Raw genomic sequence first — 69,289 nt, 5'->3', positions numbered from 1 at the left:
AGACCCTCAAGTCCTTCTTCTTTAACCGCTGAGGGCAGCCCAGGACCTTCCCAGGAAGGCTCCACTCACTTCTACCCACCTGTGTTGGTTAGCCATAAAAAGGAACACATTCTTCTATTCTCCTAGAGGATTTCATTCCAGTAAGTCTCTTCCCTACAGGTGAAACATACTGTACCAGTCTTCAATGTGAAAAAGAACTTTTTATTTCATCCAAGCAATCCCAGAATAAAAGGCAAGTAGGATTTTGCAGCTGAGCCCAGCGAGGTAGGTCCGAGCTCTCTGCATCACTCTCCTGTCCAGTGAGTAACCCAACATCACATATTGGGAAAAGCAAAGCTCCTAAGTGGCTCCATCCTGCAGCTTCTACAAGATACATCAGCAGAGAGGAGCCAACCGACTACAGAGTGTGAGTGAAGGCTGGTGTGAGCACTGCCAACTGAAAACCAGTTCAGATGTAGAAATTCGGAGGCCAGAGATGGCTCGTCTGGAGTTAGTGGAGAGCAGGAGCAGGACAACATAGTTCCAGACCACTTTGTATCCGAGGAGCCACCAGAATGGGCAGCACACATCACCAGCGCTTAGGAGGACCAGATGTGATGCTCATGGCCAGGACTTCCCTGCCACTGGCCTGTTACAGCGGCTGGCTGAGACATGGCTGCAAACCAGAGCTCACTCCTTGCTCAGTGCAGGGTGTCTGCAGGCTTTATTTATTGTTCCAGAGCATCGAGGCAAGGAGCAGCATCACGAGCAGCATCACAAGCAGCACTTTTTTGTTCCCTCTGGCAGAGGGTGTTTAAGAAGGGCTGTTCCTCTAGGTCTGCAGGGGCAAAGCTGGTTTGCAGCATCTGCTCATTTGCACTAGCGCTGTCTGCCAGCAGCACCCATCAACCCACCCCAGCCATCAGCCTCCTTATGCAACCAGAGCTGGACCACAGGCAAGAGAGACAGGTTCATTATCTCCACCACTCTGCTTCTGCCTTTAATAAGTGTGTGCCCTGAGGCAATTCACCAAGGAAAACACTGATCCTTTCTGCATGGCTTTTGCTTTAGTTTTATGTTTTCAGCAGGCCTGATTTACTTTAAAAGACAAATCTGAAACACAGGTTCTCAGTCTGAAGAACCAGTCTCAGTCTGGACAGCAAGATCTGAGTTGATATGAATAGGCCTGTGATGTCCAGCTCCCAGCTCTGGGTTCAGGTACTGGTGAGAGTCTGGTTTTTCCGAAGTGCTGATCCAGCCTGGATCCCACAGCAGCCCTTCGGCAGCGGCTGAGACCCCCCAGCACAGTGAGCAGTGGCTCAGAGGCTTTGCTGCTCAAAGACCCACTGCAGGATGAGGATGTGGTCGGTGCTGATCAGAAGAAGAGGAATACAGAAGAGGAGACCCCACCAAGCTCCTCTTTGTAGTCTGCACCTCCATAGGGAAGCTGTGGCAGCCCTACTGCTCTCCAAATGCCGTGGGAGGCGGGGAAGCCAGCAGGAGCTGCGGTGAGAGAATTTGCAATATGATAACCTGCATCACCTGCTGGTGAGAGGAAGCTCATGTAAGCCCCCAGCTTTCTTTAACCCAGTATCCCACATCTGCTGCCAGGCTCCTGCCAGTATGTGACAAAGGCTGGCCAGTGCCATCTGCCTGGACATCCCCTCCACCAGTGCTGGGAGAGCTTGAGGAGGCAGCTCCCAGCCTGGCAGCTGGCACAGCGGGATCACAAGCATTCGAGAAACACAGGTCCCTTTGCCCTGAGCCCAGCCTGGCCCTGAGTTGTGTTTCCTGGGTGGTGCAGACACGTGTGTCCCCAGCCAGGCGGTGCCAGGTTTGTGAATGGAGTGTGCAAGGTGTATGATCTGGCACTGGACCCAGTAAACCTCTGTTTGTTCCTCAGCCATTCATCAAGCCATGCAATGCTTTGCTTGTTCTTGCAACCCTGACTTGGCACCAGGCAGCAGTCTCTGTTGATTTAGCTGCCGTGGGCAGAGGGTGCTCACCCAAAACTTCTGCTCAGGGGGCAGCTGCAGTCAGAAGAGCAAACATCAGCACTCACGCAGGGGAAATCACCGAGCAACGTGAAGAGCATCACCAGGTCCCAGCTGGCGGCAGCCTGCAGAACCGGTCACAGACAGGGGTCCTGAAGCTGCACGGTCTGGAGGAGGCACCTGGAAACGGACCCTGCTGCAAACAGCTCTGCTATGGCAAAGGCTGCTCAGCCCAGAGGGATGTGAAGGAAGGACTAGAAGTACCAAATGGCCCAGAGAGAGCGAGCAGGGGTCCTGCTCTCCATGACTCACAACCAGGGAAAGGAGACAGTCAGTGAAATGTTAATGTGGTAAGAAGTCGCTAAGACCAAGAATCTAATGGGATTCCAGACTGCTCATTTATAACAAGAATATTAGGTTTAATTAAAGCAAACATTTCCCCAGGAACTTTCACATCGCTGCTCTGGTCTTATGTCTGTTTTTTTTATGCCTGCTGGTGGAGAAGGGAGGCTGTGCTGCAAGTGTTCGGGATGGGGGTTGGTGTGGCATCCTGGGGCCACCATGCAGGGACGCTCCCTCAGGACATCGGGAGGAGGAGGAGTGTGGCTAGTGCTGCAGGTTTGGTGCTGGCCATGTGCCCTGGGTGAGGGTCTCTGGTCTGCGGCTGTGCTCTGTGGGCACCTCTGGTGAGGTGTAAGGAGCATGTAGGTGGCACAGGAAAGTGCCTGGCAAGAGGATGGAGCCTGCCCCAGTGAGGGGAAAGGCAACAAACAGCCCAGGGATCAGCAAAGCTGGCTGAGGAGAGGGGATTCATCAGGGGGATCTTATCAATTGCTGCACAGATCTGTAGGGGTATAGTGAGGTAAAGGGAGAGAAATGTTAAGCGAAGGGAAAGCTGGATTAACAGCTTGAAGATCAACATGCAGATGGAAGTCCTGCAACAGAGTGGGAGCTCTCCACTTTGTTGCACAGGGTATAAATGCCTGATTGCTGCTGGGAACATGGGTGGACTTTGCATTTGTGTGTGTAATGCAGAGCTCCCAGCACTGGGAAATGCATCATTCTCTTGAAGTGAGAGAGACTGAGCTGGAGCAATTTAGGGCGACAGAGATGCAGAGTATCCTGGAGGTTGTTCACAAGGGTTTCATGAGGAGCTGACATGACATGCATGCCCTAGTGTGGCCCAGCAAAACCCCACAGGGCTGGCGAAAAGAGCACCCCTGCCTCTGTGCTGTGGGACCGGTGAACTTCTATGTCCCGCTGATGTGGGAGGCTGCGGAGGCAGGGGGTATCCATGGGTTCAAAACAGGTTCATGGACAACAGATCAAAAAAGAGACAGCAGAAGCCAGAGAGGGATTTGTCCTCTAACTTCTGTAACGTAACAGTGGTGGGTGCTGGAGAAGACTGTGGGGAGCAGATGGCAGAAAGGGCTGGGCTCGTCCTGCCACTGCTGGAGTCAGCACCAGCTGGGCTAGAGGGACCTTTGATCTTATCATAGGGCAGTTCTTGCCTTTGGATCATTCCCACGCACCTGCAAGGCACCGCTTGACTGCTCCCCAATATTCCTCTCTGCTACCACTGCAGCCTGTTTGAATCCCGGTGTGACGCTTTGAATCAAACCGAAGAAAACCATCAGTTTTCTGTGTCAGGTTATGCAGCAAACATACTTATGTCCAACTCTGGCTAAAGCAAGCTTAGACTCGATCTGCCAGCTTCCCCTGTTCTATAAAAAGAACAGGAAATCCATTACAAAATTCATTATCTCTGCAGAGCAGTTCAAAGAGGAAATGTTTCTCCTGCATTTCAAAGGTCAGCACCCCCCAGCAAACCCGCCCAGCAGGCTCTGCTGCCAGGCACCCTGCCACAGGGCATCTGCAACACTTTCTTCATTCCTGGGCTTCAACAGAAGTTAAAACTGCCCAAGTACTGCACGCCCGTGTTGCATACCTCTCCCTGAGGATGTTAAATTGTGTCGTATCTCACTTCACATTAACTGCAATCATCCTTGGTGCAATCTGCAGGTTTGCGCAGCAGCTGCTGGGAATTGCGCTAACACTACCCCCCCTCCTCTGGGGTATAAATGATTGAGCTGTGGAAGGAAGCAGGTGACCACTGGTGTCTGCAAGCACACATATCTATTCCCCTGTGAACTTCCACCATGCCTTCCTGGAAACACGGCTGAGGGCTTATGGGCCACAGGGGCTGATACCCCAGGTTCCCACGGGGACGTCAGCTTCGTGCCTGCATCTGGATATTAGCCAGGCCACCAGTTCAGCGCGTACCCTGAGATGCTTCTGGTGCTTCCTTGCACCATGAGGAGCAAATGACATCCCACTGGGACAAACTGCCATTGCCCGTCCCTCGCTCAAAGCCAGCAGCAGCACTTCCCTGTCCTTAATGAGCAGTAAGGAGACTAATAACTGTCTGAGGACTCTCACTGCTCACAGTGAGTTTGAAACCATACAAAAAGCCCCAAACCTTGCTATTTTCACAGTAGGTATTAGGCACATGGATACTATTGAAGCAGCTCAGCTTTACGCTGCTGAGGAGGGAGCAGGAAAGCTGCAAGAAGCAGACATGAGCAAACGCGCTGCAGCTTTGCCCCTTCGCCGAGAGGGAATGCTGAAAGGGCTTTCACCCAAACCATGCCAGAGATGGTAAAACTGGTTATTTCTCACTCAGATGTGGTTCTGCTGTGACCTTGGTGTTTCCAGGGGAGGAAACGGCTCCAGCTGTGCAGCCGCTCAGAGCTGCCCGGGCACGTGTGTGCAGTCCCAGGGCTGGGAGTTCCCTGGCTGGAGCCCAGTGTTGCAGCAACAGAAGTAGTTGTGTTTTCTCTTCTTTTTTTTTTTTTTCTTCATTCAACCGGAATAGCAGGTAGCAACAGAAGTCAGCACCAAAAAGGAACTGTTTACTTACGGTGCTCTGACACAGGATAATTCAAGCTCTGCTGCTCTGCATGCAGCAGCATCGGGGATGGCAAAGCCCCTGCTCCCTGCATTGCAGGGTTTGCAGCGTCTGGGCCACCATGAACACTGAAGGCTCAGGGGCTTCAGAGTCATCAGTCCCCATCCCAGCCTCCCCTGTCAGCATGAAGGAAATACCTTGAATCCCAACCTGCTCCCAAGCTGGCTGCTACAGCCTGGTTTTAACCCAGCCTGAACCCCCAAGTCCTGGCACGAACCCCTGAACCACCAGGGTAGAGGGATTCCCAGGACACCAGCAAGAAGCAGCTGAAAATGTCCTCCCCACCTTGTTTTTCTTGGTTTCAAAACCTGCTTGGGGCCTGTTAGGGGTTAAAAAACTTTCCATCCCTTTCCATGCTGGAGCGCTCTGGGGGTGCAGGAGAAGAAGCCGGGAGGACCCCTCTCTGGTCCAACAATGGCCTTTCCAGCACGTGCCAGTCTGCATCTGCAAGGCTCCATGAAGGCAGGTAGAGAAATTTGGCTCCTCCACACCCCTCTTGCCCTCATGGACTCTTGCAAGGGGTTGCTGCGTTATTTGCAGCCACGCCATGGCTCAGCAGCCCCGGCTGGAGCCTGTGCTCACCTGGGAAGAGGGAGCCCAAATACGTACTGGTGTGTCTGTGTCTGTCAGTGCAAGGAAAGACCCTTCCAACCGCATTGCACAGCCCTTGAGCTGAGTGTGTGTATTACAGCACCCTGAGTGCACACAAGCCAGTAAGGCTCAGTCTCTCCCAGGCTGCCTGGCAGTGATGCTCTGGTGTGTCTCTCCTGGTGACAGCTGGTCGCCAGATAAAAGAGGCAGAGCCCTGGAGAGGGTCTGCGGGATGAGGTGGCTTCTGCTGGTCTGCCCAGCCAAGCCTTGGTACCTCGTGTCCCTCTTCAGATGAAATATGGACTGTGGGTGCCAGTACCGTGGCACCCTTGGAGTGGACTGCTGCTCCTCACTGCCCCATGGTGCTGCACCATCACCCAGAATCTCCTGGGCAGCTCTCATAAATAGTTATTTGTTTTGGTTTGTATAATTTTTTATACCTGACCAGTCCTAGCCAGCGTATTCCTCAGCTGTACCAACCTCAGCTCAACTCGTCTTTGCCACCCGCTCGTGCCGGGGAAGGAGCTGCTGCGCAAGGCAGGCAGCGCAGCGACTGCATCAGGTCAGGTCGGTGGAGGAGCAGACAGATAAGCTGTCCCCAGGGCACCGCTGCTGGGAGCCCTTCAGCTTCTCTTCGGTGCAAGTGCGAGTCTAAGCCAGCTCTCGCTTGCTAAACCTGTTGCAATGGTTTTACAGCGGTGCGAGCCAGCACTGGCAGCTGCTGCTGTGCAGGTCAGACCCCAGCGCTGCTGCTCCCCGTGCCTGCCGCACAGCCCTCACGGATGGGACCGCACAGGAGCATCTCCAGCTGCTGCCTGCTGCTGGGGAGCATCTGCAGATCTTGGAGAAAAGCTTTAAACTGCCACGTACCCTCCAAAGCTGTAGGCCAGCCAAAGCTTGATGAAGTTCACAGTACAAAGTTGGGCAGGGGATGCCAGACCCTCCCCTGCACCACGGTCTGGGTGGGCTGAGCTGCCCCTGCTCGGAGATGTGAAGGGCCCTGCGAAGTGTGGGAGTTTCTTTCAGTAGAGGGGGGCATAGGCTAAACTGCCACAGGCTGGGATGCTTTGAAGCGTTGTCCTCTGTGGGATGCTTTCCAGGGGTTCAGCATCACCAGCCAGGGCTCAGCAAGGAAGGTACACTGGGGGAAGGAGCCTTTCCTAATCCAGTGCTATTCCTGTCCAGCCGTGATGTCTGGGCTCCTTTCCCAGATCCCAGACACAATCACTCAGCGTCTATTGGTGTCTTTCAGGACACGGGTGCTGGTTTTACCATTCCTCCCCAGGGAGATGACCTGAGTGTTCCATATAAACTGCTCGGAGCTTTCATTCGACCAAGGAAGCTCTTCCTACACCCACCCTGGGAGGAGAGCGCTCAGAGAGCAGCCTTGCTCCTGCATCCATGAGTCCTGCAGCTGCAACCCAATCCCAAAACGCTCTAACCCTGCACGGAGCTGCTGTCCCTCTAAGGAAGCCAGTCCTCTTGTGCTGCAGGAGGGAGTTTGCCCACCCCTGCCAAAGCTGAGCTAACCTGCAGTCCCTGCATTTATGGCAGCTTGGGTTGTTCACCACCACAGGCACAGCCAGCATTGAGCCCTGGAGCTGTGGCTGGAGATAACCGTGCATGAACCATCCCTCGCCTGCTCGGTCAAGCAGCACTGTGCTGCTCCATTTTCTCCTCATCCTCAGGCATCTATTTCATAACAGCTCAGCCCATGCTACAAGGAGTTACCCAGGCTGCACTACAGGAAAAACTTTCTGAAAAACCTCTTCTTGGGTTTGTCTCTACATGCTGCAGTTAAATAAATATTGACTGATTCCCGCTAGCCAAAGATATTGTCAGACCACTTCCATTCACCTGCTCAAATTCTTGCTGCTCCCAACTAATATGTAACTCCGGGAAGCAACGTTCGTTGTTCCCTGTGAAGAACTGGTTCTCTCTTGCCGCATACTTCTGCAAACCTGTTCTGGGCCAGCTCCAGGAACAAGTGTTTTCTGCTAAGAACATCTTCCCAGCTATGGCAGAGCTGGGCTAGAAAAAGGCAGAAGAGGTAGGCAGGGTTTTCTGCTCTTTTTAAAGTATCTTCAGAGCAAAATGCAGCTCTCTGCAGTTTTCTGGGCCATTAATTGAATGAACTTCTGGAAACCTTTTGATTCCTTTCCAATCCAGGGAGCAACTTTATTTACTCTGTCACATTTCCTTTTGTGCTATCATGGGCAAATCGCTGCTCTCATGCACTGCTTGGCAGGGCTCAGCATCACTGAAATGCATCCAGATGAAAAACCTGCCTCCTACAGAGCAAATCCCAACTGGGCTGCTGATACCCTCCTGAAGGGCAACACAGGGTGCTCGGTTTGCACCATTTGGCTCACGGAAGCCAGAGGCTGCGGTGGACGGAAGCCTTAAGGAAGCCTGAAGTCTTGTCTGCAGTGGCAGCTACTGCCCTGGTCCCAGAGCTCTCCTGGAGGGACACCAGATGTATGGGACAGGCCACCTCATCACAGTGTCCTCTCTAGAGGGACAGGAGTTGCCACAGCTATTCCACCCTCCGGAGCAGGGTCAGCAGTTCCCAGTTTCTGAATTGCAACTACCTCCACAAGCTTTCTTGCTCTCTTTTTCATTCCTGGACTGTCCCCTTGGGTGGGGTGCCCAGGAGAAGACTTCTTCATCTGGTCTGGTGAGATCAAGCTGGCACAAGCCTTTTGCAGTGTGGGACTGGACAGGCCTAGATTGACCTGAGGTCCTTGCATCAGAACCATCTTCTTTCAAACTGTTTGCTTTCAGAGGGTGCCACTGGTCTGAGGGGGATTCCTGGGGTGATGTCCACTCTGCCCCATGTGGCTAATGTCTGTCAGCCTCAGAGATCAGGCTGGAAAGGACAGAAAAGCTTTGAGGCATCTCTGGGGTTCTCCCACTACAATAAAAACTGACTGTCTAATCACCTGGAAGGACTCCCTGAAATTCACTGAACAGAGGATAAAGACTCAGAAGAGGCAAAGGAGACAGGAGCTGGATACAGCTGTGGGAGCAACAGGGGACACAGGAAAGGTCCTTCCTTCCAGAGGGTGATGGGGCTCAGGCTCATCAGAAAACTGGTTGGAGCAGCTGCGTCATCATCAATGCTAAACTGTGGCTGTGTTCATAAAAATGTGGGTGAACTGGAGAGCAAAGAGCTGCAAACTTCTTTTTCCATCCTCTGTCCACCTCCACAATCACTGCAGTCCATTGGAAGAAGGTTACAGAGAAGGCACCCAGCCAGCAGGCTGCCCGGCAGCGAGCCAGGCACTGGGCACGGCTCTGAGCATCCTGCCACCTGGGGCAGGGCAGGGGTGGGGGAAGACCACCGGCGTACAGGCGAGCCCAGCCTGAACCCAGGGCTGAGGGGCTGGGGGAGCTCCGGCCACTGAACTCCGGCTGCCTCCCTGGCTCCAGTCCCCAGGAGGCTGAAGGTGCTGAGAAGGCCACTAGGCACTGGTGGCTGGCTTTGAGAGCGAGGGGTGCTTTTGGCTGAGCACCCAGGAAGGCAGGTTTCAGCGCCTGTTTCCTACAAACAAGGTGATCAGACCCTGAAAGCAGCTGTGCCCCAGGACTTTGCTCAAGCCCTCTGGTAATTAATCCAGGGCTGATCCTGGGCTGGCAAAGAGCAGATTCTCCCCCAGGCCCCAGAGGGTGTTAATGCACAAAGAAAAGATCGGTTATTTGTTTGTGTATTTAAAAGCCTTCATTGTTTAGTCAAGGGGGGGAAATGATCTCCTGGAACAGGCAGACCCTTGCCATGGGAAGGGAACAGCACGCACTGGAATAGAGGGTTTGCACAGTGCTGTCTGCCTGGGTTTGCGAGCAGCAAGGTGGGTGAGGTGAGGAGAGGACCCCAGCGCCATGCTGGGCAGCCCCCCATGCCATGTGCTTGCTGTTTGTGAGATGCACACTGTGGGTGGCAGGCAGGATCATGGTGACTTTCAGCATCTGGGCTTCCCTGGGCAGTAGAGGAAATACTTGGGCAAGGTGGGTAGTGTCCTCCATTCCCTCCAGCCCTCACCTCACTCATGGCAGAGCCGTGGTGGGGCTGCCCAGGCAGCGGACAGGCCCTGGGTGCCCTGGGTTTGGCAAGGGCATTGGGGAGGACACCCCTGGCATGACCCCTGGCATCCCCTTTATCTCCTGCAGCTGGGCACTGCTCCCATCCCCAATGCCAGCCTCGTGCCCAGTGGGTCCTGTCTCAAGCTTTGGCATCCTCTGCATGGTCACGAGATGGGGCAGGCAGCTGCCAGCCCACAGATCGTGCAGTGCTTCTGTCTCGGGATGGCTTTCCCAGAGCCAAGGGCTCCCTGGATGCTCCACCTCCCCCAGATTTCCCTGTTTGCAAAGCGTACGCAGACCAGAGAGGCCAGAAAGGAGAGATGTGCCCAGTGTTACACAGCAACCTGGGAGCAGAAAGCGGCAGCCCTGGATCCCACAAAGTGGTTCTGGCTGCTCAGAGACAAGCCAGAAGCTCTGGGAATTCTTGCCTTATTTGTTGATTCACCACTTGGTTCCAAGTTTTGGGATGGGTGGTGAGACAGGTTGTCTGATTTGTGGCTTTCCAGCAAGATCTGCTTTTTTGGAGGTGTGGCAAGGCTGATGTATTTTTGACAGTCTGTGCCTCAGTTTACCTACAAAGAGAGGGAAACAGTACAATGTTTCCAGCCTGTCACTGGGATGTCAAGGCCAGTGTCCTGCAGACTTTGCTGGGATCCTTGCATGGCAGATGCTGCCCAAAAGCTACACAAGATGCCCCAGTTCTCAAACTGAAGAAGCATAGCCCGTCTGCGGGCTGGGCCAGGAACAGACTTGCATCTTTTAGGCATATTGGGTGTGATGCACCTACAGCCGGACCGATCACAGGGTATCCCAGTGGCGGGTCCCTTCCCAGGAGGGCTCACCCACACCACGCAGAGAAACACACCCTTGGGATCCGCTGCAGGACAGGCAGAGGCAGGGCGATGGCAGGGCCATGAAATGGTTAAAGCAGTATCGTGCGCTCCCTCCCGATTGTTCTGCAAGGTGTGTTGTGACATTTGTACTTCCTCCTGGCAGCCTGCGAGCTGAGGCAGCCAAGGAGAGACTGCGGGATGCTGCCAGCCCCTCCACTCCCGCCCTGAGGGTCTCTGCTGCGGGCCCCACCATGGCCCTCCTCAAGCTCATCGGCCCCCGATGTGCTCTGATACTCCTCCTGGCTGTGCTGTGCGATGTGGTAGGGCTGATCATCCTCTTCATAGGAATTTTTGCTCCACTAAGCTCCTGGGACTTCTTCGTCTACTTGGGAGCTCTGCTGCTCGCCTTCAGCCTCGTCTTCTGGATCTTCTGGTACACGTTCAACATTGAGGTCCCCTTTAGAGAGCTGGGGTTTAACTAACCCACAGCTCCAGCAAAGCCGAAATGGAAACTTGCATTTGGAGGAGCAACATTACATGCTGGGAAGCTCCAAAGCATCTTCCAGTTGGTGAAAAGCATCCAAAAAGACTAAAGGAAAGGCCCTGCTGGTCCCCACAGCATCAATCAGCCAGATGGACTCTCAGGGGAAAGGTACCTACAGCTCAGCATGCACAGGGATCCTTTGCTAGGGTTGGGGAGTGCCAAGGTCTTGGCAGAGCAGCCAGACCTTCCTGCTGGTGACAGCCACTCTTCAGGAGTAACGTTAGATTTTAAAATGCTCTGGAATGGATTAATGATGGAGAGGAACTTGGTTTTGATGAGATGAGCCTGTCTGAATGAATCTGGGGAGGGGATTTTGGTGGAAATTGGAGCTGGCTAGCATCTGGAGTTTATTTCCTCAGTTTTTCCCATCAGATGATGCTGTGAGTTGAGGGTCCTGGAGAGCTGCTGCTCTTTCGTGACAGCTTTTGGTAGCAGAGGGACAGGGAGGGCCGAGCCATCTCCCAGCGATACAGCCTGGGCAAATAGAGAAAGTCAATAAGGACTACCCAGATCCAGGCCGTTGCTTAGCACTAAAATGTCTGTGTAAATGGCCTGTCAGTGAGCAAACTGGACTGCTCACTGGCATACCCCCATCACACCAGTGTGCACTACTGGGCTGCCCAGGTTGGGAAGATTTTGCTAGGGGGGAGCTTTTTTCCAGCAAAGTAATGGGTAAAGTGAAAATCCAAGTGAAGGTTGTGTCAGCAAGGCACCGATATGATGTCCTGTACACAACCCAGTGAGGAATGCTGAATACAGGGAAACTAGGTACAAAGTGCCATGTTTGAGCACTGGTTTTGAGACTGTGCTTTCTTAATCTTGGGCTGGTCTATAACGTGCCTGGTTTGTTTGGCAGTTGCCCAACGGGCAGAAAGATCAGGCAGTATGGACCTTGGCTTGGTTCTGCAGCCTGGTCCTACAGCGCACGGGCAGGAGGGACCCACACACTGAGCATCAGCGCTTTCATTGCATGGAGGGGCTGGTGGTGACGTGGAAACATCCAGGTCAGCCAAGAGCTGTCAAAGGGCTCAGTTTTGGCCTCACCTATGAGCAGCAGCACCATCACAAAGCTTAACAGAGGTGGAAATGTCCGTGTGTCAGGAAAGCACTGCTGCACGGATAGCATCCTGCCTCCTCCCCAGCATCCTGCCTCCTCCCCAGCATCCTGCCTCCTTCCCAGCATCCCAAGGGCTTGTTATTTCCCATCACTGTGCTGGCAAGGCTGCTGGAGCCAATTAGCCTGAGGTAATTAATGAGCAGCCCCACAGTGCTCAGAGCTGTACAGTACGTGATAAAAGGATGATGACAGTTGAAGGTGCCCCAGCCAGGAGCCCACCGTGCCCCCATGTGCCAAGAGCTGACCCTCGCCCCAAGGAGCTAATGGTTTGATAACTGTACATGAGACCAAGAGAAGGCAGAGATGGGGGAGATGTCCCCACTGACACACAGGTGAGTATTAGAGCTGAGACCAGACTCCCCTTTCTTCAGTTTTGGCATCTCAGCCAGGCCAGTGCCCCCAGGCATACATCTGCCGGTGCATACCACAGGAAAGTACCAAATGGCATGATTACTTGACAAATGCAAGTTGCTTGAGAGATTTCCTTGCACAGTTTTTCTCACTAAGCCTCTCTCTGATTTTACTTTATTTCTTGTCGTGTTGGCAGTGACTGCAAGAGGCAGCCAGGACATTTTCTTGACTGACCTGGGAGCGTGGAAGCTGTGGTGTTGAGTCACGGTGTTTTACAGCCCTACGCTTACCAGGATATCCAGACCAGGAGTTCAGCGTTACCCTCCACCACCAGGTCTCAATGTGCTTTTCCACCCATGTGCCCTTGGGAATACCTCCTTCAATAATTTCCTTGATGCACCTCCAGATAAGAGCCTGTAGCAAGCATTAGTTGGATACTGCAGCTATATATAAGGAAGAGCAGTAGTAACCAACACCCTCCTTTATTTGCTTTGGGATTTTTTATTGCTAATGCTAAGTCTGTTCAATCCAGCCTGTAAAGCTTGGCTGAGGGCTTTGTCACCATTCATTGTCTGTCCCTTGTTGGGTGCATGCCTGGGTGTGTTGCTCAGGGACAACACCCAGGGAGCTGGTGGCATCGCCCAGGGAACCCAGTGGGAGAGGGGTGCGAGGTCCCCCTCACCACTTGTTCCTCCTGCTTCCCGGGCTGGTGAGGCAGACCACTCCTGAATGGTGCTTGTTGGGGAGCAAAGTCTCTGCCAGCACCTGACGTTGGATGAGCCCATGCCCCTCACCAGCACATGGCCTGGGGAAAGCTTTGGGGTGATGAGTAGTGGAGGGTAACGCTCACCCACCCAGGAAAGTGTTGTCAGCCCTGTGCCCAGACCTCCTGACATGCACTGATGAGGCTGTAACCAGCTCCAGGGAGGAGCAGAGGCCTCCAATGCACCCCACCACACACTGGCTGAGGGTCCTGCAGATCCCAGGATCCCACATTCCCAATAGGGTATTCCTGCTTGCACATTGTCCCCTCTCTGGTCCATCTGTGGTCTCTGATAGTCACCCAGCTCACACGGCTCCAGGCAGGGCAAGCACCATTCCCCAGCAGGATGCATGTGCAGGAGTGGTGCACAGGTCAAATCCAAACATCTCTCTGTATTTGAGTGTGTGCACAAGCTGCCTTCAGCATCCCTCACCTCCTCCAGGCAGCCGGCATGGAGAGGCACGGGCACAGGCAGGAGACACGGTGGCTTCAGTTTCCCCTGTGCACAGGCAGAAGCAATCAGCCAGGCCCAGCTACTGGAGCAAAAACCTCCCACTTGTGGTGTGTGCCCATGGCAGGGGACCATGGGATTTCTCTTCCCTGCCCCATCTTCTCCCACGGTGGGCACGCCTCAGCACCTCCAGAATACCAGCTCCGACGGCCTCCAATGTCGCTTTCCATCCCAGGGACATAGGTCCTCCCTTCTTCTGCTGTCCCCAAACCACAGTGGCTGGAGCAGAGCCCATACCTGCCAGAGCCAGCCTCACCAATGGCAGGATAACACGAGTGAAGCATCTGTGAGTCCCTGTCGCTCAGAGGCTCAGTCCTGCGCCGCACTGGGAGAGCTGGCCCAAGCCCAGCACGTTATTGACCCAAGAGCTTATCTTTCACCATTGGGTTTTTGTGGTTTTGTACTTGGTCTGTTTGCTCCAGGCTGCTGTGGGGTGTTTTACAGCCATGGGCACGGCATAGCCCAGTGGGTATGGCACGGTGCCCATGAGTGCAGGGCACTGGGAACCAGCAGCCCTCCTCCGCTCCCTGACCGGTCTGTGCTCCCCAAGTCATCCCACTGACCCTAGCAGCCCATCACTGAAAAAAAAGCACCCTCAAGCTCTTCCTGCCCTGATACTTTAACCCCAAAATGCTGCAGAAGTGCATGCCAGGAGTCCTTTTCCATGACTCATGCTGCTGTCAGGGGTCTGGGCCCCCCCACACCTCCTCTGCATGGCATCACAGCCACAGCACCCCCATTCTGCACCAGGGGGGCACCAGGGGGAATACCAACCCAAATGACGCCAAGTGTTTGCTCATGTGTCTAAATCTTCAAGGGGGAAAAAAATCCTCTTTTTGTGACCAAATATTAGTGGCTTTCCTCATGCCCTGACCTGGGCTGATCCTGAATATCACTGGGCAGCCCACAATGTCCAGCTCAGAAGCTGACATGGCTGCACACACAGGCATCGTGGACATCACGGACATGCTGTTTGTCACCCAGGAGTCTGCTGGTGCTTCTGTCTTAGATCTGTCTGGTGGTCAATGGTCCCCTGAGCCCCAGTGTTTTGACTTTACATGTCTTAATTGAGAGATCTTGAATTTCTTAGATATCACCAGGGTCTGTCAAAGTATTCACATTTCTTTTCACTGTCTATTTATAGGGAAACAGAAAAGGACCCGTGTGACCATAAGGAGCAAGCCGATGAAGAGGAGTAGCACCAAACACAGAGTGTTGTGCTGCTCTTGCAAAGCCTTCACTCAAAATACAGAGAGCTGTGCTATGCTGATCTGCTGGGCACACCGTTACCACGCTGGGCACAAGTGCTCCAGGCACCCCTCGAATGATGGATACCTTTTTCGCATCCTCTCTAAGAACATCACACTCACACTTACACGCTGCTGTTGTCTCAGAGAGCCCAACGCAAGCAACCTGGAAGCAGCAGAGCCACTGCAAGCTGCCCTGGCTGTGGGCTTATGCAGATCAGCAGGATCTGGCTGACCAGCTGGACCAGTTCTTCGAACCTCACTAAAGGGATGTGAAGAACTGGTTCAACAGGGCTCCCAGCTGGAGAGGCTGCCTGAGGTGCAGCTGACTCCAGGCTCAGGGACCTTCTCTGTACATTGATGCAGTCAGCAGGAGAAGGAGGCAGCAAAACAGAACGGGACAGAGGATTTCCTAAGCAAGATCCAGCTGCTGGGTGGATAGAGGTCTTAGGTACATTTTACCTAATGTCACCAAGGTCTTAGGCACTTTCTATGTGGTATTTAATGAAACACTCAGAAGATCTTGGTTCAAAGAACTGCTGCAGCTGTGGACAGTTGCAAAGGCCAGGAAAGGATTTAGTGCTTCAGCTGTCAAACCAGCTTCCCGGCTGACTCAAAATACAAATCTCAGGTGAGAGGAGAGGACACCAAGAGACCCATATCTCCGTCCTCCTGTGTTCCTGATCCAGTATTCAACTGACCATAAAGACACTTGTGTAGGATGGAAGCATATGTAACACCTCTCAACTAGGTTGTTCAGCACTTCCCATTACAGACGCCTCTTTTCAGTTGTTTAAAACTTTGCCAAAATTTATTTCTTTGAGATTTCCCATCCTGGAGAATCACCTCTGAAATGAAGTTTGGGGTTCTCCTCAGCCCTTCACCCTGCAGACCGGCTGACAGGACAGCGCTGGCCCTCAGGGACTTCTCTGTAAGTCAAGACACAGTCTGCTGGCCAGGCTCAACAGGGAGATGTGTTGATCTGATGTGGGAGAGATGTCCCCACCATATCAGAAAGATCTCCACACACTTCCCTGTGGTGATGGAGGTGTGGTTTGGTCCCCATGTGCACATGCTGCTGGCATTCAGCCCAGCTCCATCAGCCGTTTCATGCTGAGTTACGGAGGCCTCAGGAACAGCATGCAGAGAACAAAACACTTGGGTCTCCAGAGGGAGGGCCGAGGATGCTCACCTTCACTGCTGCCTAGACAACAGCATGGACCATGTAACACTTTGTGGGTGATATCAGGCCTTTGGTGTCCTTGCAGTCTTTACTTTTAGCACCTTGCACCAATCAAAGTGGCAGTGGGGTTTTCAGGCAAGTTGTTCAATAGGGGAACTACTGGTTGTAGGGGAAACTAGCAGCTCTTCTCTGTCCCTAGGGCATGAGACTGGTGACAGGGCTGGCACCTCAGCCCCTGCCATGAGGAGGCAGCTGGTGTCCCCTGTAGACATCTAACCATCCTGTCTCCCCGGCCTGTGAAGGGAGGCTCCCTGCTCAGTCCCACAGATGCGTTGTGTACAAACACTACAACCTCAAAGCACTGAAATAACTTATATTTGAAACCTAGGTGTATTTGGGCCCTAACCCTGTCCCGGGTAGAACAGGGACCACCTCCCAGTTCCCAGAGTTGTCCCACTAAGGGATGCCATCAAGCACATGGAGCAGGGTGTGAGGCTGTCTTCCAGGGATGCAAAGCAGAGCAGAGCCCGTGCCAGGGTGTTTTGCAGTGTTCTGTTCCGTTATGTTCTGGGGGAACCATTTTAGTGTCACCTTTCTGGGACTTTTTTAATTAAAGTTGCTACATTCCTTTTCACAGCTGTTTGTCTACTGGCAGTAGGTGGTGGGGGAGAGTGGAAACCTGTAGTTGCATCAACTCTCTTGAAAAGTAGCTCTTACACAAGAGAGAATGAGAGCTAGAAAATGTGGTAATATGCATGGGAAAAACTGCAGAGGCAGAACATCAGTGGCAAACATCAGCAACATTAATCCTTCTCTGGCAATATGGAAAGATCCCCGGCAAGTAAGCTTTTTTTTTTTTAAAAAAATCTTTTAAAAGCACAGGCACTGCTGGCTCTTCTGTATTTGCAGTCAGTGTGGCAGTGGGTCATTAACTAATTCTTTTTTGTTCAAAGATAAAATCATGTTAAGAGGATCTCTGAGATTTTTGCAAATTCTGATGACTCTAGAAGCAGGGACTTTTAGGAAACAGCAGTTGTCAGGAGATTGCTGACCATAACCCCAAGGTAAGCAACTGCACTGTCTCTGCAAACGACTGCCCTCTGCCCCAGGCAGGAGCTGACCTTCTCTGGGGCTGATGGATGGGGTGGGATGCAGCAGGATGAGCAGCTCCTCCACCCTCTGCACCCTGGGCCAGGGCTGACTTCACCCTCAGACCATTTCCTTACACCCTCCAGGGCCTTGCTACTTGTGGGCTCACTTTTCTGTCCCCACCCAGTGGTACTGCTGTTCAGTTGCTGGTATCAGTCATACTCAGGGCGTGCAGCACCTGCAGACACAGCACCGTCAAAGGATCCCGGTGCCTGCCCCATCTTCCTGCTCTTCCAGCAAAGCAACACACGTTCGAGCAGCGGGGGCATGACCCGTCCTGCACCAGCCAGAGGAATCAGCTTGGAGTGATGGAGCTCAATGCAATCCCAGTAGGGAATCCTGGAGGAACAGGCTCCAGGGTCTGCTGCAGCAGGAGCCCCCCTGCTTGTTCCCTGCTGTCGCTGGGTGGCAGGGGGGGGCCTGTCTGACAGGTCCCCAGGGTGAAGGACCACGGCAGGGTGCTTTGCAATGTGCATCCCTGCCTGCTACAGAGGCAGCAGCATCCGCAGCTGGAGGCTGGTCTCTCCATGCATCTTCTGCCTGTGTTGAGGCAAACCAAGGTCTGGCTTTGCTGGGGAGCTTGGCCGTGGAGGCCCCAGTATTCTGGCTGGGCTGAAACAGCCACTGCTGGATCTGAGTTGCAGACCCCTGGAAGTGACATACAGCCCCTAAGGGCAGATGAGACCCTTTGTGCTTCTCCTTGCTTTCCCAGTGCTCTGGGAAGTCAGGGGCAACTACAAATATCCCAATCTCAATGATGCAGCAGGACTTACCAATAGGGTAGAGAAAAGGCAGAGACAAATTCCGGAGAGGTGCAGATAAAAAGTGATGCAATGGGCATGAGATCCACTGAGGGAAATTTCAACGGGATTTAAATTTTAAAAAACTACAGTGAGAGTGGTCACAGACTAGGACAGGATTGTAGAGAGCTGGGGGCAGGGAGGATCTCCAACCTTAGAGCATTTCCAGACTTTACTGGTCAAGGTTCTGAGCAAACTCACCTAACTATGAAGTTGACCCTGCTTTTAGCAGAGGCTGGACCAGATACCTTCAGAGACCCTCCTAAACCACGTTAGGCTGTATGTTAAACTTAACACTTTTGAAAGCCATGTAAGTGCAGAAATTTCTGCAGCACACCAGCCACTCCAGCAAGGTCTCTCTCAACCCCACAAGTCCTCCAGTGTCCTAAGTGGCAGGCCCGGTCCAGTGTCCCATGTCCTCAGCATAAAGAACAGCTTGGAAATTCTCAAGACACAGGGAATGATGCAGAGAATCCTGGTCTGGCTTTGCTATGCAGCAATCAGACCGGGAAGATGTTCCAGGAGGTTCTGCCTCCCATTCCTCCTCACTTCTAATAACTCGGCTGCCTGCGGTCCCTCCTACCCACAGCATGGATGGAGACCTCATCCATGTCCTCCACAGCCCTCCTCCAAGTGACTGGAACTCCATAGACCTCAAGGACTGTTAGGGTGGGCGAGACCGCGCTGTGACCCATGCAGGGTCTCTGAAAAAGACTGATCTGTTGAAGAGCCTCCAGATCAGATTTATGGCTGAAGCTGAGTCCATAGAGACCTATTCTCAGATTCAGGGCAAAAGGGAAGACAAGAGTATGATTTTTTTCTAATCTCCAGCTACCGTCACACCCTCACCAGGAGCCAGAGACAGCGTGTGGCTGCGCTGAGCCCAGAGCTCTTGTCCTCTCTCAGGCAGAGGCAGAACCTTGTCCCTGAGCTGCCTGTTGTGACAATGCACTCAGAAGCGTCATTCACCCCACGGAGCTGTTTGTGGCAGTACTTAGAGGAGGAAAAGCATGATCCTGCTTGTTTTTTATGAGGAAGTACAGGGGCATCTGCCTCGGGGCTGCCAGCAGAAGCAGAGACACATCCCTGCAGCCTCGGGGGCTGCCAGGGAAGGGAAGGGATGGGCAGTTCCCCGGCATCTTGCTACCTTGCTACCCCTTCCATCCCCCAGCCCAGCCCCGCTGCTTTTCCCAGCCTCCATTAACGAACCGGGCTCTGTTGATGCCTGCCTTAGCCCTGGCCACATGCCAAATGCATCAGCCCAGGAGTGTTAGCCAGAAGCTAATTGCTGCTCATTTGAAAGGTAACTGCAAGCCCCACAGTCCTTAGCAAGAGGGGTGGCAGGAGGTGCTGATGTCACAGCAGCCAAAGGTGCTGGTCCAGGGCTTTCGCTGTAGCCGCTGGATGCAAAGCTGAAGAGCAGCTCCTGGTGACACGCGGGCCCCTGGCAGCAACCACATCCCCGTGCATCTCCAGGGCCGGCTGCTGCTCCAGAGCCTGGCTGGGAGGAAACCAGCCACCAAAACACCAGCGATGGCTGGGTGGCTTGGCTGTCCAGGTGGGCCTGGTGGCTAGCGCTTTCCCTGAGCGGCCACCAAGCTAAATCACAACTGCCGCTACTGATGCTCAGCAGTGCTTCATGACTGCTCTCCACCCACTCTTGATACAGCCAGTTCCCAGGGAATGAAAACCTTGGGACCAAACCCTTCCACCAGGTCAGGGGCCAGGGCTGGCCAAGATCGCTCCAGCAGGTGCAGTCATCAGCTCTCCCCAGGGATGTGCTCCCCTCTGGGTCCCTGGAGGTCCCTGATGTCACAGCAACCACCTGGAATCCTGGATTGTACCAGTGCCTGGCTGCTCCAAGCCCTGAGGCATCTGACTAGGCAGGATGGGTTTTCTAGGAGGCACCTTACTGTTAAGTAAAGCAGCCTTGGGCTTTGCTATCACACACAAATGTGTCTTAGCATGTAGCTTCTTACTCACCCCCTGACTTCCCTGCACTCAGGCACCCCATGGTGGATTACAAACCCTGCTTGTCTTCAGCTCTGCTGCAGAAAGGATCCCTAAGGGTTCCTGTACACGTGCCAGGACCTGCCCATAGAGGGTGAGCTGGGTGCCCAGCACTGGTGATGCAGCACCCCTGGGCACACCCCACCACAGCATCACTGATCCCTGCCAGCACCCAGAACCGGTAGCATCAGACACAGGTCTGCTGCAAGTGACCACGGGGAGCACTGCCCATCCATCAGCAGAGCAGTAACACCTGAGACCAGGAGAGTGGTTTTCCCGGCTCAATTTGCTGTTGTGAAACAGGACATCACATAAAGCAAAACTTGATGAAAAGAAGCTCCTCCTAGAAAACATATTTACAGGTATTTTTCAGCAGTGGCTGGAAAGAAAGTGCAGACCTTTGATGATATTCCAGGGCTTTTTTCATGGTAGATTGCTGATTTTTTGACAAAAAGATCTGTAAGAATGACACAGGGAAGCATAAAACCTCCCCAGCCAGTAGCGCAGAACGTGTCCCAGGGTGCTGCTGCCAGGCAATGCAGAGGGGTGCAGGGCTCCTCTGGCTCTGCTGCGCCGTGCTGCAAACAGCCATCAGGGGAGAATAAATCAGACCCTCACCAAGGGAGTGGCTCCAGCCCAGCTCCTGTCCCTGTGATCCCCCAGCCGAGGGCTTGGGGATCTCAGCCCTGTGAGCTACCCCTGCCATGGGCTAGTGAGGACACTAGCCAAGTCCCTCATGCACTGCCAAACACCTAGTCCCCTTGCAGGCTTGGAAAACCCCACTCTTCTGCAAAGCCCAAGAAGAAGAGTCCAGCCCAGCACCATGCCCCATACGCTGGCACAGGTGGACAATGTAAAAAGGTGTCTGCCATGTGCTGGAGATGGAGCCAAAAGGATCTTGGCTGGAGAGACCCAGGCATAGGGACAGCCAGCTAGGTCAGTGTCACCTCCTGTCCATGTCCCACACCAGCCACGTTGGACACACCGGGCCAGCCCCACTCCAGGCTCTGGATGACACTGTTCTCCATGGCCCTGGCTCGGTGCAGGGGAGGGGAGGGAGCTCGGAGGAGCCACCTTCTCAATTATTCATGGTGAGATCTCAGCTGATGGAGCTGGGGCTTTCAGAGGCTGGCTCCTAATGGAGCCTGCTGACGTGTCTGGTCGGTAAGCACTCCTGGGCCCTGCACAATTCCCACTTCTCCCATCTCCATGCCATAAAAATGCCACCTTCTCCTGCTAATGATGCATTATGCAGCCATTATTCAGGGTTCATAGCCCTGCTGCCATCATGCAAAGATCTGGAGCTGTTAGTGTGGGAAGGGCAGTGTGGGCTCTCCAGCCAGGGAAAATCACACATGCTGGAATCTGCAGGAATCCTGCCCGCACTGCAGGGTGAAGGACGGATGACAGGCCATCTGACATCAGCTTGCACAGGGAGGAGAAAAGGTACCAACAGGCATAGCTAGAACACAGCGTGGCCTGCAGACACCCCACCCCAACTCTTTCAGGCAGAGGAAGGGAAGGAGATGACAGAGGACACTTGGAGCCACATCAGCTGGCACCCGAGCTGCTGCAGACCAGCTAGCATGATGTGCTGATTGCCTGCAGTACAACTCCACCTGCAGAGTTAAAGGATGCCATGGGTGATGGGTGGAGGCAGTGGTGGGAGATGACTCAGGAATGGCAGAGTTAATGATTGGACATTGTGCAGGAGAACACGTTAAATGCTGCATCAGGAATGCCTGCCAGCTCCTCAGCTGTCCTGGCTCTGTCCCTTTGCAACACTGGCCAGGGTTTCCTGGGACCCTCTCCTATCCACATGGACATCCCACACCAGCTGGGTAGAACTAGAAACATGACCTTGGTGTATGCACAACTCAAGGTGCCACATAACCAGAGAGGGGGGTCATGAGGGCCACAGTATCATGGCAAGGCTTATATCACCTTGAATAGTCCTATCACCCCTGTGCCCGCTTTACCTACTGTCCATCCCACAAAGGGAGCTGGGGAGGTCCACCCGCAGCCCTTTATCCTCACACAGGCAGGCATACCTCCGCTTAATACCCATTCTCATACTGACCTGACACTTCATCCATCCATCCATCTATTCATCCCCATGAACTCATCACACAACTACTCTTCTAGCTCAAACCAGTGCTCCACCCAGTGAATACTCATCTCTGAGTACTTGGGAGAAATGGCTCAAACCTGGGGCAGTTTTGGTGCCCTGTCCTAAAAGAAGAGCATTAAACCCTTGTGGTCGTGGTGTGGACTGGTGTTCCTGTAGGGGCTACACGAGGGCAGGAGATATCTCTTTCCAGAGGGCAGAAGACATGTCGATGGGATGGATCTGTACCCCCATCCTTCTCATGAGAGGAGAAGCATCCTCAGAAGGCCCTGCATGGGCCCGAGTCATCCCTCAACAGGGTCCCCAAACCTGTAGCAGGAGATAGGAGCTTCATCCACATAGCCATGTTTATAAAATCGCATCACTAGCAGAAACATCCTGACCCCTTCTCCAGCCAACTGGCACCCAGGGAAGGTCCCCAAGCCAGCCTGCCTGGATGAGCAGTGGCAATGCCTGGCAATACATGCCAACGTGCCCTGCCTGCAGCGTGCAGTGCCCAAGAGCACAGAGGCTGGATGCTCATTTGGGATCACGTAGCCTGGTGGATCTCATTGCCCAGGAGCCCTGACACCTGCCCAGGGGCGAGTGGGAAAGGCTGGTTTTGGGGATGTCCCATGATGTCCCCCCAAGCACAGACGGGGCCATGCATCCATGGCATGAGATGGTGCCCACTGCAAGTGGGCTGAGGGCTGGAGTCAGTACCCTGAGAGCTGTGACCTGCCCATCCTGCCACTGAGTTAGAGCCATGTGTCTGTGATCATCTAGCCTGTGGCCACGCTGCAGGGCTCCTGGGAAGAAACATGGCCTGGAGACCTCTCCTACTACAGCAAAAGAGAAAACACCTCTCACACCCTGGGACCCTAATGACCCTGCCCAGGACTGGGTTGTCCCCGCTGAGCACAGCTAGGGTGACGGAGAGCTCCAGCCCCACCAAGGTGGAGGAGATGAGCGCTACACAGTTCAGAGGGATGGGACATGCCTAAACTAACCTAAACTAAAAGACAAGGGGGACTTAATTTGCTTTAAAATCAGGTCACAAACAGGGTCCACAGCATGGCTGTGCTGGCCATCAAGAGATCAGTCCACCAGTTCCCTCCATGGGGACAACTGGTGCCACAGTCCTAGGGCCATGCCAGTGGCATGGAAGATGCCCAGTCTCTCACTTCAGCTCCAGTACCTCTTTGGAAAATGCTCGCTGAGGCACACATGCATAGGCAGCTGCTGGAAATAAAACACACGGGCATGACAACATGCATGGAAACACGCGGACCAACAGTCACACACATCCCCCCATGCACACAGGCAGCTGCTTGCTGGACGTAGGGACACACGGACACACACGCAAATACATACACACATGCTCTCCCCCTGCCCACAAATACCCACCCGCAGCCCAGGCTGGGCTTTAGTTCTTGCCATGTGCTTGCAGGGCAGTCCCAAACTGACACCAGGGATTCCAGCATCTTGCCCCATGCCTGAGAGCCCTTTGTCCTCATCACCGAGGCATACAAAGTCCCTATCCACCAGCAACCTGTCCTCTCCTCCAGAGCTGCCTAGAGGACATGTCCCTGGGCCTTTAGCTATGCTAACACCATGAGGTGACCCTTGATTTTGTGTGCATGCAGGCTGGTCTTCCTTATCTGCAGGAGAGAGCCATTAGCTTCATCTGCACATGCGCATTAGGGAGTAATCACCCTAATGGGCTCCACCAGTTGCCTGGCCCATGCATTCCAGGTTACTGCCTTGGGTGGCCTCCACTGCTGATGAGCAGAGCCTGGCCTCTGGGCTCCTACCTGTGGGCAGGGGATGTGGCTCCAGCATCACTGGGGCCTCCTGTGGACTTGGGATGGGAGACCCCAACCCTCTCCAGTGCGGGATAGAGTACAGGATGAACAGGGCTGGACCAGGTAGGTCAGTGTGGAGGGGTCTCTGATGGGAGCCACGGGGTGAGCTGTGTGTTGGGGAGGGGGGGCATTTGGGATGCAATACCAGTGACACACAGACATGATGGAGCCAGGGCACCCAGGGCACCATCAGGAGCTGCTGGCAGCTCTCAGCTTAAATCACAAGCGCTGGCTGTGTGCTGGGAGCCCACAGCTAAGGTGAGGTGCAAGGTGCTGTGTGGGGCTCTTCATCAGCGAATTTGGCCATAAGTGAGCAACCAGCTGCCCACAGCCCCATGCTGGTGTATCTGCTGACAGACATGGCGAGGCCAAAGCAGACTATGCGTGTGTCCCTGCCACGGGTGGTGTGCAGGGTGGACATCTGCAGAGAACGCTACCATCCAATACGTGTCCCAGAGCTGCAGGCACGTTATCCTTGGGACACTAGGACACCATGATAAACCACAGCACTGAGTTACTCCGGACTGAACTGGAAATGCCCCCAGTATCCTCTAATAGACACGTGCCTGGTGGGGGGACAAGTTGTACAGCACCTGGGGGCTCTTGTTTGCTGGAGATCCAAACACCTCCCCCAGGGACCATCAGCAGAAAAGGGCTCAGGAAGGTCTGTCACCGGCCATCAGCTTTAATAACAACGCAGGGTGATGGCAGCTTTTCCATCTGCACAGGAAGGGCCTGGGAGCATGTGTCCCGGATGCAGGCAGACTCCAACCTAAAACAACAGACACCCATGCCTCTGGGAGCACCAAACGCTGGCCCTGCTGCCTGGAGATGAGGTGGCGATGGTGGGGACATGGCGATGGTGGGTGATCAGCTGGCCCTGAGCAGCAGGCATGATGCGGGCTGATGCAGCCGGTCTTGGTGTGAACGTGCCCTGACTCGTGCCCGCGGGCACAGGAGCGTGCCACCCCTAGCAGAGCTAGTGGATGCTCAGCACAGGATTTCCCAGGGCATCTCCAGCCTCTTGCTGCCTGGCCCTCACCCACCCCAGGCAGGGGGCTGGGGGTCCAGCGTGCCTGCCCCTGCCAGCCCTGCCAGCCGTTCCTGGCCAAGCAGTGCCACCCTGTGGCAAATGCCCTCCGTGCTTCCAAAGGGGGTGGGTGATGCCCCTGGGCCCCCACCCCAGGCCTCTTGGTCCCTGGCACGGGCTGCCCCTGATGAAAACACCCCACTGAGCCCCTCTCCTCTGGTCCAGCGTGTGGCCCCGAGACAGCACAAGACATCCCATCTCATCCCCCTGCTGCCACTGAAGCCCTTTCCTCTCCCTGCTGCCCTGCCCAAATATCTCCAGGGCTCTAGCAGCAGTGGGTTGCTGCAGCCCAGCCCCTGGGGAGCCCCTCGGGATGCAGATGGCGGGGGGGGGGGGGGTGGGGGTGGGGGTGGGGGGAGCATTCCTACCTCCTAGCAGCACTCTGCCAAGGGGCTGGTTCCCTGGTACTCTGTATTAACTCCCCAGACAGACTAATAATAAGGTTTGTTATTAAATAACGAGTCCTGGACGCGTCATTATCAGGTAATAATTTCTTATGAAATAGGATTCCCATTCCAGTGCAGTGTCTCAACACTTTTCCCCAGGCGATCTCCCAGTGCTTTGTGCAGGGGTCAGTGTTGTTGTGCCCTGGGTGTGGGTGGGGAAACTGAGGCACGGGGTGGGGAAGTGCAGTAACAGCATCACAGGGAGAAGCTGGGCAGCCAGCAGCCCAGGCAGGGCACCGTGTCCTGATTGTAACCCCAGGAAAAGGGCTGGGATACCATCAACTCCTCTGCCCCACGCCTCTCACCCCTTTCCAGCCCCAAGTGATTCTTATCTGTTCCCCTGAAATGTTCTGGCTGATCCCAAAGCTCCTCAGTGGCACTGCTGCCCATGCCTGTCCTTCATGCTCAGCCATGCAATGGGAACCTCTCTTCGGGAGCATGGGAATCATGTGCCAGCCTTCCACCCTGCCACCAGCTCCCACGGGCGATGATGAGGGATGTCCTGGTCCTCCTAGGCACGTTGGGGTGCTCGTGAAAGGGTCACATTCCTGAATGATGGGGCTGAGAGCAGCACCCACGGGGCCAGGGACTGGGTCAGGAGGACAAAGGTGGCAATGAGGATGCAGAAGCTGTGTTGGGGTGCACAGCTGGGAAAAACACAATGAAGGACCCCAGCATCAGTGGGCAGCTCCAGCATGGGGGTGACCAGCAGCCCCCACTTCCCCTGGGAGCAGGCATGGAAGGTCCCAAATCTTAGCTGTGCATCTCAGAAGCCTGCTCCCCTCCCAAACCAGGGATCCTGGGGTGAAGGGCTGAGACTCCCCTAAGTGGGACCCGTCCCAAACGGCAGAGCTGGGAGGCACGTGGGCTGAGCACGCCTAACCTGCTTGCATAGGTGAAAATGTGCCGTTGGGTATTAACTCCTGGGAGCTGAATATAGGGATGAGGAAATACCGCTCTGCCAAGACACAGGGCTCTGGCAGAGAGAGCAGGGTGCAATCCCAAATCTGCCTCCTTATACAGTCCAGACCTCTGGTTTAGCTCCCTGCCCACACCCCTCTGCCTGCGCCTGCATCCCCAGAGCAGGAGGGGTGCTTGTGGCACCGAGAGGAAGGCCACAATCCTGGGGAGCTCAGAGAGGGACGTGAGGGAGGGCAAGGCTGGGACTGCCTGGGGGATGGGCTGGCATCCCTTCCCACCTGATGGCTCTGCAGGAAGGGGAGCACTGGCTGGCAGAGGGGAAGGTGAGCTCACAGGGGCCAGGATCACTCTGTCCATCCTCCGGTTTCACTGCTGTTGTTGCCAGGTAGCTAGAGGCTCTGACTCACCTTCACATCTTTGGGATAGAAAGCCATGAATTTCTGTGCCAGGGTGGCTGCATCACGTAACCCCTTGACCCCAACAGCCTGGGGAGCCTGGGGACCTCCAACCTGGCAGCCCTGATCCTCCAATGGACAGAGCCCTTGGCTGTCCCTGGGCTCTGGGTACCTGGGTGCCATGGTCACAGCCCCCCAGCAGCTGGGATGGAGGGGAGGGACCAGCGTGGCCCTCTCACCACCACCCCCCACACACACATGCTGTCCCAGGGTGCAGGAGGAACAACCACACTCTCTGCTAAGACACTGGAGGAACCCACTAGCAGGGTCTGACCCACCATATTTTAACCAAAAGAGGCAGAAAACTCCAGCAGTGACACTGCGAGCACCTGGAGAGCTGCAGAAAGGTCTGAAAGTCCATTTGGTCCCATGTCAGATGAGAGAGCTTCACCTGAAGCTGCTTCTGGGCTTTCTCCAGGGGTCTTTGAAGAGAGGTTCCAGCCCTAGCTCTGTCCCAGCATCAGTGACACCACTCTAGTATCTGAGCTGATCCCATCCCTTCTACGAGTCCCTCTTCACCAGCAGTAGCCAAGGGAGCACAGCCGCCAGCATGGCCACAGTCAAGATGAGGAGGACGGCGAGGGCAATGGGTGACTGGCAGCACTTCACCCCCAGGGCCGAGCTGGATGACAGCGAGCTCTGTGTGTCCACTCTGCTTCTCCCCCCCAGAGAGCCACAGTCCGTGTCCACCAGTGGCATCCCGTGGTCGCTGATGACAAAGATGTGGGCTTCCCGCGCCAGCTCTCCTGGGACCCCCTGTGAGTCCATGGGGCTGTTCCCTGTGCTGCAGCACCGATCAAAGCTCTGTACCGGCATCACAAAGTGGCTGGGCACCACCAAGGTGTTGCTGGCTTCTGCTTTGGTCAGATGGGACAAGGAGGAAGGTGACAGAGGCATCTCCAGTGTCCGGGGATTGGTGCCTGCCTTGGGTGGCCATAGAGCCGCCTTCTTGCTGAGGAAAGTCACGTAGCGGCAGACGGGGCAGATGATGCTGCTCTGGACCTGGCCGTCGAGCTTGGTGGAGAGCAGGCACTTCACCAGGCAGTCGTGGCAGAAGGTGTGCCCGCAGCTGAGCTTGCGGTGCATGGCCTCCAGCGGGTGAAACTTCTCGTAGCACACTGGGCACTCAGCTGGGGGACCCTCCTTGCTGGACGAGGTCTCAGACATCCCTGCTCTGTCAGCCATGGGCGCTCCCCAGCTGCAAGGAAGAGATGAGATGGGTTAATAAGGGTCTCGGATGCAATGGCTAACATGATCCATCTCTTCATCTCTCCTCCTCCTCCCTGCTCTCTTGTCTTTGCCCTCTTGCCCTAACAGATGCAGTGGATGGCTACTAGGCATGGTCTCAACAAGGCAGGACATTTTCAGGAGCATTAAGCTTCTCAGTGTGGCCCTTGGGGCAAGAGAGAGATGATGGGAGGACCAAAGCTCCAGAGCCACCAGGGGCAATAAGCTCTGGCTGCAAAATCACATGGGAAAAGGTATGACCCCCTGGGTGGAGCTGTGTCTGCCTGCTCCGTGCCTCATACAGGTGAAGCAAGTTCAGCTTGTGTCACGAGTGCCTCTGTCACTACTGCCAGCTCCCGGTAGACAGGGGTGGGTGGGAAGCCCCATCCCACAAAGAAACCTGCTGCAGAAAGGGAGATGCTCCCATCCCAGAGGACACAGAGGGGCCAAGAGGAGCAGGGGGAGGCCAGGTCAGCAGGGCAGTTGGGAGCACAGGACACCACGGAGATGGAGAGGGAGCATGCCATCACCGGGGCAGGCAGCAAGGACCCACGCCAGGCTCCTGCCAGGCTGCTGGAGGATGTCCCAGGCTGGTGGTCAGGCCACTGCCATCACTGGGCAATGCTCCCCGCTCACACTGGAGCACAGTGCAGCCTCAGAGACCAGCGTCTCCTGTTAGTCAGAGGGAGCTTGGCAGAGCCCAGCCAGCTCAGCCAGCCCCCGCCCTGGCCCGGGGTGTGAGTGGGAGCGGGGGGATGCTGTGATCCCCAGACCTGGGTCTGGGCTGGGTCTGAAGCTCTCCCGTGTGACTCCCAGGGCAGAGAGCATGCACATGGCAGCTTCAGGGAAGGGAGAGAGGGAAAGGAAGAAGGGAGATTGAAGAAGGGAGAAGGAATAAAGGAGAGGGGAAAGGGGTAAGGGGTGAGGGGAGGAGGGATGTGCAGCTCAGCTCCCTTCTCTTACGGCAGTTCAGGGACTAGAACATCATAGAACCTGCAGGTTTTTCCAGACACAGCATTTTCAGACCTGACCAAAACTGCAGCCCTTTTCTCATTAGATGACTGCACCCAAGGACATCGTCACAGCCAGTTCTGGAGGTCTTGTCATCCCCTCCTCATCAGCCCTTTTCTTGCACAGGAGCCACCCCCTGCACCAGGATGGCTGCAAGAACACAACAAGCCACCCCTTCCCCACGCAAAAGAAGAAAGATCCAGGCTCCTGCTCTGGCTTAGGAGGGATTTGGGACTCACTGATACCCCAAAGCGCTGCAGAAGGAGACCCTAACCCTGTGCACTGGCTCCTCTATGCCCCGAAGTCCCCTTACCTGCTGCAGAGCACCAGGGCAGGGGCCCCTCCATGCACTCCACCACGGTCCCCAGCAGCAGGGCTGGCCGTGCCCCAGCCCCAGCACTGAGCACCAGCCAAGAGGACTGGGACGCCTATATAACACAGAGGTGTTGGCTGCGCATTTCATGCGGGTGCATTGCGCAAAAGCTGGAGCAGGGACAGCGACAGCTCCTGGGGAGTGAATGTGGAGGAACTCGTTCGGGTTTTAAAGGTCTGATATTTGCCTGGTTGGCCAGGGAGTGGGCGAGGAGCCAGCGTCAGGCGTCAGAGGGCAGGGACAGGAGTCATGGTCCTGCCTGCTTTCCCTCATGTAATGGGAAGCTGTAGCTGGGCTCATCCCTGGGTCAAACCCCAATGAAACAGGCACTAAAGGGGATGCCGGGACCCCATACGCCTCTGTTGCTGCAAAGCAGGGTGAGCTGCAGCATCCTGCCCTGTGGCTGGGCTCCTGTCAAACACTTCTCACCTCCACCCTCCACCACTCCCCATCCCTTGCCCTGGCCACATCTTCGTCCCCACATGCCCTCACCTCCTCATGCCCCAAATGTTTATCCCCCCAGCCCTGCACTCCCTGTCCTACATCATCAGGTCAGAGCCCTGGTGTGGCAGTACATGACCCAAAAATACACTTGAGTAGGCATGGGGACCGTCACTACCTCACACCTGCCCTGGGAAAGGGTTCCAGCATCTCTGGGAACCTGGGCTGGGCAGCAGCAGGATCCCTGTAGGCTCAGGGCAGGCAGGAGCCCCATTCTTGGTCATCTCAGCAGCCACTGGTGGTTTGTGAGTCACTGTTTGGCCACATGCAAGCTGGAAACCCACAGAGAGAAGGTTCCCTGTGGCCTTACCCGTGTCCCGGGGTGCTGCCCGTCCCTCACCTGACCCCCAGGCAAGAAGCCGAGAGGCATCTTCTCTGCAAAAACTGCCAGCAGGGCGGATTGCTCCTGCCTCAATCTCAACTCTTTCCAACCACCCCTGCCACCCCTCAGCCCAGTGAGCGGCCACAGGACTGTCAGCCCACGCGCAATCCTTGCCAAGCAGCTCCACGGGGATCTGGGTACTGCTTGCTTCATCCAGAAGAGGTCCCCAGCGCAGGCGTGGTGACCCCAAGGCGCCTGCCTGCATGCCTTCCCTGGCTCTGGCTGTGGTGGTGCACCCACGTGACCTGGATTTGCACCATCAAGGGGTCTGAATGCCCCAGAGGACCTGGGGTCTCCATCATGATAAACCTTCAGGAGAAACCTGGACATACTGGGAGGTCTTGCCTTGGGGCAGGGAAGTGCTCTGCGGAAACATTCCCAGCCCTGTGCTCCTCCAGCTTCAGGAAGGTGCCCAGGGCTGTGCAGGGTCTATGGGGCAGGCGGAAGAGGAGGTGCACCCCCTGGCACCCAAAATCCAAAGAGATAAGCCCTGGAGTCCCTCCATGGGTAGGATGGGTGGTTGCACGTGGCTGGGTACTGCAGCAGGGCACAGGGCTGCAGGCGTGGGCAGCAGTATCAGTCGCTTGTGGGTGCAGCGGTTGCAGTGGTTACAACACAGGGCTGGTTTCTGGAAGGAGAAGGGTGGGTGCGACCCCACCAGAACAGCCCGTGCACTGGGACAGCTGCCAAACTGCATCTGCCCTCTGCAGAGAGCACCCATGGTGGGAGGCTTGTGCCCCAGGGGGCACCTCTTGAGCCATGAGGACCCGTCCCTCACCAGACAGAGACCAAGAGAATGTCAACACCTTCCACACCTCTGCTTAGGATCGAGGGCCAAGCCATTCCATTTGTTATCCCAGTTTTCTTGGGATGGTCAGAAATTGAGGCTGAAACCTCTCTAGACAGATCGTGCCAGGGCTGAGGTTGCACGGTCACCCCTGGGGTAAGCGTCCCCATCCCCTGGCCCCTCCTTCAAACTGCTGGAGTTGCCAGGGCTGCTTGCACCCATCGAGATCTCCAGTGTGGAACAAGTGATCTGGGCCAGCGGGAGCAGATTTGGGGCAGCCGAACATCTCGGCTTCTGTTTAGTCTCTGTTGGCACTGAGGCGGGGTGGAAATTCCTGTTTCCCATACTTTAAATGCTCTCCACATTCGGAAACTATGACCTCATGGTTCTATACATAGGCACTGGAAAAACGAGTCTGCCTCCCTTTGCTGCTTTGACCACGCCAAAATCAAAGGGATTTTGGCATATCAAGGCCCCAGCTCTGTCAGCAGTTTCGTCCTTTCCCGGGCATGGCTTTTCTCCATACCTTTGCCCCACTTCCAGTGCAGCTACAGCTTTCCTGAGTGACAGGATTGAGTCTGCCAGTGCCTGAAGGACAAAAATCAGGTTCAAGGGCAAAGCAAGTCCCTAAACGCTGCCTGTATTTGTCACTCAGGCTTTAAAAAGTGCAGCTCATGGCCAGTATTTCAGCCCCACTTCGAACCCGATGCAGGGCCAAGGGCTCCAGGATCCTTTTATCCAAGCAAGAAGGTGGCACCAGGCTCAGCTCCTCTCCAGAGGCCACAGCTGAGGCCACCTCTGTTCTCAGGTTGGTGGCTTCCAGTGAATAAGGGACATCTCTGACCCCAAGAAGGACACAGACCTCGCTGCAGTGTCCCTTCCCTGCAACCACAGCGGCATTTGGACAGAGCTTTGCAGCCTTTCGCAAGGACAAGAGGTTACTGCAGAGACAGCCCTTGTCTTCCACAGCATCACCCAAAATTTCCATTCTCAGCAACCAGACGTGGAGGAGGGGAAATGCTATTACATACAGTTATGTGAAAGTGCTTATTTTCAAAGCACATTTAAAACCAGAAGATTGATCTATCTGTGAGTCTGGTGCCATGCAAATAATCACCATAGGTCACAATATTTCCATATCAAATCCATATTGCGCTTCCTCAGATCCTAACTGATGAAGCAGGGACATTTCCAATGAGCAAAGACATATCCTACATCCCTTCACTCAGCCGGGGCTAAGATCCTGGTGAGAAAATCCTGGATTTATTCTTGGTGGCAAGATGCATGCAGAGAGCTTTGCCATGCAGCCACAACCCGTCTGCGTGCTGGTGACTGCTGGAAAGGCTGGACTGGGTGAAGTCTCTGGCTTGGGCAGTCTGTGAACGAGTGATGGCCAAAAGCTGCAGGAGGAATCACTGTGCCCATCTCTGTGTTGTCGTCTCTCAGTGCCATGAATGGCTGTGATGGCGAGTGTCCCTGCCCAGTGGCCTTGACATGTCCCCAGTGAAGCTGCAGGGCAGTGTGGTGGGGATGCTGCCCCTCCTGCTTCTCCTCAGCTCCTTTCCATGCTGGGCTCATTAGACTCATTACATTACTCATTTTCACCTTTTCCCCATCACCCTGGGTGGGCCCAGTGTGCTCTGCCCCATCCCACCCAGGTCACAGCCAGTCCTCCCAACCTCCCCCAGGTTTTCCCTTAGCAATGCTCAGCCTGCAGATCTGAGGCTCTGTAGCAGTTTCTGCTTGACCCATTCTCCTCCCACTTCTTCCCAGCCCCAGCTCACACACAGCAAGTTGTTGGCATTGATGGGAGCAAGGTAAAGGGGAGGGATGGGAAAAAGTAAATTTTTGATCCCAGCCCAGGGAGATATTCCAGCTGGGGAAGAAGCTTATTGAAGCAAAATTACTTCCCTAGGGCTGCACCGTGCTGGTGGAGGGTCCAAGGGTCCTAGACCCTGTCTGAGTTATATCCAGTTCCATGGTGTCAAAATAAATTCAAATAGCTGAAAAGATGGAGAAGCTCAAGGGCACCCAAACTCCTTAAAGGGTCTTACGTGTCCCCGAGCTCATCCATCTTTTCCCACGCTTGCTTTACTTGAATTCAGAGTGGAAAAATCAGTGTCTGTTCCTTCTGGGTGTCTCTGCCCATCGGACACCTGGCAGGATGGAGTCCCACCACCAGGATGCCAACTGAGCTAAGACGGTGGCCCAAAATGAGCAAGAGCTCTTCCTTCAGCTCTCTCCTCGGTGGTTTTTGCTGTGCCCAGGAGGTGGTGCTCTCGGATGTGCTTTGGCTACCCTCAAAAAAAAAAAAAAAAAAGTCCAGAATGCACCGGTAAAACCCTGAGCCTGCCTTTCCAGGGGTGCCAAGGTCTGGAGCTGGTGATCCCCACCAGCTGGGATGCTGCCTTTTCCTCACCGGCATGGATGGGATCTGCTCATCCTTCTGCCAATCAGAAATTTAGGTCCAGCCATTTGACGAGATGAAGGAACAGCTGGGAAAGTCCCCAAACCCTTTGCTGATCTTTTCCTGCCAGATGCTGCGGGCTTTGCAAAGGGACCTGCACAGTGCCTGGGCATCACTGCTCTGACCTGCCCCTGCCTCCCTGATGCTGGCAACAAACCCTCCTGGGAATGATGACCCTGAGTCTGGTGTGAGCCCTTGGAACCTTATCCTCATACCAAATATCAGGGATCTGTCCCATCTAGTCCATGCAGAGCCACACAGATCAATGGTGCATGGTTTTTTTCCATGCCTGGGAGGGCAACTGCAGTCTCCAGGGGCTCCTTCAACATTTATTTCCCCCCCAAAGGTGCCCTCCATCAAGCAGCTCACTGCAGGAGCTGCCTCGAGCGAGTCTGGGGGCAGCTCAAATGCAATAACCAGAGGTGGTGAGCAAGACCAGAGCTGCACGACCCCCCCGGATGTGGTGGCAAGAGCTGGCCCATGTCCCTGTCCCCAGGCCCAGGGCTGCTTCCCCACATGCCTCCTCATCTCCCTGGCCCTGGTCCCACCTCATATTCCACCCCAGCCTCTCCAGGATGCTGGTTAATGGCAGGAGGGAGGGGAGAGTTGAGAGCTGAGATTGCAGAGGGGTTGCTGCCTTTAATGGGAGCAAGTGCAGGTCAGCTTCAAGCCCTGCAATAATGCATGCCCTGGAGCAGCATGGAATAATGAAGAAAATCAGCATTTCAGGATGTCTCTACTTTTGACAGGCAAGCTGAGCTGCAAACAAGTATTCTTAGGAATTGCTATCAAAGTCTGTTGAAGGAAGTGATTTGGCAAATATTGCCCAGGCACCAAAGACAGCGCTCAGAGTAGTCAATAAAAATAGCATTTATCAAAAAAAGTCTCTGTATGGATGGATACAGCCATCTCAGAGGGGGACTTTGGGTGCAAGAGGGAGAATAAAAGAGGTGACCCCATGGCTGAGTGCAACAGAGGATTTGCTGCCTTTGTGCTTAAAGAAATACTCTGTTAAGTGTCAGCCCTCCCCTGGGCCTGGATCCAGCCATCGCTCTGTCCAGGCTGGTGGGTCCCCACACCGAGCTGTTGCCCTAGGCTGACCCATGGAGGATGAGAGTCCCTCATCCCCTGGCAGGTAGTGGGATGTGACTGCCGGCTGGCGGCAACCGCTGCCCTAATGATGCTCCTTGTCCTGAAGCTTTCCCCTGACCTGCCTTCACCTGGGCTGTCTGGGTAACAATCCCACTAAGCCATCTGGGCACATCCCAGGAGAGCACTGGGTATTGGTGACACATGGCTGTAGGTTGAGCGGCGAGCCCCCAGCCTCCCCCCTCCCAAAAATGAGCCCCAGGCTGCTGCAGGCATGGCAAGAGCAGGAGCCATGGGTGTTTGCTGCACTCAGCCTCATCCCGATCCACTTCATCCTGGGGGGGGGGGAGTCCCCCCAGCCATGCCGCAGAGCAGCGGCATGGCACCAAGTGGCTTTGTGTTCCTGGCCACCGCATCATTCCAGCAGGCTGCCGGGACACGCGCCAGGCAAGCGGAGTCTTAGCCAGCCCCACTGCTGAGCACAGAGCCGTCAGGGCGCCCAGCCCAGGGCAGAGCCAGGGGGATCCCCATCAGCAAAGCCTCTATGGGGGGGCCGTGAAGGGAGCACCGAGGGGCTCTGCCTGGGCCAGTCATCCCCCCCACAGCCATTGCCCATGGACCCCCACTCCAAAGTCCTCCTAGACCCCTGCCTCTCCATATACCTCCCACACCACAGCCTTGCCACATCTTTCACAGACCTGCACTCCCTGCATTGCCCTCACTCTCACCCCCTTTCCAATCCCATCCTTCCCAGTCCCATCCCTTCCCAAATTCCTCCCAGCCTCATCCTTCCCTGCAGGGTTTCTCATATCCCCAGCCCTGTAACCTCCCCAAACCCATTCCTTCCTACATCTCTGCCAGTCCCATCCCTCCCTGCATCCCCCCAAGTCCCATCCCTTCCCTGCTCCTTGCTGGGAGGCACACAGAGCCCTCACAGGAGCCACTTCTCATGGGCTCCAAATAGCCATGATTCAACCCATTGGGTTGCAAGGATGAAATACTGCTGCTGCTGTTGTCAGCGTGGCACTTGGATGGGGACCATGGGTAGGTGTGAGCAGCAGAGCTCAGGTGCAGACGACAGGTCCTGCCCTGAAGGCTGCCCTTGGCCAGCTGGGGAAGGAGGCAGCGGGGCAGGGCTGCAGGATCGGGGCTGTCTGGGGGCAAACACCAGTCTGGGCAGGGAAGCCGATATTCCCCAGCACCTGCCAGCGCTGAGGCCAGCAGACTCATGACATGAGTCCTTGGTGGGAGACGTGCAAGGCCAAAGGCTGGCTGGGCTTTTTGCAGTGGTCAGAAAGCCACTGGATCAGACGTCACCTTTCCCAAGCCCTGGAGCAGCCAGGCTTGGCCAGTTTGAGCCCCATAAAGCTCTTGAGGTTCAATGAGTTGACAGTTCTCAGACCACATCCGCAGGGGCAGCACTCACAGCTCCAGAGCCACAAGCAGATATGGATGCTGCTGCCTAGCACAGAGCAGTGCCCTGCTTCATGGGCTGTATCCCACCCCATCCCAGCTTCTCCTTCACCCAGATGCTCCTTTCCCCTACAGCTGCCTGTCCTGGGGACTGCTGCCAGCCTTGAAGCCCTGCCAGGTCCCCCTGCCATGGCTGGGGCAGCTCAGGCACCACTTCACCTCGCCGATGAGCAAATCCTTTGCCAGGCAGCTGAGAGGCACTGCACATCACTCAGCCCTCCTTCGGCTGCTTCACCTGGTTAAGGAGTATGGGCAGACAGGGTTAGTGCAGCTGGAGCAGGGGAAATGGGGGGAGATGCTGGCAGCCCCATGTGTCTCCCCTCTCTGGCTGGGATGTTCCCAGCTCTGTCCACCCAGCTGAGATGCTCCTGGAGACGGTGAGAGCTGCTGGTTCCAGACACCCCTCCAAGGCAGGGATTAGTGAGAAAATCTCTGCCCTTCAAAAGCCAGTCCCGGCAACTATTTCTCCCTCTTGAACCTTTGCCAGCATCTCTTTGAGGTGATACCCATGAGTACCTGCACGTTGCAGGGCCCCACATCGGGGCCAATAATTCCCAGCCCATAACTGCTCCTCCGGGGACCCACATCAACCCTGTATCCCACCCTTTGGAGCTGTCTGCCCCACAGGTCTCCCTGTGCCATGGCACAGCCCTTGCAAATATATAACCCACCTGCCCCCATGGCCCCCTGCTCACCCCGCATCGGAATAACCTCTGGGAGACCCACGCCTGGACCGTGGGACAGCCCTGGCTCCTGCCCACGCCGGGTCCCCCTGCCTCTGTGAAAGACCCCCCTTCGCTCGAATCCATTACGGCTGCTTTGTCTCTCCCCAGCCTTTCAGCAGAGGGGCTTTTGCTGGTGAAACACAGACCTGGCTCGGCTGGAGGGAGACACAGCCGCATTGTGCAGCCGCTAATGCTAAGTGACTGCTCCTTTGTGCGGCTGGAAGCGCCGAGCCCTTGGCGAATGCATGGGAACAGCTCCAGTTTACAATGGGGTGCAGCCGGGAGCAACCTCAAAGCAAACATTGACTTAAAAATCAGTGTTAACCAGGCAGGCACACCGGACCTCTTGGGAAATACAGCCCCCGCCAGCACTACGCCTTTGTTGCCAGAAGCAAAACCCTGCTGGGCTGGGACAGAGGCGCTTGGTAAAGGCTGCTTTGATGGAGCTGGTGGCAGCCATCCCTGGTCCCAGAGATGCTGCATTGACATCAGCAGCTGACTGGGACAGCGGTGCCACCAGGCGCAGGGAAAGGCAAAGGGTATTTTGTTAACCTAAACACTCAATCTGGGAAAGAGGGACTGAGGAGCTTGGGCTGGGGTTCAAAGTATCCCACTGGAGAGAAAAGAAACCAGGGGTTTGCCACTCCGTGGATGCCCCTTGAGAAATCAGTGTAGGGTTGCATAGGTCACACCCTTGGCACTTTCATAAAGGAGACCCCCTCACACCCACACAGCTCATTTCCAGCTGCCTCACAAGTCAGGATCTCTGTGATGTTCGTAGCGAGGTCGCAGATCCATGCGCATCCAGCATGGATGGCTACCCAGCGCAGCGAGGCTGTTGGCGTGCAGCACTGACCCCTGCCCACAGCTCCCTGGTGAGAGCTCGGCTCATTTCCTTGCAGATGACTGTACTGCATCTCTGTCCCCTCGGGGCAGGGGCTGCTCTGTGATTGAAGAGCGTGGAAAAACTGCACCAAGACCACGTGGGATGTACAATGCAAACGGTGCACGCCATTTCCTCATGGCTTCTGAAGTGCAGAGAGAAAACCAGGCACCCAGCCTGCTCCAGATTGCAGCGATGGGCACCCAGCCTGCTTCAGAGCACAGGAATGGGTGCCCAGCCTGCTCCAGAGCATGACAGTGGCACCCGACCTGCCCCAGAGCTGGGCTGTGCATCCACCCAGCATCACCAGCTGTGGCTGCTCCTGCAGCACAGGGCTGGAAGCTGCAAAAGGAGATGTTCTCCCAGTCAGGCATCCAGCCTCTGCACAGCCACCTTGATCGCCCTGTCTGCCCTCCAGAGAGCCATGGAGAGGGCCAGCTGAAGCAAGAAGGTGGAGGTGGGTGGTGTGGACCAGGGTTGTGAGCATCACCAGCATCAGCCAGATGTGGCTGGGCACAGGGAATACCGTGGAAGGTGCACGAACTGGGAATAAGGCTGTTTCCAAGAGGGATGGGGCAGCTCCAAGGGCAGCTTGCCACCAGGATGACTTCTGACAGAACGCTGTGGCTTCCCTACCTCTCACAGTCTCTAATTCAGGTGCAGTGTGTGGCTCAAAGCCGTGCTCTGCCGCACGTCCCAGACCCGGCACTGACGCTGCCGAGCAGCATTTGTGGCCTTGTGCAATACCCAGGTCACGCAGGGTGACCTGGAAAGCCCTGTGCAGGTGTCGGGGGACATCCATGGCACTGGCTGGACGCCTGGCTGAGGAGGGAGTGATGCATGCTCTCCATCCACAGGTTATCCACAGCCACCTCTCCCATCTGCCACAGGAAAATGTGGAAAAGCACCAGAGCATCAGACCTGGATAACCCCATATATGGGTGGATGGGACATGGCAGAGAGGCTGTGGGGACAGATGCGGGGGCAGAGGTGGCCTTGGTGGCACCGTGCCCATGGAGGGGACAGGCTGTCCCGATGAGGGCAGCTAGTACAGCTGTGGTCTCGGCCACTGCCACGCCACCCTGGCCCACAGGGAGCGAAGCAGGAGGGCATCCCTACAGCACTGCCTGCTCTAATCGCAGGCCGGCCAGCTAATTACAGAGGGTAGGAAATCAGGCATGCAAACGAAGCCTAAGTATTAGGTCAGCGCAAGGGAGCCCGGCTGCCGGGCAGGCACCTGCCTATGGCCCTGGGGGCTGCGTGGTCATCGGGACAGCCGGGGGAGCAGGGAATGGGAAAGCCGGGATGGAAGAGACAGTCCTGGGAGGCGGTTGGGTGGCCTAAGCTCGGCTCAGGGCCAGTGGGGTCCCTGGGGGGGTTCAAAGGGCCTCAGCGCACTGCGAGTTGCCCGCTCGGGGGGGCTCTTTCGGGACAGGAAAGCCGTGCAGGGGACACAGGGGACGAGGGCGGCTCAGCGGCTCGGGCCGTGCCCCGGTGCCCGCCCGCTCCCCTCCATCGCTCGCCCTTAGGGCCGGATGCCCCGGGCCTGCCCGCCCCGGGGCCCCGAGCAGCGGAGGGCAGGGAGGGGGCAGCGCCCGGGTGGGTCGGAAGGGAGAAGGGAGGGACGGGGCGAGCGGCCGGGGGTCCCCGGGCCGTGCCGGGGCGGGCTGTCGGAGGGGGTCGGTGTTTCCCGGGAGGGGTCGGCAACCGGGAGCCGCGGCCGGGCCAGCCGGGGCAATCGGGCCCGCACCAGCCCGGCCCCCCCCCGCACCAGCCCGGGCCCCCCCGCCCCACGTGGGGGAGGCCCCGCCCCCCGCTCCGTGACGTCGCTCCCCCGCCCTGCTGTGATGCAATCACGGGGCGGCCCCGCCGCCGGAGTACCCGGATGAGGCAGCCCCGGCTGCGGCGGGCGATGCCGCGGCTCTGACAGGGGATGCGCCCCGGTGAGTGGCGGCGGGGGCAGGGGGTCTCCGCGGCGGCCCGGTGCAGGGGCAGGGCACGGGGGTGGCGAGAGGTGGCCGCGGCCGCGGCGGGGGGGGGTGGGCGCCCCTCACGGTGCCGGGGGCTGCGGGCCCCGCGCCCCTGCGCCGATTGGCTGCAAACTGACAACGGGGCAGGTCCCGCCCCCCCCACCCGCCGTTGGTTGGCGGCGCCGCTCCGCCGCCTCCTATTGGCGGAAGCGGATGCCTGTAACTGGCCTGCCCGGCCCGGCCCTGCCTGCGCGGCCACCGCCCTGCGTGAGCCGGTTCCCCCCCCGCCTCGGTCGGCTCCTGAGGGGCGGCCGGGGCCCGCGGCAGCGCGGGGTGGGGGTGCGCGGTGTCCGGGCACACCTTCCCGCCGGAGCCGGCCGTGCTCGCCCGGTGGCAGCGGCCTGCGGGAGAAGCCCCTCTTTTTAAAGGTATTTCCAGTTGAGCGTGAGGGACGGGGCCGTGGCTGGCGCGGCGCTGCCCCCCGCGGGCGGACGGGGCGCGGGGTTCGCCGTACAGCTCGGCGGTTCGGGCCCGGCTGCCCGCTCGCCCGTGGGTGCCGGCCGCGGCCGTGGGCTCCCGCTGCTGGGCCCGGGGGGCGGGAACGCGGCTGCTTGTGGCACCGTCGCGTCACGCTTGGCTCCGTCAGGCCGCAGGGCCTGTGGGCGCGGCGGGCAGCGGCCAGCCCGGGCCGGGGTCTCCGGCGGCGGGCGGGGAGGGGGGCGGCTGTGGCCGCCCGGCGGTGCGCGTCCGTGCCGGTCAGAGCGGGGCGACAGAATTCGGGTGCCGAAGGCGACATTGCCCGCCCGAGGGAGCCCGCCCAGCCCCTGAGGGGGTCGCCTTCCGCGGGGCAGTGGCAGCCCCCGGCGTGGGGGCGCGGGTGCTCCCGCTGGAGCTCGGCGCCCCGGCCGGCCCCGCAGCCCCACGGGGGGCGGCGGGGGGGGGGGGGGGGGGCGTCTGGGACGGCGCTCACGGTGGCGAATTGCTTCGGACTTCGCTCCTTCCTCCCTGCCGTGTCCGAAAGCGAAGGGACGTAACCCCCGTGCGGCAGTAAGTGAGTTCGGTGACTCGCCTGGCCCTTACGGGGAGGGAGACCCCCCCCCCCCCCCCCCGTTTGCGGCCGTTGTGCCCCCCCTTTGCAGCCAGCTCTGGCCCAGAAGGTGTTAATTTTTCAGTCCTGCGTCCCCAGTCGCTGATGGGAAACTGGACATATGACTTGCTTCCGTTCTCGTAATGTGCTTGGTAGATCAGATGTCTAGGGTACATCTCTATCGAATGCTTTTCAGTAATTCTGTGAGGGTTTTTCTCTGACGTTTTTGTCACTTCCCTCTCAGCTTAGTGAATCCTGTTGTATTTCGCATATGAGTGACTGCACTCGCAGTCCCTGCCTCATACTCTCAGTTTGAGTTTGGCCCGAATTGCAGCAGACATGCCGTAAAGGGTGAACCCGTCTGATGCAAGAGGAAATACATTACTAGAGTTACACTTCAGTTAAGACACTTCCCATAAACGCATCTCCCTCCTTCCTAGGGAGGAGGAGAGCTGTCCTCACCCACTTGCAGTCCAGCTGCATTGTGCTCAACCAGCTTGTGCTGGGAGTATTTAGTGACTCAGGGCTTCTCTGTTCTCTCTGAAACTATCTTGACTTCATCATGAGTGCGCATGACACTCATGTGGCAGAGGGCATTTTTGGATGCCTGTGGCGTTTATTGCCCTGAGAGGTGGTTAAATATGTGAAACCACCACATCACTGTAGAAGAGTTACTTGGATAAGTAAATCAAATTCTCCTCCGCCACTCTTCCCCTGCACCCCCAACAATTCCTGGACACCGCAGAGGGTACATGGCCTTGTCAAGGTCAGTGTTTTGTTAGAGATATTAATAACTCTTAAGAGGAAGGGAGCTGTCCCAGGGCAAAAAAAGTGACCAGGCAGCTTTTATTTTTATTGTTTTGTATTTAAATTTGATGTGTCAGCAGTGTGACTGCACAGGCATGCTGGCTGATGGTGCCAGTTAACTGCGGTTCAGTGGGGTATGATAGGTGTGGGTAAGTAGTGCGGGTTTTAGATTAATAGTGTCAGGTCTGCCCTCTAAGAGATCGTCTGCCTTATAGACGCAGACCTGGCTGGGCTGTGTATTTCTGTTGTACATATGGAGGCAGAGCCCAGGCATTCTCCTGTTGGTTTACACGTGTGAAAATTTGATCTTGCATGTCATTGGGAGTTACAGAGGTGAAGATACGTGTTTAGAGGCATAGTGATTTAATTCCCCTCCCCCTCTTTGGGGTAAAGCCCTCCCCATCCATGGAGGTTGCAGACATGTGAGCTAGTTCCTCATTTGGTGGAGAAGGAAAGAAAAAAGAAAGGAAAATAAGAAAGTGGTGCGGAAATACAAGACTGATGGTGTCTGTGACCTTGGTGCCTCAAGGAGTCGTGTCTCTGGAGGCATGTCTGGGAGTAGACTACCAAAAAGTATGGCAACAAAGTACTATTTGTTCCCTCAGTCTATTACAGTTATTTTTGAGAAGCAGGGAAAGTCAGACTACAGAAAGAAAATGGTCTTTTTACAGTCCTTCTCGACATCTGTGACACCACAAACATAATCGAGACAAACCATGAAGTGCATTCAAGCAAACAGTCTTTCACTACTGTACTGCACTCGTCCATGGGCAAAATGAGACATACTAATCAAAGCAAATTTTTCTTGATATGATTGTATCCCTCTAGAGCTGTTCTGTCAATTCAGCTCAGCAGCAGATTGTGCTGTTTACCTCTCCTGATCAGCGTAGAGTTTGGGGATTTATTTTTAACTCTCATCTTGTTAAGTGCTTACTGAAGAGACCTAAGGCCCTCTCTGTTGATGGCTGGACTGTCACTAGCTTTTGGGTAGCATTTTTCATTTCCCTCTCCCTGGCGCTGGCTGAACTTCAGAGATGTAAAATCAACAGAATTCAGTCCTCTGGGAAGAAACCTGTGCTAAGTGCTTTTCCCTTTAAGTTTCTTGGTCACTTGTCATTCTGCAGTGTCCGGAAGCATCTTAGCCCTCTGGCCATCGCCTTTCCAGGGAATGTCGTCATCAGTATGATATTAATTGCTGAGACAATAGGGAGGCCTAGGCGATCTGTGTGCTGTCATTTGTCACAAGCTCTTTGCTGTGCATGTCATAAACTCACATAAATTCATTGCTCCTAGGTAGGGTGCTCTGTAATTTTTCAGGATTTAAAGAAAAAACAGGCAGCTGTGAGTTCGAGTAGATGCAGGCTGAGTGGATAATATCTAGAGGTGGTGTTGGGGTGTGCTGGCATGTGGCACCTTGTGCCAGCTGTCAGGATCAGTGGTCCTGGTGTTCATCATGTCCCACGAATTTTCCTAAGAGGTGATTTTCCAGAGAGCAGAGTCTGAGCCAGGGGAAGCATATCCTTTTTACAGCCTTCATTTCCTTCTCTGTTTGCTATTTACTCCACACCCTGCTCTATGTGGATTCATCCCGCTGGAGTTCAGGTTCCCGAGTATGGAGCTTGGAGCAAATTGTTCTCATGGTCAGGCCCAGATTGTTCTGGGACATGCTCATCTCCAGGGCCTTTCCTTCATCTCTGGAGATACTGAACATGCATCAGGAGCACCTGCCTCTTCAGATTTTCCTTTTTTAAGGTGCTTCAGTAGTGTTACGTGGGAGCAAATAGTCAGACGTCTTAAACTTCCTACTTTAGTGAAAGGGAGAAATGTTTTCAGTAGTTGTAGCTTGATTTCTGAAAAGAGGCTTCTTGCATCAGTACCTTTCCTCTGGTTTCAAGGCTTTCATCCTAGTGCTGGCTAACTCATCGCAGGTGTTTTTTGCCCCACTGGATATCATACATTCATGAGGTGTGTGAGTCTTGGCTGTGTGGTGTAAAGCATACCTGTTCTATTTGATTAATAAGGCCAATCCCACCAGAGGCTGTTGAGATAACAAGGCTTTACTGTATGGTATTTGCTTATCTTAAAGGCTTTTTGTCTGAACCTGGCACAAAGTTCTTGCAGGTAGCATTTGGTTATCTTTTGCCTCCTGTGCTGTCCAAATTGGAAATGCAGTATTTATTATTACAGCAGAGGACAGAGTCTTGTGCTGACGCTGTGCCCTGTGACTTTCTTTTTTTCCTGAAAGCTCATATGCTGCTGTTGTAAGAGGCAAGGAGGCATTTGTTGCGGTTCACCCGAGAACATTCAGTTCAAAAATAGTATTGCAGGAAAAGACAGAGGTTCACTTTCTGAAGCAGCGATGGATGTGGGCAGCCTTCCAAAACGTGTATGAAAATGCCTCCAGCTCCTATTTCAGGATGAGAAAAACAAGCACAAATTGATTGGTGAAATCTAATCCATGCCATTTGTTTGGTTTTTGTTTTCCATATTCTAATAAATGAAAGGCAACGCAGATTTGCTTTGATTTTTGGCTAGAATGTTCAGTTCCTTTGCTTTGAGTCCTGATTGGGTTTTGGGAAAAAATCCAGAGCTTCAGGGTTTTGGGGAGGTTACCTGTTGGTTCTTGTGGTTTGAGAAGGTGGAGAACGGTGGAAACAAGATTTCTTCTGCTTTTATGTCTGTGAATCAGCATAAAATGGGAAGAGGAGGAAGACCTGGTTGCTGACAGTCCTTTCTGCTCTCCACAGCAGCTCTGGATGGTGCCAGCACTCAGCGGCAGAGTCATTCCCTGCGAGAAGAGGATGACTGCGGCAATTAACATGGCACCTGGCAATTTTGGGGACTTGGGTAGCCAGAATGGGTTATCATCTCAATAACTGAAAGCCACAGGCGAGCTTGGCAGAATTTCTTTATCAAGTCCTATTTTAGGTAGTTACTTGTTTAATCCAAAGCTCAGTGGATGTTTGCCTTCCCTTCGGTGGTGGGGCAGCAAAGCGTAGATGCGGGAGTTTAAGCACTATTGTCGCATTTGAGTGGCCTTGCACTGCCTCTGCTTAATTATTTGTGTGAATAAAATGAGGAAGAATGGTTTATCCAGCCTCTTGAGATGCTGCAGGTACATCCTGGGTGAATTGCAGCTGCCTCCAAGCAGTACTCAGAATTGTTTTGGACACGCTTCTGTAGCTCAGCCTTAATGCGATGCGTCAGTGAATTGACTTGACTTTGAGAATGGGGAGGAGTGGATTCCCAACTGTGGGAAGGGGTGGGTAGAAGTTGAAACATGGTGTTACATTTCAAACTTAGTGTTTTGGTCTGATACTTGATCCAAACTCTAGCAGCAGCCTCCAGTCACATGGAGAGCCGGGGAAGCTTTTTTTAAGTTACTGTGTTACACTTCAACTGTGTTTGTGCTTTGGTGACTTAGCTGAAGGGTGGGTCGGTAAAGAGTTTGGTTTGGCCTCCAATGCAAGATTCCTTGAGCTACTTGAAAAATACCGTCTGCATGTTGGTTTACTTACTTCTGCTACATGTTGGATTCAGCCTTTGGCTCTTGTAATATCCAGAGGACACTGAGCATCTCACTTATAAAGATGCTTTTGGAGGTGGGAAACAAGATTTGTCCCATGCAAACCCCCCTGGATTTAGAGAAGTTCTTAACCTACAAGCTGCATTTTTTTTTACGGTGATCATGGTGTGGAAAAGCTGTTCCATTTTAACAGCAGAGAGTTACTCTGCCCCGCTGACTGTGTAAGTGGGGGCTTGAAAGGAGCTACCACGTTTTGAGCATAGTTCTTGTTTGAGAGCTGCTTTGGATCCTGGAGTTATGCCCACGTAGCTGAGTTTTCCCAGGGCACTGCGTGAATGCTAAGCTGTGTTGTAATGAATTGAAGTGAGCAGCAGCATAAGCCTGCTCTCATTTTCCCTGGAAGACGCTGCTGCATTGTCTTGTTTGTATCCTGAAAGCCTCAGTGTTGTTTGTCAAAGGCTTGATTCTGCGAGTGCCACGTATGCAAAGAAGCCCATGAATAGGAAGGACTTGCTGTGCTGGTTCTCAGCTCCTCACATAATGCCCAGAGCCCGGACAACTGGCAACAGGCTGAAGCAAAGCCGTTTTTGTTAAACTTTTGGTATTCTGTGGGCATCCGCTCTCCCACATACGAGATGTTTAAAATGTCTGGTTATGTTTTGATAATGCCTAGGAGTCACTTTCTGCCAGGCATGTGCATGTGCTTAGGTAGGCCCGTGTTTCTATACCTCATGTGCATGTGCTTAGATAGGCCCGTGTTTCTATACCTTAAATAGAGGGAATGGGCAAAGGTCTGGCAAAAGTGAAGTCATTTACTTATGGGCACATGTGTGCTGGTGGCACGTTTGGAAGGTGGCTGCATCTCCCAACTCGGAGTAGTGTTTCGGCTATGAACTGCCCTGTTTGCTGAGTGTGTCTGTGTGCTCTTGCCTCTTCCTCTTGTCCCTCATGTTTGCGAGGGAAGACAAGCGATGTAACCATGTACAAAAACTGGGATATGGGTGTTGGAGCTTAGTATTGCATGCTGGCATGAGCATCCAATGTAGGTGTTTATGCAGTGCAGTCAACAGATCAAAAATCCATGCTGGTAGCATTAGGCATGGTGATAGAAGAGGCATGGGTAATGGTGAGCTATCACCTGCTTAGCCAAGGCGGGCGAGGGATGGGTGACTTGGAAAAGGTCATCTTGCTCCTGCTGAGTGGATTTAGGGAGGAAAAGTTGCTGCTGAGGGGCATGAAGTACCTACCATAGAGCTGAATCTCCTCCCTCCGGTATCTAAAAGGAAAGGGTCTTTTGACCAAGGGCGAGGGGCTGAGTCTCCTGCATCAGCAGTTGATGACTGTGAGTACTTGTGGGTCCCAGCAGCCCTTCTGACACAGACTGCGGCTTTGCAGGGATTCCTCGGCTGTTTATTTCCAAGGGCGTACCCCGTGTGAGCAGACAGGAAGGAGTCTTGGGCCCAGATGTACTTTATCTCGGCTATTTCTAGGAAATGGTGTGAGATGTTTCTGTGTACAAACTTTTTTTCTAAACACATCTTGAATTTTGCTGATGGGTGGCTTCCTGGCTGTTTACCTTTTGAGATCAGCTCCTCCTGAACTGTGGGAGCTGACCCCGTTTTATGCTGTGTCTCATTTATTTTGGGGTGAATGTGCTTCTCAGAGTGAAGCCTCTCAGACTGTGCCAGTTCAGAGCAGAGTGCCTTAGAGGAAAAGGTCAGAAGGCTTTTTTACTGAGGCAGTTTCAGTGAGAACAGTGCAGGACTGATGTTATGGACAGCACGCAGCACTAGCTGAGCTGAGCTGTTCACCTCTTCCAGGCAATCTGAATTGCAGTTCAGGAGCTGCCTGACACATGCCAGAGCCACAGCAGATGACTGCTTGCCTTAATGCACCCGGCTGCGAAACCGCAACAGTTTGGGAGGTGATTCATGGGCTCTACCTCCGCTGTAAACAGTCTTTTGCATAGGACTTGGGATCTGTCCCTGTGCCGTGATTAAGCTGCCTTGGTAACAGGTGCAACTGCTGAAGCAAGTACACCCAAATAAATTTTTATCTGAAAAGGTACGGCAGGACTGACAGTATATGTGCTGAGGGAATTATAATGGCTCCGTATGTATTTTTTATTTTCTTGGTACAGGGCAATGCAGAAAAGGAAGCACTGTCAGTTCTCTTGGGCAGCATGGAGACCCGATTGTGACAAACTCACTTCTGCAATAAAGCTGTAAAGTTTAAATAAACACAGTGGGAGAGTTGGGGTGTTTTTGAGGTTCTTAGCACCCTCTGGGTAAATTTGATCTTGTGCCCTTGGATTGTGGCAGCTGCAGTCTCAGGTGAAGAGCAAATGTGCTAGTTTTGCTTCACTTTATCTGTGAGCTAAGTGCCCGTCTCTGAAATGAGCCTGTCTGCCCTCTGATGAAAGCATGGGATTGTTTTGTCCCACTTTTAGGTGTCTAAAATGTGGGTCACTGAGATGCGGAACATATTAGTGTGACAATTTTAGGCCTGAAGGGACAGTGTTGGCTATTGATGCCTGTTAGTATGAAAGTCAGGTTTTCTAGGTCAACTATTACTGATAGATGAGCTTGATGCAAGCATTGTTTAAAGCCTCTGCATTAAACAGAGAAGAGGTTTGTTTCAGCTTATCTTTGCTGGGTGTTAATAACAGAATTTGAGTCTTTGCTTTTGGGGGTAAAATGCCTACTTGTAAAAGTTGTTGTGGGATTGCGTGGGGAGAGCTCAGAAATGGTACGTGGTGTGGTGCATCTGGCTGTGGTCGGGAACTGTGGCTGTCTGAACACTCCTCTTGGTCCTGGTGTGCATGGCAGGATGGTGACCACCGCTTCGCCAGCTCCTGAGACCGGGTGTGTGTCAAGGATGCTGAGCAGCAGTATAGAAAGTATGTGTTAAGTTGTGTTTCGCTTGCTGGCTAGTAGCCAAGCAGCAATGCAAATGGCATCCAGTGGTCCAAGCAGCTGAAGAAAAGAGGTCCTCATTCCTCATCCAGACAGTGTGGTCCCCCTGCCTTGGCATGGGAAGCTGCTCCTCTAAACACCTCCAGGCTCGAAGCACTGTTGTATGACGTGACTGTAATTTTATGAGGCTGATCTTTCTTGTGTCTGCGAGGGCGGAGGGAGAAAAACTGTGCGGATAACTTCTGTCGCCTGCATGTTTTACGTGAAGGCAGGAATCGGCTAGGACCCACGTAGGAAGAGTAAACTGAAAATTAATCTTCATAGCACAGTGTGTTAGCGGTTGACCTCAGGGTGTTTGTCCTCATTCATTACATGCCTTTGCAGCTCTAATAGGAGTTGTAGTGTGCATCACAGTGTTGGTGACAGGAGGCAAAATCTCTTTTAACAACATTTTATGAACGGAAGTGGAAGCTGTAGCAGCTGTAAATTTTGGTATCCTTACCAACTGCGGTCCTGAGTGAGCTTGTGGCATTAACTGCTGTTTCAGTGGCAGGTACAAAATACAGCCAGAATTTCTGGTCTTGTTTCAGGCTGCTGCATGAGCGTTTCCAGAAGCTGGGTAAAATTACATTGCTTGTTGTAGCAGGTCTCTGCTGAATGAGGCTTGTTAGGGATCGTTAACATCCCACTTGTGGGTGCCAAGTCTGAATGCCACTGTCAGAAAGGCTGTGGCAATGAAAGCCCAGTATTTAGCAGCAGTTTTGGGAGTGGTCTGCCTGTCTATTTATCCCGAGTGCATTATGTTTGTATCCTGCAGGTTGTATTGATCATGGACAGTGAAGAAATCCCGACCTTTTCGAGTCCAAAGGAGGAAACTGCATATTGGAAAGAGCTTTCCTTGAAATACAAACAGAGGTACGGTTGTACACTTGCAGGCTGGATTAGGTTCCTAATGGCCAGAACACTGTTTAATCTATTTCTCTGCAAGGCTACACCAAGATGGGTATTAGATATTTTAGAAAGAATTTCTTGCATATCCAGCTTTAAAATTTCCAGCCTTGTGGGAGCTAAGTATTTCTTGCACAGTGCTACCACGCCAGGAACTCCAGGCTATGTTTTGAGCATGTTTGAGCAAGAGCAGAGCCCTTTTGCGATCATGTGCATCTTTGTATAATTAAAGTGCTACCTTAAGTAGTATCTTGACGTTTAATCACAGGAAGGGGCCTTTGGGCTTACCTTGTATCGTTACTGTTCCCTTGAGCTTCTTGTAGTGGAATTATTGGTATGAAAAGTGGCTGACTTGGTGTCTGCTGCAGTTTATTGAAGTGTATTGTACCTCATAGTCCAGCTTGTACCAGTGGTTTGTGTCTTTTAGGGGGCACAGGGCTTTTTGGTTACCAGAAGTGACAGGAGGGGTTGCTGTCTTGAGTAACACTGTGCTTCTTGTGGGAGAGGGGTGTGATTTGTCTGGCTGTTTTGGGGTTTTCTTTATAGAGTGGGGGGCACTGGAGGCTCCCAGTTTTTCTTTGGAAAGCTTTCTTTGCATTCAGTGTTACTCAGGTGCAGTGAGGTGAAGCCAGTTAAACCTCTGTCAAGCCCCAAGAGCCCAAGCTTCAAGTTGTTGGTTTTTTTGTTTGTTTGTTTGATTTCGGGGTTTTTTAAAGGGGAAGGTGGAGGGCATGTGGAGAACCCTAAGCTTTTCTTGGGTGTCAGAAAATTCTGTGTTTCCTGAAGCCTTGTTAGTTTTCTGTGTTGCTTGCTAAGAGCTGAACTATTATGTATGGCAAAGATGCAAATTTAATAAGCAAAGTATGTGGAGTAGCTACTTCTAGTATTTAATAACTTGCAGTGGTACAAGGTAGGTATGTGCTGGCTTCCTGCCCAGGTGCTCAGTAACCCTAAGATTCAAGTTTTCATCCTTTTCAAGAACCTTAAATTTCCAGGTACTGCAGAGATACAGAATCTGCTTTTCTCTCTTATAGTTTTTGACCAAAATTGGGTTAAATGTTTGCTTAATTAATTGACTTTATCAAGTCTGCTAGCAGTGAAAGCTAATGGAGTACAAAGTGGGTTTCAGACTTCCATGAATCCTGTAAATAGCCTTGATACAGGTTTCTGTTCACACATGCGTTTAATGTAGCTGTTCGTTTTGATGCAAGAGAATTAATTTCCTTTTATAGCTAAGCTTAATGTGATTTCTCAGTTTCCCCATTTTTCTTTTTCCCCTTAGAGGTCTGTAGGTGACACTTAAGCTGATAAAACAGGAGTTTTAAAGTATTTAATATTTTAGAAGAGCTGTGGATTTTCTTTTAATTTGGGAGATACTGGCTTGTCAACTGATGAAATCCTCTCCTTACAGCTTCCAGGAAGCTCGCGAAGAGCTGGCTGAGTTTCAGGAGGGAAGCAGAGAATTAGAAGCTGAGTTGGAGGCACAGCTAGTCCAAGCTGAGCAGAGGAATAGAGATTTGCAAGCAGATAACCAAAGACTGAAGTATGAAGTGGAAACATTAAAGGTAGGTCTTTTCTGTAATAGCACTGCTGCTTCTTAAAGATATGTTTTCGATCTCATTTTAGATTGTCTGGTCTGTTTGTGGTCACTGAGTATCCCAATGAAGTAAAGGAGTTGTCTGTTCAAGATCCAGACCAAAGTATGACATGTACTCCAAATAAGGCCAGCAACTTACCAGGGAAATTTCTGGTGGAATTTTTCTTGTTCACATCATGAAACTCTTGTCATGGAGTTTGTGCTTGTTTGTTTGAATTCTCTAGGCTTTGCCAAGTAGTAGCTTTAGTAGTTACACAGGCAACATCAGCATAGCAACAGTGTGGACAACACAAGTATGTTTTTGTCACACCACTGCATTGTCATCTTCCTTTGCAAACTAAGGGGTTTTTGCCCAGAGGTCTCCTTGGTTTTGAGACCTTAAAGAAAGCTGAAGATTGGTGATTTGTGCACATCTTTCAGAGAGAAACTAATTAATTCTTAACAGCCATATCTGTGGAGACAGGAATTGTGTAAAGATCTGCACGTGCAGAAGGTAACTTTTATTTGATGCCTGTATGTTAACAAGTTCTCACCTCTTTTGGAATCTTGGAAAAGCATCATTTGTTGTAGTCTTGAGTTATTTTATTGAAGGCAAGGGTTGGAAACTTACCCAGTGGAATTAAAAGTTTATGGGGTTACTTGTTTGCATATCCACTCCTGGCTTTATCTGTAAGGTCAATAAGTGGTTTATAATGTCAGCAGTTTTTCCATAAGCCCCTGTCTGTACCCTCAGAGCTGGTGAGAGTGTTTGGGAGTGAGTTCCACCAGTCTTTCAAAGATGAGCTTGTGGACCTGGAGGTTTTGCAACAGATTTCAGTAGATCTCATTTTTGCTAATGGAGGTGTCAGACAATTTCTGGTAACAGTGTGGCTATTGTCAGGGGAGAGGCACTGAAGGGGAGGCTATGTAGTTAGATTTCTCTCTGGCTTCCTAGATATTTGAGACTTCAGAGCAGCTGTCAGTGCAGGCTGTTGGGAACAGATGCAGGGATGCATTTCTGAGCAGCCAGCTGTGTCGTGGCAGGATGTCTGTGCACAGTGCAGCATTTGTGATTTTATGCTGTGTCCAGCTCTGACGTTCAGAGCAGCCTGTTCTTTCTGCTTCTCCAATTTGCTCTGTATTACCAGCAATCCCAAATCGGCAAACTGCAGCGAGTATGTTACTTTCTTTGTCCCATTTTACTACTGATGACTTGGAGAGTGTACGCAACTGATATTTATCTCACTGCTTCTTTCTTTCAGGAGAAACTGGAGCACCAGTATGCGCAAAGTTACAAGCAAGTGTCGTTGTTAGAGGATGACCTGAGCCAGACACGGGCCATTAAAGATCAGCTGCATAAGTATGTGAGGGAGCTGGAGCAGGCCAACGATGACTTGGAACGTGCAAAGAGGTGAAGACTGCAAACCTCTTCTTTGCTTTAAAGTTTTCACTAGATCTTTTCTTTGCTACCCTGATCATTGTATTATTCCTTAAAGGGGAAAATAACATGCATTCAAAAAAACCTAAACAAACCCAGAGACATTTGATTCTTGAACAGTGCTGTTTACCTTTGGAGTTCACCTCCATCAGCTGGTAGTGTTACATTACAGCAAGAAAGGCAGGGGACCGAAGTGCTTCGTGTTTCTGTGAGAAACAGGCAGTGCGAGCAGGCTCAGAGCAAGCCAGGCCAGTGCGCTGCTTTTAGTACTACCAGCTAGGTAACTTTATAATACATTTGTGATCCTTGTAGCTCAAAGCCCCTTTGAAGTAAGAAGCTAATGCTTTACATAGTCCCTTTTAAATAAAGCAGGCCAAAGGAGTCTCCTCTTCCCTTGCATAACAGCTTAATGACTATAGGGAACAAACGTGCCCTTTATAAATGCATAAAATGAACAGGCTGCTCTTAGCAACGCCCAGTTTTGGAGCAGGTCATGCTTCCCTTTTGCTGAATGGGAATTTTGCCATTGATTCAGTGGGACCAGGAATGAGCCTCTGGCTATCTGGCAAAAAGATCTGAAAGCTGAGGCCCTGTTTCCACAAGGCTCTTAACCTCCTGACTAACTTTTGACACTAACTTTTGAGCAAATTGGGTCTTAGCTAATGTCCCAGTGCCCTGCTTTTTGCATTCGCTGGGCTGTTGCCTGTCCAGAGCTCTGGAGAGTACAGCACCACCTGAGCCAGTGCTTAGGAGCATGGGAAAAGTGGAGATGGGTGCACTGGACTGGCTCTTTCCCAGCTCTTTGGTACATCTCTGAGAGCCAGATGCTATCATGTTCTTTTCATCTGATTTCCCTGCTGCTTTGGAGTTTAGTCCTTTCTAAGAAGCATTTCCATAGCTTTCGAATTACTAACTTGAATGTAGGCCCTGCTAACATTTTTCTTCTATTATGTTTTTGAATACTCTTTTATGTTGGCTGAGCTGAAGAAACTAATATTCTGGATTTTGTTTCTAGGGCAACAATAGTTTCACTGGAAGACTTTGAACAAAGGCTGAACCAAGCTATTGAGAGAAATGCGTTTTTAGAAAGTGAGCTGGATGACAAGGAATCGTTGCTAGTTTCTGTACAGAGATTAAAGGATGAAGCGAGAGGTATGGCTTACTTGATTAGTTCTGTGTCTTGGTACATTGTTGGCTTGGTAAGAGAGACATGTAGCAACCAAAGCTCATGTTTACAGAAAGCCTCACATAATGAGACTTGCACTGGATGCGTAATGTAAGCGTTGGGTATTACTAACAGTATGTTCTCTCTTCTTTGTATGTCCAGTGTAGCTAAGAGGAAAAATTTCCTCATGTAGGGCAAAGTTAATATCAGATTCATTCAGGATGTTTTAACACAGGGAAGTACAAAAGTAGTATGTTTCTTAGATGTAACAGAATATGGGGAAGTGTGCTGCAAAAGTTCCAACTCGCTGTGGTTTTATGTCTTGTATAGGAAGGGAAAGCATAGGAAATGACAGGGAAATACATCATAAATGGTTAAATAACTTTCTTTAAAAATCCTGTCTCCTGTGTTCCTTCTAAACCTCTTGGAAATTGCCTGGTTTATTTAAGATATTCCAGTGAAGACTGTGATAAGACTGGTGTGATCCGAGATGTTTGGGATAGTGTTCTGGGATGTCATCAGGAGCTGAGGATTCCCCAGTGGATTAGGCACTGAGGATGCTGGAGATGCATTTTTTAATTTTTTTTTTAATGGTTGATGGAAACTAATTTCTCTAACAGTGGCGATGATCTGCTCCTCAGCCTGTGCCTGCCTTTAATGTAGTTTAGTGGTTTTCAACTTTGTTTCCCAAGTGAAGCTTTTCTAAAATAATTCCTCAGTTAAGGCCTAGACCTGAGTGTGAGACAGCACACTTGACAACAGGCTGGGATTTTTTTGTTGTTGTTCTCCTTTGTGAAGTTCTTTGGACCATGCTCGTTCCCCACAAATTGAAAGCTTTTATTGGAAGCACAGGAATTTTATAACAAATATGAAAAGGGAAATACATGTGTTGTAGTTTGGGGTTAGGGTAATAATACTGGAAAAAACAAAAAAACCTAGGGGACTGTTTTCTAGAACACTGGAATGATATGCAGAAAAGACATCTTGTTTCTTGGATGAGTCATTTGGAAACTTTTAGTGTTTGTTAGGGTAACAAAGCTACATGTTATTCCCCCTGACAACAGCCCCTTGACAGCAAGCAGGAACACTAACCACTAAAAGACTGATACAGTGTCAAGGTCAAATATTTCTGATTGAACAGCCACAAATCCTCTGCTAGGAGCCTAAATAGTTTTTCATTTCAGCTGTGCTGTTTTACTTAAAATCAGGTCTAAATATTTGTGAGAACTTAAAAGCCACAATGTACAACTAATTTTGCTCTTGCATGTTATACCAGATTGAGGCAAGGAATAAGAAGTCTGTGGAAGATTAAGTTGCTGTACCCAAAAAGAAACAACCCCCTTGTAATCTATCGTTTATTTGTGTCTAGTCCCTTCTAAGGATTTTATAGATTCAATGCTGAGCTGTGCTGGATGCTCTTTGTAGCAAAGGTGTGTGGAAATGGGAGGGGACAAGGTAGGGGTAAGCGGCAGTCTGGAGAGGAGGTGAGAATGAAACATGTGTTTCCTAATCTCTAGTCTCTTTCCCTGTGGTTTGGACTACCCAGCCTCTCCAGTCTACTCTTCTACTTGTCGAGGTATCAAGAAACTGGGTTCAACCCTTTGACTGTCTCTGGCTAGTGTGGAGTCCTGTGGTATATTAACTGGAAGAATAATGTGGGGAACTGGAAACAAGAATAGGTTATTCTTCCCTTTTTCCAGCCTCTGGGCAGGAGCCGAGTGTAGTTCGGCAGGCATTTGTGGCCAGCTGCAGTTTTTGTAGCACGCTTTCCATGGGACTCACGGTACAGGTGGGCAAAAATACCGAGGCTAAATCACCAGCTGTGCTCACTGGGACCACACAGTGCTGTGGTCCAGCGAGGGCTCTGTCTGCTGCCTCTCTGCTCCCAGCTGTCATGGGAAATGATGGTGCTGGGCTGTGACTGCTCTGAGGTGGGGGAAAGCAAGCAGCAGGCAATTAATACAAGGTTGTCACAAAGTGTCTCCTCCTCCCTCCCTCCCAAATGAATAAGAGAGAGTGTGTGTTTGAGAAATCGGTCGCTAATATGGGGGGTTTGTTTGTTTTTCCCTTGACCCTTAGACTTACGGCAAGAGCTGGCAGTACGGGAAAGACAACAAGAAGTCACCCGAAAGTCAGCACCCAGTTCTCCGACTCTAGACTGTGAAAAGATGGATTCAGCTGTCCAGGCATCTCTCTCCTTGCCAGCTACGCCTGTTGGAAAAGGATCAGAAAATAGTTTTCCTTCCCCAAAAGGTATAAGTCATAGAAACTGTGTCTAGTTGTTCGGCAGTATGTTCAGCTTGTTAGCTAACAGTTTCAGACCAAGTGCTTGTTGGTGAATTTGAAGTAAATGCAGGTGGATCCCACAGGTGTGTTGCATAAGGTGTGTTTAAATCCTGGGGCAGCATCAGGTGCATTCAAGGAGTATAATGAGTAAGTAGCACAGGAGAGAAGGGCAGTGAAGCTTAGATAAGATTTTTGAGGGGGAAGGGGTTGTACTCAGCACTAGGTGCCTGCAGCAGAGCACTGAAGATACCTGGGGTTGCAGGGAAGTGGAGTAGCTGGTATTTCTTCTTAAGTGTGGGGTAGCAGTGGTGAGTAAATGGTAGTCAGTAATTCTAATGGTCTGGGGTCTCTGTTACCGCACATAGTTTTCAGGGGTCATCTCTTCTCTGTGAGACATCAGGATGTTAGTCTAGTCCCCTTCCCCATCTGGAAGGCTCTGGACAATCACAAGGATTAATACATTATTTTTTCAAATTAGAAAGGGTAGATTCCAGAGGAAGCTCTGGCTGGATTAGATGAATTGCAGGCAATAGCCTTGCAGATGGGAGAGTGCATGAACTCTGCATGTAGGTCTAATGGGAAAGAGGGCAGTGGACAGGAATTAAGCTTTTTCATTTTCCGTGGCTAATGGTCATGTAGTCTGTGTGTTATTGTGGGATAATTGTATAAAGAGTCTGCAGCAGGATTTTAGATTTACCTTTTTATGTAGAAGTTGATTTATTTACATTTAAAAGAAAAATTGACTGTAGGGCGTATAATAAAGCGTGTCTGTATTTGCAGCTATACCAAATGGATTTGGTACCAGCCCCCTTACTCCTTCAGCTAGAATATCTGCACTCAACATTGTGGGAGATCTATTACGGAAAGTGGGGGTGAGTGCTCTGAACTGAAGCTCTGTGCTGCTAGTTCTTACTAGCTCTGTGCTGCTGTCGTTGTGCTTTCGTCCTTGCGCACAATTAGAGCAAGGCCTTAGCCCATGCTGAATACGTGCTGTACTTCCCAAATCACCCGTGTTCACTGTTTAGTATGTGATAATCTGTTTTGTGTTTTTTAATTATCTTGATTTGTAAAGTGTGTTACTAAGGTTCTGATGCAGATTTTTGGTGTCAAAATTCATATTTGGAGTAGAAGTTTCTCAAGCACTTTGGTATGTGGAGTTAGACAGCAACAGCTACTTTTCCTTGCTTTAAACTGGGCCTTGCAGCTTCCTCTGTAATGAGGCTAAGATGCAGAGCCTCAGACTCTGGGTGCCTGCTGCACATGAGCAAGGAGCCGAGATCACGCTGCCAGTGTCTCCTCATGTGCCTGGGGAGATCTGCAACAGATGCTGAAAATGGGAAATAAATAATGTCCAGAAACCTTTGATAAGAAAGTGAGAAAATAAATCAGGAGAAAGCCCAGTGTTCCCATATGTAGTTGATGGGGAAGTGAAATGCGTGAGCTGTTAAAGGGATTACTGCTGTAAGCAGGGAAGAAGTGGTTTAAACATCTGTTACAGTGTTGGTTAGGATGCCAGGCTTTCCAGTTGAACGAAGACATGACTCCTGAGTTAGGAGAAGCTCGTTGACATGCCTCGGTGGTTCGTGTTTTGAGTGGAAGCATGGTTAGCCTTGGTGTCTAGCCTCCGGTGCTGGCTTTCCTCCGTCTCTTGTGGCTAACACTGAGAACAGCAATAGATGCAGTAGAGACAGTTGTTTTAGCAAAGTTTGAAATTGAAAATTACCTCGTTGCTTGCATTTGGAGCCAGTGAGCTCGTAGTTGGTTTGAAAGGGCGGCAGGATGACTCTGGGTTGTGGAGTGACGTGTTTAAAATGGGATCATTGTGAGTAAGAGTCTGCAGGGGATTTAGGGAGCTTAATCACAATCCTGTGTGATTACTCTGCAAGGACAGGAAATGCCAAATAAGCATGCTGCCTTCCCAGCCTGCTCTTAGACACACACTCTGCCACTGATACAAAATTCCAGCTTGTGCATTTGTTTAGTAACAATTATAGGATGTTCAGGATTTCTTTGGGTTTGGCTGTTCATAGGATGCCTCATCCCAAGCCTTAGACTCCTTTCCTCTGCAGGAAATTTCCCCTCTGCTTTCTTGCTCGCAGCTGAGACGGGAGTCGCTTGGCACAGATCATGCTGGCTATTTCCAGCTGATAGGTGCTTTGAGACCAAGAGATTGGTAATTATCTCTATCTCCCCATATAGTTGCTAGTAAGCTTACATGGATTTCTAGAAGACCGTGTAGTGTTCACTTATGTGGGGTAGCGTGTCGGTGCCTTATTAATGGAATATTTTTCTATGTGGAACAGGACCAAACCACGTGTTTGGGGAGATGAGCTTTTGTCTCCAGTGCATGCATTTGCACGTGTCTGAATGCCTCCTTGCACAGGGTGGATGTACCAAAGAGTTAAGAGGACTTTCTGCTAGACCAGATGGACATTCGAGTTAAGCCTCAGTTTGTGACAGGCAGCAGAAAGGGCAGGTGATGTTCTGAAGAGGGAAATCAGGCTTTTGTTCTCCTGCCTGCAAGGAGTCAGTGGGTGATCCGGAGACTGTCACCTTGTATAGGGGGAAAAAGATCTCACCAGGCTTGGTTGGAAGTAGTAGAGATGAGGTGCAGGCCACAGAGACAGGCTTAGCTGCTGCCTTAGATTCCTCCTTCTGATGCTGTGGCTGTAGCACTGTTTGTTCTGAAGTGTATCAGTGGGGCTTAGGAAACTGTTTTGGTTTTTTTGTAGGCCAAGATTAAAAAAGAAATGCTAGAAGGCATTGTCCTGAGGAAAAAATTCAACTTCCCAAATATGCGGTTCCTCCCAAAACCTGAGGATTCTGCTTTAGGCTCTGTCTTAGTCTTCCAATTAGCTTATGCCAGTCTTGCTGCAGCTGCTGAAGCAAGAAGTTTTGGTAACTTCTGCTAGGAGTTGGCTTCCTTATTTTAAGTAATTAACTGAAAGTGGATATGTTCAAAAATCTGAACCCTAATGGAACTGAGTCATGCCTAGCAGTCTGCGTCAGCGTCTTGTTGTGTGTGTTCCCTTTGGGGTTGGGTAATAGAGAAAATTATAGCTTTGTTCCCTTTTAGTTCAGTTTTTGCCAAAGGTGATCACACTGGGGTCCTGATCATGGTGATCTTGGGGTCATGACAAAGCATGAACTCAAGCAGCAAAATACTTTCTCTTAATGGTATTAATGTTTTGACAATGCTTTTTTTTCCCCTCCCCACTTTCACAGGCCTTAGAATCCAAATTAGCTGCTTGCAGAAATTTTGCAAAGGACCAGGCATCACGGAAATCCTATATTTCAGGGAACGTTAACAGCAGCATGATGAACAGCAATGGCACAAAGTACCCTCATCCGGGGCATACTTCTTTCTTCGACAAAGGGTAAGTAAGGATATATTTTTCCCCAAAAGGGGCGTGCATTTCAGCATGTACTTTGAGCAGAAGTTTTTCTTGGCTTGTCTTTAGCCTATGACAGCTTTTGTCCTATAGGAAAAATAATTTGCGGAGCCAAAGTCTCGAGGGGATGGGGAAGGTGACAGTACTGATTTCTGTAAAGCAAAGAGAAAAGCCAATGTGACTGTCTCCTAGCTGGTAGGATGTCAGTGCCTGTTCTGAAGTAAGTAGTGGTGGAGTTGCTATAGTTACTGGTGTGCTCATGGGGAAGTACATTAACTGCAAATCTGGAGATTCCCTTGGTGAGAACAGCTGAGTGTAGGCAGCAAACGTTCGCTGGGAGGCTGGTGCCCTCTTTGCTCTACTTCCCCCTCTATCAGGGGGAAATTAAACGTCATTAACAGCGTAATTCTGGTGATTGAGGGGGCAACTGCCTCTCTGGCTGTGCTGTGTGTCATCCATGAAGCCAGAAACTGCTTTCACAGGAAAAACTAGCCCACGTGTCTCCTGTGACTTGCCTGTGGTCAGAGCTTCCTCTGGGGTACTGGGAAGTGCTTGAGCAGGAGGGTTCTCCCACAGTTCCTCATAGCGCAGGGCCTCGTGCTTGTGTGAGGAGCCTGAGAAGCGAGGCAAAAACCACAGCGCTCCTCCAGTGTTAGCACTGCGGTATTGTGAGCTGTGCTTGGTGTCACTGGGCAAAACCCCCTCCGTGCTCCCTGCATGGTAGTAGCCTTCCATGCTAAACCTCAAGCCAGTGCAATTTGATGCCAATATTCAGCACATCCTCAATCCAGAATTTATTTTAGAGAATTAAATGAGCTGTTACCAACCTGAAGAGTGCCATATACAGAGCAGACAAGCTGAGCTTCCTACAATCACCCTCGTTTGAGCTAAATTGTGTTGCTATGTGGGTAGCAGGGCAAGTTGCATCTTAGAAACTGGCATTCAGAGTTTTTAGAGCCACTGCTGTTTGCTGCTTTTGGAAAGGAAGAGTTCAGAGACTATCAAAGTCAATGTCACGTGCAAACCAGACTTCTGGGTTGTTCTGTGCTGCAGGGCTGGCTGGGGTCTGTGCACCACTGCAGCAGTGCTCGTGCTTGCAGTGCACAGGCTACGTTTCAGGTGCAAGCTGTCAGGGTAGTTGGTAGGGAGAGATTATATCATGTTCTCAGGAGGCAGCATGGCTATATTGAGTTGTAGTGTGAGGAACAAGCTGATTGCTGTGTGGGGGTCAATTCAAATTATCCAGATTGTCATCACGCCTATTATCTGGGCTGGCTGCCTGGAGTTAGGAGCAGGTTGTAGCTGAAAAAGGCTTGGAAACCCAGACTCCTGAAGGATAACTTCTACAGCAGAGTTGGAGGATGTTAGTGGGCTAGAAAAGGGGGTGGAAATCACTGATGTGCTTATCTGCAAGTTGTTAGAGATCCCTCCCCAGCCCTGCTGTCCTGTCCTTCTCCTCTGCACCCCCATACGCTGTTCACAGCGGGGCTGGTGGCCCATCCCTCTCCCCTTGCAACAGCTCCTGCTCTGCGTTACTGCCCCTGTCAGGGTCTGTGCATGCTGGAGGTGTCTGTGACGTGTGCACGTCTCCACGGCTGCTGTGTAAAACCTGTGTAATTGTGTCTGCACGTGTAAGCTAAACTGAGCTGTAACCTAAATGAGGTCAGCCCCATCATGCCCGCACGCTGCCAGCAGTGGCCGAGCTCCCAGCCGCACTGGTTGCTGGCAGACATCAGATCCAGAGTGCATTGTGGTGGCTGGGCATGGGGGGCTGAGTCAAGGCATGCCCTGTCTTCTCCCTTCTCCTCCTCTCTCTCCAGCCCCCGTACTCTCCTCTCTGCCCCTAGTTGTTGCTGGAGCCTGAAACAGCCACGTGTGATCGTGGATCCAATCTAATCTGCAGCCACTGCCCAAAGAACAGCTGGTTGTGTTGTGGTGGGATTAGGGCAGAGGTAACTTGGCCACATGGTTACAGTTCCATTTACTTCCCTTCCTCTACCATTTTGTTGGTTAAAATGTTTGATGAGTCTCTGTCTCCCATCAAACACCTGCTCTTTGCTTGCTGAGTGGAGCTGAGCAGGCAGCTGCAGGCAGTGACAGGCAGCAGCTGGCACAGGGGAGTGTTGCTGTAGGGGAGGCCTGGAGGATGGCGGGGCTTGCACTGAGGCTTTGCTGGGAAATCAGAACAGTTAGGACTTATGTAATTTTTAAAAACTCCAAAGAGTCTGGTGTAAGATTAATTTCCTGCAGACTTGTTCCTTCAGGAACATGCTGTTTCTGTTCAGAAGCCAGGACAGGGCAAAACAGCACCTTGAGGATGTTCTCAGATAGATACTTGTGTTTTTCTGTTTTAATTGTTCTTAATTGGTTAATAACTTTGATCCAGTTGGGGAACAAAATGGCTCTGACCTTGATGGGCTCGGCGGAGGCCTGGCACTTGAACATCAGAGCTGAGGCAGCATGTGAGCCAACGTGGGGTGTTTGTTCCTTGTTCACTGCTCTCCTGCTCCCCTTCCTGTGTTCTTGAATGTAAAAAAAAAAAAAAAAAAAAAAAGTTCGGTTATTTTTGTGAGTCTGTTGGGTTTTGTTTTATTAAACAAGCCAATTTTTTTTTTGAGAAGTGTGTCTGCTTGCACACTTCAAGCAGTCCTGTGAAGCATGTAGGTATATTTACATGGAGGACACTGTTATCCACAACCCTGACTGTAATACATCAAGCTGTGAGATCAGGGTCATCTTTCGGTTGCTTAGTCCACCTTATTAAAAAGTTTCCCAGGAAGAAGAGGGAGCTGTAGATAACTCGGGTGCAGGTGAGTAATCCCGTGTCCTGTAATGTGCTTTGCAATGTTCAGGCTTTTATCTGGGCCGTGCTTTTTCAGTAGTGGAGTGTGATGGGAGTGCTGGTTGTTGCTGAAGTAGGACCCCTTGCCTGCCCGCGCAGAGCAGTCTCATTATGCAGTGGTGGAACAGGAGAGGTCTGGTGAGGTTTTGTGGAACACCTTTGCTTTGCCCCAATTCTTGCACCCAGGGTTATCCCCAGGAATGTCTTTTATTGTGTGCATAAACTGTTTCAATTTTTCTCCACTAGGCGTGAAAAGGTCATATTCCCCACCTTGGTCATGGGTAAATGAATTCATTTGCAATGATAAGCTGCATGCGTTTTAACTTGGTGCTTGGAGGTGCAGAGTTGGTGGTTATGCTAACTGCATGAGGTAGTAGTTCTCTTAGTATTGCAAACTAATAGCTCATGATCAAAGCCTGAGGCTATAATCTCTGTCTTTCTCCTTACTTTAGATAAACTTCTCTAGTGCTGTAACCTGTTGCAACCTGTAAGATTGTGTGCTGCTTGCTTTCTTGATCCGATTAATATTTCTTCAAAGATACGCATGTTTCTGATTGGATCAGTCACATCAGAGATACAGAATGAAGTACTGCTGCTGTTAACTTAGAAAGTTAGTTTGCCCTTCGGTCGTGTTTTGCCTCCAATGTTTTGTTGGCTGTCGGTTTGCCGATGCTCCGGTTGCCGTGGTTCTGGCTAATGGGAAAGCAAACAAAGGCACAGATGTGCTGGGAGCCAGCCAGAATTGCCGAGCAGGGAGAGTGGACAGCACGGTCTGAAGCGCAGGGAGACAGCAGTGCTCCTGCTCGGTGTCACCACCCCTGCCCGGCGCACCCGGGTGGCACCGTCGTGCCAAGGCTGTGCAGGCAGCGGGGCCACGGGCTCTGTGGGAGGGGATCCGGCCACACAGGGGCTCGGTGCACCACCGGCAGCGATGGCGAAGGGTCCTTGTTTATCTGCCTCTCAAGGCAGTGGGAAGGGCTCCCCACGCTGTCAAAAAGCGCAGGTCCTTTACCAGCCTCATCTGCCACAGCCTTGTCCCTGTGCTCCTTATTTCTCTGTGCTGGGTGTTCATCTGTCTCCTTGTGCTGTTACTGCTGCTTGCGGTAAGTGGTGTGTTTTAAAGCACTCACCTGCCTGGAAACTCACTCTTCATCTGGTTTTCTTTCGGGGCCAGTCGCCAAGTATGCTTTGACCACATCCATTTACTCCTCAAGCTGGGCTATTCGGCTACAGGAAAATTTTCTGCTGAGTTGTTGTTGGATACGTAAAGTTGGGGGAGTCTTAGCGATAAGGTGCTAAGTACAAAATACAGCTTGAAATACAGTTTAATGAGTAAAAACCTATCTTTAGCAATCAGGGCAGAGAGCGCGGTTGGAAATGGGCAGAAAATCCACGCCAGTGCAGAGACAGGCAATTGGAAACATCCGTCAGAAACCCTGCAGGGAGCATTTCCAGCAGGGATCGGTGCTTTCGGTGCCATTTGAAGCACCAGAGCGTGGTTTCTCAGGAAGCCTGGAGCAAGGGCACAGCACAGGCTCCACAGAGCTCGTTCGGTTGGGTCTGAGGGTCAGTGAAACGAGGCAGAAGCAGGAGGGAAGTGATCTGGCTGGGATTAATCGCTGCAGGCGGGTCCCCAGGCTGCTGGGCAGCTCGGCTCTGTGCAGCAGCCCCGCACACGTGCCAGGCCTGGCCTGGGCAGAGCAGCCAAGGGCAGGAGCGATGCGGTGCTGGCTGAGACCCTGGGGACTGAGCACAAGGACTTGTCTTCCCAGCTCCCTTCTGAGAGGTTAGGCAGGGGTCATCCAGTCCACTTTATTTGTTACTTTTTACCATTGCTGTGTTAAACATATTTTCTTTTCCTTTAACCCTGTTTCTAACTGCAGTAATGCTGATCTTTTTTTCCCTTTTTTTTTTTTGTGCATTTTCACGTTACCAACAGAAATCCATGACTGGGTAAGACCTCAGTAAGCTCAGCCATAATGCCAGCTTTCAGTTTGCCCCCCAATTGCTGCTACTAGTTGAAGCCTTTTCCTGTGCCCCCCTTACTGCACTGGCTTTCAGCAAACCAAAGCCCCTGCTTTATCTCTGTTTCTGCACCGAGGGCAGGACGCAGTGAACGGTGCAGGTAACTGTCTGCGGGAGCTGATCTGGGGAGAAGCTGCCTCCCTGCTGTATTTTTTTAAATCAGCAAACAATGGGGAAACCTCAAAAGGGTTCTAAATGAGGTTTCTATCTTTCTCCATCTTCAGCAGAAAGCCTTCTCATGTCTCCCTTGTGCATCACAGTGCTGTGAGCACTTCACATGTGCGGGTTAACATTTGTAACACAGTGCTTGTAGCACTTGTCCTCTTGCTGCCCTGGCTCTGTGATAATAGGGCTTGGTCTCCCTTCTTGTTTCAGGCATTGCTGGATTATTTTTGACGCAGGTAGTTTAGGCATAGTCCCGTCATGTCCATGTGGCATCTGTGCTGAGCATCTGATGGTTTCATAGCTTCTGGCCTCATTTGTGCACCTCTGGGAGATGGAAGAGGGCACCCAAGCTGCTAAACATGACTCTGAGCAGGGGCTGAGGAGGGTTAGAGAGACGTGTCGTTTCGTTTAAAAGGAGAAACTGCCTGCAGAGGCAGGTCCGTTGGATGGTGACAGCTGCAGGGAGGCGTTCTCCCCACAGGCACAGCTTGGGTGCTGGAAACCTGCTTTGGGAGCAGTTGGTGCCCCAGAAACGGCAATATTCGAAGGTTTGTACTGCTTCCTTCGGCCTGTCCCTGGTGTAGCGCCATGTGCTGATGCCACACATTGGGTTTTGATTCAGCAATGTCGTGTCAGGGGGGCTGACGGGCAGCGGTGGGGAGGCGCCTGGTGGCGGGGAGGGCGGCTGGCTTGGTGCAGAGGGGGATAATGCTTCAAGGTTTGAGCTCTGCAGGGATGTGGACCCTTCTGCCTGGCGTGGTGCAGTGCTTTGGGGGATCGCTGGGTTGCAAGGACAGGCTGCGTGGGGAGCGTTGGCGCTTGCTATGGGCCTGAAAGGGGTCAGTTGTCCCCAGCCTGCCTGTCCCACCGTGCCACGCTGGAGGCAGCACAGCCGGGATGGGGACTGGTGCTCGTTCAGCCGAGCTGCAGACCTGGCCAGCCTGCCCAGGGTGCTGGCGTTGGCCGGGCCGCATCCTGCATGCAGCAGGGACTGGGCACCATCCCGTGGTGTCTGTCAGTCGCAAAGAGTGGCTCTCAATTTAGTGCAGGAAACGTGACAAATCCATAAAGCTTGGCTTTAATGCGACTCATCAAACACAAGCACTTCCAGGCTGCTGATGTTGAATGTCACTTTTCTCTAACCCTTCCCAAAGCCAGCAAACTACTCCATTTTAATCCTGTTTGGCGTTGGGGGTTTTGTTGTGTGTGGTTTTTTTTGGTGTTTGTTTGGTTTTTTTTTTTTCCTCTCCCTGTCCTACTTGGCAGAGGCACTTTCTAGCTGATAACTAATTTGCAGACTCATGTCGGGATCAGGTTGGCTTCATGCCCCTTCATCCAAAGGCAAATAGTGAAATACATCTGCCCCTAAGCCTCTTCCAGCAGCTATTTATTGCGTGCAGCCAGGGAGGCACTTGCCTTTTGAAATGTAGTGAAGCAACACTCAAATGGGAGTTGGAAGTTTCCAGCTTAATGGGGCGGAGGTGGGAAAGGCGGTTTCTCCCTGCTCCGGCCCTGCTGCTGGGGTGTGCTTCAGGCTGTGCCAGTGTGGATGTTTAAGAGCAAGAGACAGAAAGGAGACGGCCTGGCTCTAGCGGTGAGCCGTGTCACCATGGGAATCTGTCCTCGCTAGCAAGCGTTGAGATTTTTAGTTCTTCATCTGCTCTTCTGGAAGGGTTTTGTAACTGCCCGGTGCAACGACAGCAGCCTCCTGGGTTTGCTGGCGGGGTTTCCGCATCCCTGATGCGGGAGGTGCGAGGTCAGCAGTGAACGCGAGCCGCACAGGAGCCGTGTGCCACGCGAAAGGGAGCACGGAAAGAGCACTGCTCTGTCTGGGGGTGCTGTCGTGAGCCACCCACGTGTGAGGGGCTGGCACACTGGTCCCTTAGGCAGCGATGGCAGCGAGGGGGGACGTGCCTCAGAGCGCATACGCCAGGTCCAGCCGGGGACCCCAGAGCCACCAGCTCGCAGGGTGGCTTTTTCTTCATCTGTAGAGCCCTCACGCCTCTCGTTCTTCCCTTTGCTCGCTGCAGCTTGCTGATCTGAGCAGCAAAGGCTGGCTCGTGCGGTGTCCCTCCTCACACGTGTAGCTCTGCCAGGAGAGATCCGAATGGCACCTTCTGTGGTGCTGGTGATTCGGGCAGAGCCGGTGAGGTGCTGGCGGGGCCCCTTCTTGGCAGCGGGTGGACATCGGGGCAGGGGCTGGCCTGCCTTGCGGGGGTGGGGGGGTTCTCCCCCCACCTGTGGTGTTACAAACCTGACCGTGAGGGCAGGGTGCTGCTCTGGGGCAACAGTGGGGGTGGACGTGCCGTCCTGAGACGGGGACAGAATTGCTTCTGGCTGTCAGGGCTGTGGTGCTGGTGATCAGCAGATGGTGAGCCTGGGCAGACGCTGTGTGTTGAGCCTAATTACGGAAAATCTGTCAAAGCCGTAACCCAGTAGAGATGGAGAAGCTGGCAGACCCAAGTGCTCCTCTCTCAGCCCACCAGGAAGCCAGGTTCTCCATGCCTGCCTTACTCCCAGCAGCCTGGCGAAGGGGAGAACCCATGGACCCTGGGGGTGTGGAGGCATCCGGAGCCCCCCCTGCACCCCAGCCGGAGTAGTGTAGTGTAGAGGCGACTCTGCTGTGCTTTAACGCGTGCCTGCCTGCCCTCACAGAGCCCGTCGCCGTGCGTGTGCCCATCCCCGTGACGGGGCAGAGCTTGTGTAGCCAGCTGTGACGGGCCTGGGGACGTGGGTGGGGGCGGCCCCAGCCCTGCTGCGCGCCCTGCGTGAGGGTGCTGCTGCCTGTGCCCCTCTGTCCTGCTCCTGGGCAAACGGGCGGCTATTCAGAGGGAAGGGGGCTGGCCACGGGGACCGAGCCTCCAGCGCTGTTGTGCCTGGTGCCTTCAGCTGTGTCCACCCCATCGTGTAGCCCCAGCAGGCCCAGGGTCTGTGCAGGAGCCGCTCGTCCTGCCGGGCTGGTGATGTACCTGCTCCAGGTGATGGGTTGGGCACCCACCTGTGTATCCCTGGCTGCGTGTGAGCACCGGTCCTCGCAGCCAGAGGTGGGAGCCCTGATGCTGTCCTGTGTTGGCTCTGCTCCTGCACCACCGAGCAGCCCTACAGTCAGGGTGATAGGTGCAGTGAGGGAGGCGAGGGGTCTGTCTTCCAGTTGCTGGTGATGGGGAGAGGTGAGCGGTGCCGTCTCCTGGAGCTGCTCATCACTGTCTCTTGTTGCTTCTCAGGGCAGTAAACGGCTTTGATCAAGGTCCTCCTGGACTGGGAGCCTCTCGACCATCCTCAGCGCCTGGCATGCTCCCCCTGAGCGTATGAGCCCGCGGGAGGTCGTGTTCGGACTTGCGGATGCTTTTCTCGGCCCACCAAGAGAAGAACTGCTCCCAGAACTGTTCCCGTTCCCACGCCGCTGGAACACGACCTGCACCGTGCTGCCAGAGGAGACCCTGTGCTCACGGCCCTTCATGTCCTGTTAATGCAGTTTATTTTCTCCTGTTGCTGTAGCAGATGTTCTCTGACTTGGCCCCACACCCTGTGCCGCACAAGCTGAGACACGCAGTGCTCTGTTTCAGGGGATGGCCAGACCTCGGCCAGGCAGTCCTCGGCCCCTCGCTTTATCTTTTCCATAACTTAGGTTTGGCATGACACAAACATTGGCCGCCCCTCTTAAAGGCTCCCCCTCTCCCTGCCCGCTCCAGCATCCTGCTGCTGCCCTCCCAGTAAGGCTCAGACTTCTTGAAGGAGGCCCTGGGTGAGGCTCTGCGATGGCACTTTGGACACTTGCACCTGGGAATCGGGTCCAGGTATGTGACTCGGTTACTGCGGCTGAATGCATTACTGCTGGGCAGGCGCGCGGCCGTCGCTGCTGGTGTGTGCCTGACTCCTGCCTTGGGTTGGAGCAGGCAGGGGAGGGCGGGTGGCCCTGGTGGCCCTGCCTGTGTGGGTGGCCCTGGTGGCCCCGGTGATCCTGCCTGTGCGGCAGAGGCAGCCGGGCTGCTGCGGGGCTGCAGCTGAGAGGCAGCCGGGGGTGCTGGGGGGGGCAGTGCACTGGGGGTGCCCGTCGCAGGCCCTGCACCCACCAGCTGCAACATCAAATGCCTTAGCGCAAGCTGGCGGAGCCGAGCGCTGCTGCAGCGTTCTCCCTTGGTGCTCCCGCACCCACCCGGCCGCGGGGCAGAAGGGTGCCCAGCTGCTGTAGGCGCTGACGGTGCCGCGCGGCTTCCCAGCCCCTTGTACCCCACCTTCACCCAGCCCCCGCGACAGCGGCTCCCCGAGAGCCTGAGGAAGCCGCTAACCCAGCTGGCCACCATGCCCGTGGGCCCCCAGGACCCTGTAACCGTCACAATCATGTTCCGATCTGTGTAATATATGACTGGATTTTACAGCGTCACCGACAGGCTTCTGTGACAGTTGTGGGCGGCAGTGTTACCTTGTGGGTCTTTGAAGCAACGTATTTGTGCGATTTCTCTGTCTATGTGCCTCAGAGTTGGTGGATTTTTAAAACGAACCAGCAAACCCAGCCGGGGTTTGGTCTGGGGGTTTAGGAATCGTTGTTCCCAGCCTGGTCACGTTCAGTTGGTTCCGCAGCTCCAAGTTGGTTTATTTACGAGCGCTGAGGAAAACCCTTGGCCCCAGCAGAAGGGAGGTGGGAAGCCCCCGCCTCACCGTCAGGGTTTGTATGGTCCTCCTTTCCTGCGCATCCTCTGCTGCATTTGACTGTTTACATTTGTTTTATTGTACATAGGTTTGTAAACATAATATCTTTGCCTAAGGTCTTTGTACATAACTTGGGCTTTGTAGCTTTATTTATTCAAAATCTATATGGCATGTTTCAATAGGACAGCGTCCCGTCCCACCGTGGTGACACAGATCATGATGTGGTTTAAAACAACAGACAAAAAGCAGACGAGTAATCTTCCACAAAAATAAAGTTCTTTTCATGTGGAATCGGTGGATTTTGCAGAAATGGTGCCGGTGCCTGTATTTTGTCATGGAGCGCGTTCTGCCCAGCCCCAGGGAGGGGGGGTGGCACTGGTTGCTGCCCCCCGGGCCTTGGGCTGCTGGTGCTCCCCGGGGTGCTGCTTGTGCTGCTTGTGTTTGGGCAAACAGCAGCACCTCTGCTCCGGGGGGCACGGCTGCATCCTGCCTGCGGGATGGGACTGGGGGAAGCGCTGGGGATTTTTGCTGCCTCAGTCTCCCCCAGGGAACAGCCAGGCTGAGGGTTCTCCTTC

The 69,289-nt window shown here is 52.9% G+C and overlaps 3 protein-coding genes across 7 annotated transcripts in view; 2 read left to right on the top strand and 1 right to left on the bottom strand.

The window, feature by feature from the left end:
* The window catches only part of PIRT (phosphoinositide interacting regulator of transient receptor potential channels), an 8,622-nt gene extending 6,203 nt beyond the window's left edge, over nt 1-2,419 (top strand). For both annotated transcript variants that reach the window (XM_027784865.2, XM_027784866.2), the window contains exon 3: nt 1-2,419. This exon is cut by the window's left edge and continues 391 nt beyond it. In XM_027784865.2, coding sequence (XP_027640666.2) covers nt 1-32 — 32 coding nt within the window. In that variant the 3' untranslated portion in view covers nt 33-2,419.
* A 25,086-nt stretch (nt 2,420-27,505) lies between these two features.
* RNF222 (ring finger protein 222) lies at nt 27,506-28,171 on the bottom strand. Its single transcript, XM_005236208.2, has one exon. The coding sequence runs from the start codon at nt 28,169-28,171 to the stop codon at nt 27,506-27,508; it is 666 nt and encodes a 221-aa protein (XP_005236265.1).
* Nucleotides 28,172-39,764: 11,593 nt separating this feature from the next.
* Nucleotides 39,765-69,024, top strand: NDEL1 (nudE neurodevelopment protein 1 like 1). Of its 4 annotated transcripts, XM_055794258.1 has the most exons (10): nt 40,131-40,320; nt 49,045-49,142; nt 50,587-50,740; nt 52,014-52,162; nt 53,205-53,341; nt 55,434-55,607; nt 56,421-56,512; nt 58,866-59,017; nt 62,121-62,155; nt 67,289-69,024. In XM_055794258.1, exons 2-10 carry the CDS (start codon nt 49,057-49,059, stop codon nt 67,294-67,296), a joined length of 987 nt encoding a protein of 328 aa, XP_055650233.1. In that variant the 5' UTR covers nt 40,131-40,320; nt 49,045-49,056; the 3' UTR covers nt 67,297-69,024. The 4 variants fall into 4 exon arrangements, with proteins under 4 accessions (XP_055650231.1, XP_055650233.1, XP_055650232.1 ...); XM_055794256.1 differs by lacking the exons at nt 40,131-40,320; nt 62,121-62,155 and adding an exon at nt 39,765-39,865; XM_055794257.1 differs by lacking the exon at nt 62,121-62,155 and having other exon boundaries at nt 40,134-40,320.
* The last annotated feature ends 265 nt before the right edge of the window (nt 69,025-69,289 follow it).

The sequence above is a fragment of the Falco peregrinus genome, chromosome 2 (genome assembly GCF_023634155.1).
Source record: "Falco peregrinus isolate bFalPer1 chromosome 2, bFalPer1.pri, whole genome shotgun sequence".
NCBI lineage: Eukaryota > Metazoa > Chordata > Aves > Falconiformes > Falconidae > Falco > Falco peregrinus.
Note: the sequence above shows the minus strand (reverse complement) of the source record. Positions and strands in the feature narration are given on the sequence as shown.

Coding starts and splice junctions, on each gene's coding strand:
- NDEL1 (XM_055794256.1), top strand. CDS start 49,057: ATGGACAGTGAAGAAATCCCGACCTTTTCGAGTCCAAAGGAGGAAACT. Junction 50,741..52,013: donor ATGAAGTGGAAACATTAAAG/GTAGGTCTTTTC, acceptor TCTTTCTTTCAG/GAGAAACTGGAGCACCAGTA. Junction 56,513..58,865: donor ATCTATTACGGAAAGTGGGG/GTGAGTGCTCTG, acceptor CCACTTTCACAG/GCCTTAGAATCCAAATTAGC.
- RNF222 (XM_005236208.2), bottom strand. CDS start 28,171: ATGTCTGAGACCTCGTCCAGCAAGGAGGGTCCCCCAGCTGAGTGCCCA.